General features: G+C 42.1%; 3 protein-coding genes and 1 pseudogene across 7 annotated transcripts; 1 reads left to right on the forward strand and 3 right to left on the reverse strand.

Moving 5' to 3' along the window:
• Positions 1-1,589: 1,589 nt before the first annotated feature.
• Positions 1,590-11,494, reverse strand: LOC147828408 (uncharacterized). 5 transcript variants are annotated; one of them, XM_087210096.1, is made up of 3 exons: positions 11,106-11,349; positions 9,104-9,302; positions 2,434-2,688 (listed from the first exon to the last, which is right to left on the reverse strand). In XM_087210096.1, exons 1-3 carry the CDS (start codon positions 11,281-11,283, stop codon positions 2,601-2,603), a joined length of 465 nt encoding a protein of 154 aa, XP_087066222.1. In that variant the 5' UTR covers positions 11,284-11,349; the 3' UTR covers positions 2,434-2,600. The 5 variants fall into 5 exon arrangements, 2 of the variants coding, with proteins under 2 accessions (XP_087066222.1, XP_087066223.1); XM_087210097.1 differs by having other exon boundaries at positions 9,104-9,260; positions 11,106-11,348; XR_015450888.1 differs by lacking the exon at positions 9,104-9,302 and having other exon boundaries at positions 1,590-2,688; positions 11,106-11,494.
• A 9,365-nt stretch (positions 11,495-20,859) lies between these two features.
• LOC147828409 (alpha-defensin 1-like) lies at positions 20,860-24,966 on the reverse strand. Its single transcript, XM_087210098.1, has 3 exons — positions 24,691-24,966; positions 24,188-24,390; positions 20,860-21,044 (listed from the first exon to the last, which is right to left on the reverse strand). The coding sequence occupies exons 1-3, from the start codon at positions 24,860-24,862 to the stop codon at positions 21,027-21,029; spliced, it is 393 nt and encodes a 130-aa protein (XP_087066224.1). The 5' UTR covers positions 24,863-24,966; the 3' UTR covers positions 20,860-21,026.
• On the forward strand, positions 24,861-29,435 carry LOC147828410 (signal recognition particle 9 kDa protein pseudogene; annotated as a pseudogene).
• Positions 29,436-39,722: 10,287 nt separating this feature from the next.
• On the reverse strand, positions 39,723-42,036 carry LOC147828411 (defensin alpha 5-like). Its single transcript, XM_087210099.1, has 3 exons — positions 41,888-42,036; positions 40,689-40,872; positions 39,723-40,064 (listed from the first exon to the last, which is right to left on the reverse strand). The coding sequence occupies exons 2-3, from the start codon at positions 40,858-40,860 to the stop codon at positions 39,955-39,957; spliced, it is 282 nt and encodes a 93-aa protein (XP_087066225.1). The 5' UTR covers positions 40,861-40,872; positions 41,888-42,036; the 3' UTR covers positions 39,723-39,954.
• Between the last annotated feature and the right edge of the window lie 15,143 nt (positions 42,037-57,179).

A 57,179-nucleotide genomic window follows, 5' to 3' on the forward strand; every position in this document is an offset into this window, starting at 1 on the left:
GTCTTTTACATAGTTGTCTCCTGAGATACTGGATAAAGGTGCGACAAGTTTAAGGGCTTCTGCCTTTGCTGCCCAGAGCAGCACTGATCAGGCCCAAAGCTCAGCTTCTTCTCTAAGTCTCATTTTTTCTACCTCTTCTGCCTTTTCTGTCTAATAAAGGAATTTTCCCTGTGCTGTCATGGCTCACAGGAGACTAGGACTAATCGCAGAGGTTGTAGAAAAGTCCCCTTTCCCTGTTCCCTACACATCTTAGTTCATGAACTTAATTTGTTCCACAGTTTCGGAAAATATGATCACACTGGTGTTCCTGTGGGAAAGATGGCTGCAGTCCTGTTTACCACCCGATGCAGACTTTGGACAGAAACAAAATACTGCTGAACACTTCTGTTTGTGAATCAAATTGTTCACAAACAGAAGTGTTCCTGAAGCGAGACACCACTGTATTTCCTGTGCTTCCTCTACTGAGGGGACTATGGGGCTGGAGGATTCCCTCATCCATTGGCTTTGCACATGTCACAGGGAGCGCAGCCACAAGCTGAAGCCATAGCTTTCCTGGTTTCACAGCCCTTAGGCACTGGCAGGAGAACACTATTGCAGAGACAGTTTAGAGCTTTGCTGAACTGGAAGGTGTCCTTTCTCCACAGTAGTTTCTTTTCATTGGGGGTTTTGTATCCTGAGGGAAAAATAATCTTTATATTGGAAATGGCCCATCAGTTTCACTAGTTGATCAGCTGTAGGATGGAGAAAGACTACAGATTCCACTGGTTGCAATATGGGGGCAAATGGATTGGAAGGCCTCCACCCTAAGGGCTCTGGATCTGAAGTGGGGGAATCCCGGACTCAGGTGGGGGCCTCTTCTGCATCAGAATGCAGAGGCCGTGGAGACAGAAGGCCTGTTCCGTCTCTGGGTGTGGGCACTGATTTTGACCTTGGTGGTCACCCTTGTGTCTGGGCTACAGGTGGCTTTAGTCCAGTGCGATGGCTCCTTTGATGTTCTTTTCCAGGCCTGTGCTTGGGACCCTAAGCTGGAAGGGATCAAAGTTTTCTCTGCTCCACAGCTTTCTGTTCACATTGTGAGAGCCTTCGGAATGAGGGCAGGAAGTGTTCCAGTGTTCAGAGGGTCTGTGGGAAAGTGAGGTCAGACAGAAGGAAGAGTCCCACAGTGGCCCAGGAGTGTCAGGCTGGCCTACCAGGGACTCCACGGGGCTGAAGATCCTGAGCCCTGCATGGGCAGAGGAGCAGATGCTCCAACTCCATGCAAACCCCAGGGCCTGGGCATGGCTAGTGGGCAGCAGCTGGAGACAGGGCAGCAGGGGACGCTGTGGCCAACCCAGAGCAGAGCCTGCAGCTGTGGGAGTGTGCCAGTGCTGCTGTCCTTAGCTCAGGTGCAGCCCCTGGCTGGGTCCCTGTCCTGCAGGATCCTGTCAGAGTCACAGCCTCAGACCCTGCAGCATCTGCAGGGGCTCGGGGTTGGCTGCAGCCTGGCTTTGTGTGTCTTTTCTCCTCCTGGCGCCCTGGAGCCTGCATTGTCCAGGCAGCATCAGGCTCTCAGCAGGGTTTAGGCAACTGGAGAGATAGGATCCCCGGTACCAAAAAAAGAGAGAGAGAGAAAAGCAGGCTCATAAGAACGTTAAAGTGCATCCTCACCACTTTCCTCACCAGATCTGAACCGCTCTACTTTTGATTCTTCCCCTGTGTCTAAATACCGAGAAGGTCAACACTGGGATTCAATTCAGGACCTTGAGGCTGCCAATACGGTGCACCTAAACGTGCTCACAAAGCAGAACTTGCAGAATGACTGCACTTTGTAAGTGACCAGAATGATGGCATAAATGTTCAAAGTATGGGGATATTTTGCAAGGATTAGTGACCATGTGTCTTACTATAATAAAGTTCTAAAGTTTAAATACACATTCTATACTTGATCACTCTTTTAAACCCTGCTTTTCCTATATATCACACTGTAAAAGAGGTAATCTGTACATTATAGTGTGATACTCCTGTGCTATTTGTTCTACCCTCTATATCTGTTCTACTACATTCTCCCTATGTTTGTTCTACTCCCTACCTCCTTCCACTTTGAACATGTTCTACTGGAGCTGATACAAGCCCAGGTGTTAAAAGACAAATATTCATGGGGCCTGTTTACTTAAACAGCAGCATTAGGAAAGCAGCATTAGGAAAGAGAGCTTCCTGACAGGTAATGCAGTCAGGATGAGCAAACCTAGTGCATACTGGCAATGACTTGAGAACAGGACCAGTGTAAAAGAAGCCAGTAGTGCGGGCAGGTGAGGTAGGCAGAGCCTCAGCTGAAGTCTTTCATCTGTCTATGTCTGAAGCCTTCCATCCTCCTTGTAGTTCCTCATCCATGGAGCCAGGATTTTGTTTAAAATCACATCATTCCAGACTCTGTTAGCAGAGGCCCAGATGGAGACACATAGCAAACACAGAGAACTTGCTTGAGGAATTTATTAGCGATAGAGAAAGAGAAAAATGTGGAGATGAAGTACAGAAAAATAGAGATTCTTTCTGGTTTTGAAGGTAAATGAAATGTCCTCTTCGCTGTTCTGGATGCTCAGCGGCAGCAGAACCTGGCCATTTTACCATGCTTGTAGCAGGATCCATATTTGGCTTCTGGAAAACGACAACTTCCACTTTTGCAACGGCACACTTTGACCATTTCTCCACCTGGGGACACAGAGATAGCACCGGATGCTAAGTACAGGGGTCAGCAGTGGGCAGTATAGAGAATCCCAGGACTCCAGTGCTGGGGGTGGGTGTGCGTTTGTCACTTCAGCTCCTTTGCACCCAGCAAAGTGAGCAAGCTCTGTCCAGGAATCAATGAGCATGGGCAGGGCCGATCCCTCCCTGGGTCTGAGACCCTTTTCACCTGTCTTCACAGCTACACCCTTCCGACAAAGCACACACGGAACACAGGCCTACAGCAGTCTCAAGTTTCTAAAGTCTTCTAGAAAAGAGTAGTATACTCTGTGTGACCACACCTAGTCATTTAGTCACAGAAATAGCTTCTGTGTGTGTCTGTCTAGCAAATTTCAGACACACCTTATATTGCAAAGACTTGCAAGGACACTTCTTGGTTTATTGGCTGTCACATTTCAGTGTATAGCTGAGGAAGTCAAGGCCCATGGAGGTAAATACGTGTATAGTCATGTAAGTAATGCAGACCACTCTGGACCTGCTTCCATGTCCCATCTCTGGACCTTTCTCTCTATTTAGACTCCACACCTCCAGCACATTGGGTCTCTCACCTGCATCTTGAGGACCGGAGCTCTCAGTCCCTGCAAAGTACATGGCCACATCCTGGTCCTCCTCCTGTGGCTGCTGCTGTTCCAGATCCTCCTCAGTGTTCTCTGGGAGAGGCTGAGCCGGGGCCTCAGGGCCAGCAGGAGAATGGCAGTGAGGAGGGCGAGGGTCCTCATGGCTGGGAGTCACCAAGAATGGAGAGCAGGATCCCGGTGTGTGGGGATGGAGGAGTCAGCTTGTATTTAAATGTCAATCAGGTGACAGCTCAGAGAGGACGGAGTGGAGAAGGTGCATGTTACATCTGGAGCCCAAGGTCTGCCAGTGACCTCGTGGCCCTTTGATGACCTTGTGTTCTGTTTACTGTCTCTGCTTCTTTGAAGCTGATAACGATATTGAGGATGCCGGTATCTTTTTCTGCATCCCATCTGCTTCAGTACTGACATTTTTATGAAAAGATAACATGAGATTTTTCTTTCTTTGTTCAATATAGGAAATAATTTGAAAATAGGTTTTTTAAATTTTAAAAAATGCTTCATAGATTGCTGCAACAAAGACTTCCTATCCCGGATTTTTCTTTGGTGGAAACTTTGTAATATTGGCTCAATTTCCTCACTCACTATTGGATGTTCAAATTTTTATATCTTCTGATCCAGTATTTGTAATATGCTGTGTTCAGGAATTTATTCATTTTCTTCTAAGTTGTTGAAATCTTTGAAATATAGTGTTTCACAGAAATTTGTTATGATCCTTATTATTTCTTTGGTTTCATTACCTTTTCATTTCTGATTTTATTTATTCAAATGAATAAAATCTGTTTCTTCTTATTCTGCCTAAATGTTGACATTTTTCAAAAAATGCAATTCTTTCACTGATTCAGGTATATTAAATTTCTATTTTGTAATTTGTAGTCTACTTTATTATGTATTACTCCTACCAATTTTGATTTTGATTTTGATTTTATGTTTTAGTTGTTCTTGTTGAAATAGTTGACTGCTCATTTGATATCTTGCTACTTATTGAAAGCAGGACTATACTGTTGTTTAATTCCTCAGAGAACTACTTCTGGTGTATTTATTCTTTAAGTGAATTATCTTGTGTCTCTTCTTTCCATTTATCCCCAAAACGGGTTCAAAATTCTTATAATGAAATCAGTGATTCCTTTGCCATTGAAGAACCTGTTGTTCTATTTGCATGTTTGTGGCTGGTTTCCCAAATCTTTTTTTTTGTGATTTTCATGTTGCTTTCTAGTTACATTGTGTTATGTTCTACAACACAAACCTGATTTGATTTCCGTTATAAACTGTTTGTTTATGATTTTTTTGTGGCCTGTAATATGACCTATACTGGTGAAGTTTCCATGTGCTATTGTTAAGAAAGTGTGTTCTTCCATGGTTGGGTTGAACGTTGTCTATGTACTTGCTACATCCACTTGGTCTAGAATCAGTGTAAATCAGTTACTTCTCAGGTGATTTTCTGACTGGATTACTTGTCCTTTTTTGAAAGTGGGGGTTTGAAGCTCTCTACTGTCACTCTGTTGTGGTTTCTCCTTAGGTCTGTGAATATTTGAGTTCTCTGGTGTTGGGTGCATACATATTTTTACTTATTATATACGCATACAGAATTGAAGTGTTTGATATTTTGTTTTTGCCTACATTATTTTCCTATGCTATTTTTAAAAGTTTTTTTAAAAATTGTATTCCTTGTCTTGTTCTATTTGCATTTTCTTGGAATAATCTTTCCCATCATCTCACTTTTGTTCTCTGTGGGTCTTTGAGGTGATTCTCTTGTAGTACTGTAAATTTCCAGTTCTTATACTCCAGACTGTGGCAAGGATCCAAGCTGAGGCATGTTGTTGCTTATTTTGGTAGATGGGGAAAGTAACTAAACCACTGATGTCTGTTCTGGATGTAGGCAGGGTGTTGAGGTTTCAAGCAGACCACTGGACTCAATGCCATTACTCTCTGGACCAGAGGCCTCTCAAGGCCACACTTGTTGGACCTGAGCTGGCTTTCCACCACAGAGGATGGGGCCCGGTTTCCTTCCTGGCCTGAAATGGGTTCAGAGGTTCAGGTGGGTTCAGGGTTTCTATGTCTCGCCTGCACCCTTTCTGCAACTCTTTTGACTGTCTTTTATCCAGTCACTGTGCCAAAGTAACACTGGAAGCCCTGATGTGGATTAGTTCTGCAGTTGTTCTATAGATGGATCTTAAACAACTAATTCCCCAAGTGGCTCTTAATTCAGCCCTCTCAAATATGACAGACACTGCACTGGATTTCTTATACAACTGAGGCCTGCTGTGAGGAAAAATCACTTTTGAAGTTAAAACCCCTGCCGTTTTTGCAGTTTACAATAGCCATGGGATTTTCTTGGGACTAGAACTGTTGCCCTGGTCAGTTGTTTCTCCCTGGAGCTACTGAGCTTCCTGGTTTACCTGATTTCTCCATATGTTAGCTTCATCCAGTTAGGCTGATCTGTTGGTTGGGGCCTCTGCCCTGTGTTGAGGGGAAACAAAATTGAGAGAAAGCTGGTGGTTGGGCCAGGGCATAGAATCCACAGGCACCAAGTTGGCACCAAACAGCTCCAAAGTTTCTGGGCCCTGCCTGCAGTGGTGGCTCTGTGAGGCTCCAACTTCTTGGGCCTGGTGGTGGTGAAGACTAGTTTGGCTGTTAAGGGACTCAAGGGTGCTCAGGCAGCAAGGGATTAACTTTTTTCTTAATTAATATATGTTTGTGGCATGTAATAATTACATTCCTCTTGGTTAATTTGCACATATACATGTCATGTCTTGATCATTTTACTCCACCTTCCCTCACCCACTCTCTCCAGATTCCTTTCCAATCTCTACAAATCTATCTGCCTGTTTGCTACTAGCTGTCTCTTATGTTTCCCTGTAAATTATTTGTATTTTCTGTTTCTCAGATTGTAGAATCCATGTGATATTTAACCTTTTGTGCCTGATATATTTCACTTAACATATCACTTAGTATAGCATAGTGGTCTTGAGATGCATTCATTTTCCTACAAATGACTCAAATTTGTCCTTCTTTCTGCCTGAATAGTGTTTTATTACATATATGTATATATATATATATAGAGAGAGAGAGAGAGAGAGAGAGAGAGAGAGAGAGAGAGAGAGAGAGAGAGAGAGAGAGAGAGAGAGAGAGAGAGAGAGAGACACATTTTCTTTCTCCATTGTTCTCTTGATGAGCATATAGCCCGCTTCCTTGATTTAGGTATTAAGAATTGTGGTGCTATAAACATCAATATGCATGTATCACTGTAATATGCCTCTAACTCTTTCAGGAAGATACTTAGAAATTGTATAGCTGGGTCAAATGCAATTTCTAATTTTCATTTCTTGAAGAATCTTCATAGTTACTGTGCTAATTTATATTTCCATGAACAATCTAGAGGGGTTCTTTTTCTCCTGACAAAATTTTCAGGATTTTTAAGGCTTTGATTTTAGGCTTTCTTAGTTTATTATGATGGAAGCTCAGTATTGATTTGCTGTTCTCTAGTGGCCAAAGAGTCAGGAAACAGGCTGGTTCTCCCAGGCCCTGAGAAAAGCAATAGCCATACAGCTTCCTCTGAAATGCAATGAATGCAATCCAAAGAGAATGAAAGTGTTCTGGACCTCCATGTTCATACCTGGAAGAGTTCCATTTGAATGCAGGCATTCACAGTGTGCTAATGCATTTCTCTACTATTTATATGAGCTTGGAATTAATTTATTGATCCAATTGAAGATGGTCTTTAACCCCAGGGAAAGTTTCTCATTAAAGTTTCCTCTTCCCGCCCAAGTCTTTCTTGCCTCTGAGAGTTATAGTTGCTCATGCCACTTCAGCCACTTGAGCACAGGAAGTTCTATGATTACACAAAGACCTGGACACATTGGCCTGGAGCCCACGTATGCACATTCCCCGATGTGTGCAAGAGGGCCTTGCGCTTTGATGATCTGCAGGAATCTATTGAAAGTAAAACTCTAGAATTTTGTAGTCTACCTTTGAAACCAACAAGGATCCCGGTCCTCTCTACATTATCACACAATGGACCAAATGGCCAGATACAAATATTTACAGACTGATGCCAGGGATGCTGTGTGATCGCTTACCGAGAAATGACGGCCTCATGAAAAGAGATGGACTGTGAACAATCACAGAATAATCCAGGACTCTGGGGACAATACAGGAGCCTCGGGTGCTTTTGTTCCCACTCTCCCTCCCCTCAACTCACATAAACATAAACAGTGAAGTGCAAACCCTGTTCTGAGAGGCCCATGGCTCTTGCATTCTGCTGTCAATGGAAAAGCACAAACACAGGATAAGCTCATGCCCCCTTTGGAAACATCAGGTTCCTGTAACCCCCTAGCATGCAGGAAACTCCACCAGATCCTGCAGCCACAAGGACCTCACCTTTGGTCCTCATCTTTCTCTGTGTACTGCCCTCTCCACCCCCATATCTAAGCTTGAACAACGGCCCAGCATGTAGGAGAAACCATTAAAGTGCTGTCTGTTCAGGACAAGAGCTTTCATTTCTGTTCTTTGCCTAGGTAGTTTTGGTGCATTTCCACATTGAAATGTCCTCAATCATTAGACGCTGACCCAGGTCCTGCTCTGCACAGTACTCCAGGTAAAGACCTCCAGAAAATTGAGCAGTGACGGTGTAGTAGCACACTGGGGAAAGCAGGTGGCAATGCCCACCTTTAGGAATCAAGTTTGCTTCCTCTGAGGTTCTGGAGAGGGGAAATAGCACCTTTAGAGGGTTAAGTATGAATTTCTGGATCTCAGAACCCTAAACATTACATAATAAACTAGGTGTTTCAAGGATGAGGGAGATTCCATACAGGAACCTTGAATTCATGAGTGAATGGACATCAAGTGACACCAATGCAGCTCTGAGTCCAAAAAATCCAAAAAACCCATTCTTTTCTCCAGAGAATTTAGGTAATTGGTAGCATCTGCTGTAGACCACTGAGACTTTTCATAAATATACATCTTGCCTATGTTTCAGGGTCCTTGTCCTTGAAATATAGTACCTTATGTGTTCAATTCCTGGGGATTTTGTATGTATTACTTAGGATAATTTGTACAAAAGAGTAATACATATCAAAGAGCTTCCATGGGGTCTTAAAACATTATATGATATCACAATTGCATGATAAGATATCTAAGCAAAGAATCTCCTGTTGGTACTAGAAACACAAAGTATTGCACTAATAATTGCCTGGACTTACTTTACATTTGAGAAAGAGTCTCCATTTGAGTATACATATATAGCACATGCTGGAAATAACATGACAGCACATGCTGGAAATAACATGACAACACATGCCTTTGGTTCTAAACCCTCCAAGGAATTTATGACATTAGGATGTTGAGTCTTAACAGTGTGGCACATAATTAACAGACTCAAGAAGGTTCCAGTAATATTGGAATCGCCTGTCCTACGGTGAAAGTCACTGGAGATCGTGAAGGGTCACAGAGCACTGGGAACCATAAAGCAGGAGGATGGCAGGAGGGTGGCCCTCAGCTTGTAACAATAAGGCCGGGACAAGAGCCCAACCCCTCAGGTCTGCTGGGTAGGAGGCAGGACAGATGCCTGCCCTGTGAGAAGCAGTGGTGACAACCTGAGGACAGATGGCCCGCTTCTGTTCTGACCATACCCTTACTTTGGGAACCTCTCATTCAGGAATTGAGACCCTGCTCAAGTTTAGAATGTAGGATTCTTAAGGATAAAATGCTGTTCTATCTCTGAGGGACTCAGCAATTTTTGATATTAGTGGTCAGGGCCATGTCTGGGCCTAGCAGGTTGTTATAGTCAAGTACGGTGAATAACCTGCCTTAAAACGTTGTCTCCTTCCCTGTACACTGCAGGTTCTCTGTCACACTCAGCCTCCCGGGACATTCTCAATGTGACAGGACTGGTAAGCAGAGCTGTGGATCGATCTAACGTCTTCTTTTTGTAGACTTCTGCTATGGAATCCTCACAGCGAAGTTCTGAAACCAGCGCATACCATGAGTCGGGCTCGTGCTCATGACCTGTAAGCATGTGACAGACTTGTGGGACACAGGGCCCCTGGGTATCTGTGGGAGGTAAAGAGAGGTCACCCAGGAGGAAATCAGCCACACCCCACTAAAGTCACCCCAGAGGCACCCAATTTAGACAAGACCTGAGCGCTTGCATGGAAAGAGGGAGGCAGGCTGAGGCAGGATGGAATCCCAGCATGGCAGCCACCTTGGGATGGGCAGCAGCTGCAGACAGAGCAGCAGGGGGAGCCATGGCCAACCCAGCCCAGAGTCTGCAGACCTGAGGGTGGAGGGTGCCTTGCTGTTGCTGCCCTTCTCTCAGCCCCCTTCATCATGACTCTACCAGAATTAGCCTCAGGCCCATGCAGCTTCACAGGACCTCTTGGTTGGTTGGAGAAATGCTTTGTTTGTTACTTTTCCTGAGGGCCCCTCCAAAGCTGCACTTTCCAGTTCTCAGTAACTCAGGCATCGAAAGAATGTGTATACTGCTGCGAAGCACCATGGGGATTGATTGTCCCTGTGCATCTTCTGCTTGTCAACACAATCACTTGTGTATATCAATCCTGTTGTATAGGAGACAGCTTTCTAATAATGGTAATGTCTGTCTCACAGTGTGGGGCTCCTATGCTTTTATTGTTCCATTCTTTATGTCTTTCTTGAAAACCATTTCCACTGTCTGTATTATTTTAATGGAGCTGATACAACTGCAGGGCTTGACACACAAAGGATCCATCTGGCCTTGAAACGACCACACTTTGTGAAGCACAAACGTGATGTGAAGCTGATATGATGAAGGAACGTAGTATACATGGGCAAGGACTGACATGAGAGCTAGACAGAAAGATCAGCAGCTGCTTTGGACCTTTCTTCTCACTTTGTGCTCAGTGCCTGCTGGCATCCTTGAAATTCCTGGTATTTGGAGCCAGGATCCTGTTTCAAGGGTGTCATTTAAGGTATCTCAAAGCATCCAGACTCGGACTGTAGCAGACATCGAGAAGCACAAACACAGAACTTGCCGCAAGGTGTTTATTTGTGGTGAAAGAACATGGAAATCAAGGAGAGAGCAACAAAATGTGTCAGCAGAAATGGAGACCTCCTCTCTGTTGCGATGCTCAGAGACAGCAGTATGGTCGCTCTTTACGACCATAGATGCAGAACCCTGATCTGGTTTCTCGGGGATGACAGCCTCTCTTTCTGCAATGGCAGGCGGTGAAACCTTTTTGCCTTCCTGAGGAAACAGACACAGCGTTGAGCACTGAATGCTGGGGTCAGCAGGGGATGCTAAAAGGACTCTGAGGGACGTCTGTGCTGGCTTGCCTGGGTTTTTCACTTTGGCAGTATCCACCAGGAATGTGGGCGACATCTGTGCGAGGAAGTAGCTATCACGTGTGGCTATGGTGGTCACGCAGGATCTGAGAGCATTTCTCACCTGCCTCCCCTCCTGTGTGTTCCTGACCAACACACATACATTGAAAAGACACCTATGGTCTCCTCCAATGTCTCAAATGTCTTCTAGTAGACAGTAAAGTATGCTCTCTACAATGATGAATACCTATTTTGATCCAGAAAGATCTAGTCTGTACGTCTGTCCATACGTTAACCCCAGTGAATTTGAGAAAGTGTTGAAAGTCTTAAGAAAAAGAACACCTCTTACTTTATTTGGCTCCCATTCTTGAATTTGTTAGTAAGCAAGTCAAAGTCCAGAGAGTTAGGTATAGTTGCAGAGGTGATATAGCGCCTTTTGGACTGTCTTCCATAGCCCATCTTGGACTTTCCCCTCTGGATTCCCTACCTCTGTCCTTCTGGGTCTCTCACCTGAGTACTGAGCACCAGAGCTCTCAGCCTCTGCAAAGGAGATGCCCGTGTCCTCGTCCTGGTCCTCTTCCTGGGCCTGCCACTGTTCGAGACCCTCCTCAGCTGCCTCTGTCAGAGGCTGAGCCTGGGCCTGCAGGGCCAGCAGGAGAATGGCAGCGAGGAGGGCGAGGGTCCTCATGGCTGGGAGTCACTGGAGGGTGGAGAGCAGGATCCTGGTGTTTGGGAGGTGAGCAGTGAGGCTGTTTTATGCATCAGTTGGGAGAACGCTCAGAGGCAGAGGATGGGGTGGAGAAGGTGCATGTTTGGTCTGGAGGGTGAGGCCTGCTGTGGACCTCATAGCCATGTGATGTCCTTGTGCTCCCTTTGTCTGGTGTCTGTGCCTGGTTGAAGCTGGCAGTGATGTTTAGCACACCGCTATCTCTTCCTGCGGCCCATCTGTTTGAATATTGACATTTGTAATAAAAGGGAAATGTACAAAAAGAAAACAAACTGGCGCAGTACCTTCCTCTTCACTGAGATGAAAGGCTTTTGAATATTGGTTCTTTTCCCTTAATCCTTATTTGTCTCTTCAAATTTTTATAACTTTTGGACTCAATCTCTGTAGGCTGCTTTTGTCTAGAAATTTGTTTGTTGCTTCTGTTTCTAAACTTTTGGCATATGTAGTGTTCTATTGTAATTTGTCCTGATCCTTAGTACTTCTGTATTATCAATGGTAATGCTTTCTTTTACATCTCCTGTTCATTTATTTTCATGTCTACTCCTATTTTCTTATTCTGCCTAAAAGCACATCATATTTTACCTTTTTTAGAAACCCAACCCTGATTCATTGGTCTTGTATATATTATTAAATTTGTATTTTTTCATTCCCTTTGTTATGTTTATCATATGTTTCTTCTAGCAAGTTTGAGCTCACTTAGTTCTTGCTTGGTAGCTCATTGGAGTGTTAGAGTTGGTTTCTCATTTGGAATCTTCTACTTATTCATAGTAGGAATTTATCATTGTCCATTTTTCTTTGAGGGCGACTTGTCCTGTGTCCTAAGCATCATTATGTTCTCTTTCCATGTCTATTCCTTTCAAAAAATTATTATTTTTTCACCTAAAAATTTTAATTGACCATCTAGTCTTTCAGAAGCATGTTCTTTTGTATGTGTGCATCTGTATAATTTTCCCAGTTCTTCCTTTTCTTTATCTTTCTGTTGATTTCTAGTTTTGTTTTACTTCTTGAAAACACACATTTGGTGTATGTTCACTTTTAAAATTTGAGACTTGTTTTCTGATACTTTATAATCTACATAGAAGGAGTTTCCTTTGCTGTTCAGAAGAAAGGGCATTCTTCCACTCTTGAGTGGGTGGGAAGTTCTCTACACACTTGTTAATCTGCCTGGTCCATAATGGAGTGGAAATCACCCATGTTTAGTTGACTTTTTTGGTCTAGATGATTTTTCCACTTTTGAACTTGAGGGTTTGAAGGTCTCTACTATTACTTTTTTGTGGTCTCTCTCTCTTGCTCTCTCTCTCTCTCTCTCTCGGTGTATAATATTTGATTTGTATTTTTGGGTTCTGTGGTGTTAAGTGCATTTATATTTTCATTTTGTATCCTCCTGTAAAATTGACATCTTTGTGGTTATTTGTTTTTTTATACCTTTTGGCTTAACATCTATTTTATATGATAGAAGCAGACACCTTGCCTGTCTCCTTTGGGTTCCTTTTGAATGGAACCCCTTTTCCATCATTTCACTTAGAGTCTCAATATGACATTACCAAGAGGCCAATCTCTTGTAGGCAGCATATAGTTGCATGTTTTCTTTTTCTTTTTGAAAAGGATTCTGTTAATGTGTATCTTTTAGTGGATTGGCTTCATCCATTTACATTCACAGTCATTTATTTAGGTGAAAGTTACTCCTGGCATTGTTAGTCTTCCTGTTGCTATGCATTTTCCCCTTTCTTTTTGTCCTGTGCGCTTTGTGGTTTCCAGTGGTGATTGGCATCAATGCCTTTGTTTTTAAGTTTTGCGCTACATTTTACTTGATGTTGCTATTGGCTTTCCCCTGCCTTTTTTAGCAGTACAATATACTATTTTGGCCAGTAACACCTAAACCTTGCTTGAATAAAAAAACCGAAATTTACCCTCCAACCGTTGTTTAATTTTCTTGACTTCCAGTAGATCTTTTCATCTTATGTGTCCTTAACAACTTAGGTGCGTGCAGTTCTGTCATCCATTTGCCTATTGCACCTCTATGCTAGGGATTTGAAAGCCTGTATGCCCTGTGCTGGATTAACTAATGGCAAACTTGAATCCCCCAGCTGAAATGATGCAGTGTGGTGCTGGGCATGGACCATCTACCTGAGCATTGCTGCCAATAGCATAAAAGGAGAACTGAAGAGGAAAATGGTGTCCTGCTGATCTGCCCGGAGAAGCTTCCTGTGGCTGGTTTTCCTGATACTAACAGGGCTGTTCTTGTAGTCAGGGGAGCTGGGGTCCTTGTTGCCAGGAATGGCTGCTGTTCTTTTCAGGGGAGCTCGGATCTCTGCCTTGAGCATTGCTTCCTCCCTCCAGTGCAGAGCCCTCAGCCTGGTGGCACAGATCCTTCTAGCTTCTAGCTTCACCAACTGGCTTTTGAGCCTCCTCAGTGCAGACCCTTGATACAGACTTGCATGAGACATGGCAATGGGCTCTGGGCCTCTGGCTGGACTCATGGAGGACATTGCCTTGGACTGTAGGCCTTGAGCTGGACTTGTGTGGGACATTGCCATGGGCTCTAAGCCCTCAGCTCAATCCTTCAGGTCTGTAGCATGTGGACATAACTCTTGACCTCCTCTGTGTTAGACTTTTTGGGTAAACATTACAAAATTATGCTGGAAATGATGTGTCCTGTGTTAAATCTATTCCTTTAAAAACCCTGAGTACAACAACCACTATTAATGTGATGGAGTATTTTGAATTTGATTATGAATTTATTCCTTCCTCTGAAGTTTACTTTTTTGAGGTTAGTAATTATCTTTCTTTAACTTGCAGTTGAAGCACTCTTTTGAACATTTGTTCCAGAGCCAATCTAATTGTCAGGAATTCCCTCTGCTTTCCCTTGAGTGCAAAAGCCTTTATTTCTGAACAATGGCTTTGCTGTCTGTAGAATTTTGGGTGCAGTGTGTTGTAGTCAGCAGGATTGGGCAAGGGAATACATTAAATACAGGACACATAACTTATAAGATTGTCTTATGATAATTGCCCAAAAAGGTAAATCCAAAGGATTACAAGAAATGAACCCCACACTAGAAGCCTGAAGGATCCAGCTGAGGGCCTAGATCCCAGCAGTATAGGCTTAGAGTCCAAGGCAATGTTCTCCTCGAGCCCAGCCAGTGGCCTAGAGCCCACAGCCATGTCTCATGCTTGTCCATATTGAGGATCTGCACCCAGAAGGCCCAAAGGCCAGTGGTGGGAGCCAGAAAAAATCTACACCATTGAGTTGGAGGATTTGTGCCACCAAGCTGAGGGATCCACATTGGAGCCAGAAAGCGATGCTTCTGGTGAAGATCAGAGCTCCCCTGAGGAAAACAACAGTTGTTCCTATTGACAGCAAGGCCCTGTGCTCCTCCTCCAAGGACAACAGTCAAGTTCACATCAAAAAAACCATCCATAGCAAGCTTCTTGTAGAAAATCAAAAGCCCAAGATCTTCTCCTCCATTTTTCTTTTCTTGGCTATTGGTAACAATCCTCGGGTGGATCCTCCATGCACACACCACGCTGATTCAGTTCAGCTGGGTACTGTGTGTGTGTGGTTTATCTTTCAGCACTTTGAATATGTTATCTCATTTTTTCCTAAAGTATAAGGTTTCTGTTGGGAAATCTGCTAATAGTGAAATGGTTCTTCCCATATGTGTGACTTGATGCTTGTAGAATTTTCTTTAGGTTTCTATGGTTGAATTACAACATGCCAGTATCAGTGCTCACTTGAAAAACAGAATTAATGTAAGATATATAAATATTTAAGGATTTACAAGGTAGGCTTATAATGGCCAACTGCACAATCAGGTGTGGAAGATGGCAAAAGGTCTGTCCGTGCTGGAAATCCAGAAGCTCCAGTCAAAGGTGAAAAGCCTGGAGCTCACTGCAGAGTCCCATGTGAGCCCATATCAGGAGGACAAAACATCTGCCATAAGGCTGAAGGTCTGCACTGGAAAGCAGAAGAGCCCGCGGTAGATGTCCAAGGCGGACATGATGTGTGGAGCACCTCTGAAGAAGCAGGAGTGAGTCTTCCTTCTTCACCCCTGTTTATTCCATCCAGGCTGCACACCTATTGGGTGGCGCCACTGACACCAGGGTGGGTCTCTCTTTTCAGTAAATCCCTTCAGCCACACCCAGAACTCCATTAATCCAATCACCTGGGTGTTTCTTCCTCAAGATGACCCAATAGGTAACTAACACAATACTGAGGAATGAATCTTATTTGTTCTTTCAGCTTTATGAATCTGGATATCCATATGACTCTCAAGACTGAGGTATTTTCAGCAATTCTTATTTTAAATAAGTTTTGTGAGTTCTTTTTTCTTCCTGTGAAACTCCGATAGTGGGAACATTTATTTACTGTGCTCAATTAGTCCCACTGATTTTCTTGGCTGTCTTTCAATCCTTTTCCTTTCTTCTACCTGATGAGCTTATATCTAAAATCTTGTCTTCATATTCAAACCTGTCTCTTTCTTGATTTTGTCTGATATTGAAGCCATCTATTATATTATTTTTTCTTCATTGAGTTCTCAGTTCCAGAATGTCTGTTTTTTAAATTTTTTCAAAACATCATTGAGATCACAAATTGCCCTTCTGATTTTGTTGAATCACTGGTGTTATTTTGTTTCTAAATCAGTTTTCCTAAGGTTGTTGTTGTTATTATTATTTTAATTTTTAAAGGTAATTTGTAAATTTCTACTTCTTCAGGATCTGTAAGGTGAAAGTCATTTGACTAACTCAAAGCGTGTCCTCAGACCACAGGGAATGAAATTACTACTCAATAGCAGAGTGAAAGTTTTGAAACTCACAGCTATATGAAAATCATGCGGCAGTCATAAAAATAAAGAATCGTTCAAGAAGAAATCAGAAGTAAAATCATAATCTACTTTGAGATAAGTTAATATGAAGATGAATAAGGGGGATGAGGACACAGTGTAATGTTTTTAGGAGCCTGCCTGTCAGTTGGATTGCACTTGGCAGCAGCATTCACTGTGTTTTTTATCTCACTTTGTAAATATTTCTCCAAGAGGACTTCCAGAACTGCTTCAGAAAGTTGCAGGATTGATAGGATACATGTGTTCAATGGTGTTTGTAGTATTTTTGAGGGGGATTGAGGGAAACATATCTTACTGTAATAATGTGTTAAATTATATACACACTGTACATTGGACAGTGTGTATAACTGGTGGATATAGACACAAAAATTCTCAACAAAATATGAGCAAACTGCATGTAACTGCATAAAAAAGGACGACACACCATGACTCAGCCCAATATATGTGATAAAAGGGAAGGCGATTTAGCATCCAAAAATTAAGTCATGTAAAATTGCAGAGCAATTGCATAAGAAATGAAGAACTCAAGGTGGTGTCTGCAGGCACTGGGCAGAAGTCAGCACTCCTTCCTGGTAAAAAAAAAAACTGCACAGAGAGTAGATACTTTCCTCAGTGCGGTCTCATCAGGTACTGAACCCAGAGTCCACTCGGGGTGGAGACAGATGGTCCACTCCACGGGCAGGCAGCAGCTGCAGGAGGCTGTGCCTGCAACTTCTCCTTATTCCACCTTCTTGCTCTGGCCTGGGCCACAGAGCAAGTCAGAGAAGTAAACTGGACCCAGATGGGAAAGGAAGAAGTAAACTTATATTTGTCTGAAGAGAATACAATCTTTTACATGAAAAATACCAAGGAATTTACTCAACAACTATTAAAACAAATAAATGTGTTTAACATTGTTGTAGGATACAAGGTCAAGACTCAAACATCAGTTATATTTTACACACTCGTGACAAACATTCACATATCAACTACAAAGCTTTCTATTGAATAATGTAAGAAGAATAAAAGACACACGAACCAATGAAAGAAAAGAATGCAAAACTTGTTCAGTGAAAGGTACAAAATGCTGCTGAGAAATGTCTTAAAGTTGCACGTAGATGGGAAAACACCCTAAGCATCTGCTCGGCAAGATGTGAGTTTGTGATGGCAATTCTGCCTGTGTAGTGTGTAAGTCCAGCTCAGTCCCTTTCACAGCCCCAGGTGACTTCATGGAAACTGACAGACTGAGCAGGCATGGTGACTCATGTCTGTAATTCCAGCCCTGGGGAGGCTGAAGTGGGAGGATCAGGAATTCCAGCCGGCCTGGATTCTCCAGTGAGTTCAAGGCTGTCCGGGACTATGTAGCAAGACCCTGTAACAGAAAAAATAATGAATAGACAACACTGGGAAACTTATCTTATAATCTGTGTGGAATTTCCAGAAACGCAGAATAGTGAAAACTGACCTGACGAAGGACAAATGGGCCCCATTTGCAAAACTTACTACAAAGCAATTGTAATTGTAGCAGTGAGGAATCAGTGCAGTGACAGGCATGTGGGTCAGCAGAATAAAATTAATAGTCCAGATATAAAAAATTGGTGCACTTGATAGTCTGACTTTCTTGAGGAATGCTGAGACCCCCTCAAGGGGGAAATACAAATCTCAGTGTCATTGGTGGGCAAGCTGCCAGCCACAGCAGCAGCATTAATTAGGATTTTATCTCACAATGCAATCAAAGTGCAATGCAAAATGGATCACAGAATTAAATGTAAAATTTCAAACTCATAGAGGACGAAAGGGTGAACCTTCATTTCCTGCATCTGTCAGTGAATTCTTAGATACAATACCATATGAATGACAAGAAAATATATAAATGTACATTTCAGAATGGACAGCTTTTGAATTTGGAAAGGCAGGATCAACAAAGTGAATAGAACAACTCAAAGAGAGAGAAAAAACAGAGGTTGACACTCACAAGATGCATGTCTGGAATACATGCAACATGGTAATAGAAAGATAACTACGTTTAAGCACTGGCCGGTGATCTATCTCCATGTGTGCTTCCCCAAGGACGGTATACAATGGTCCCCAAGGATGGCATACAACGGCCATTAACACTTGAAAAGATGCTTGAAATCATCTTTCAATATGGAGAAGCAAATAAAACCATCACCAGGGACTACTTCTCTCCCACCACAATGGCAAGAACCAGCTGGGGATTTAGCTCAGTGGTTTTGCTGCCTGCTGTGCAAGCGAAAGGACCCAAGTTAGATCCCCGGTACCAAAAAAACCCCAAAATAAAACAAGAACAAAACGTTCTGGTAAGGACAGATGTCAGCAAGGGTGTGGCCATCCCCGAAGCCTCACACCCTGCAGGTGGGAATAGAAAAGGGCTTCATCTCGGGCTAACACTTTGGGGGTTCCTCAGTACGTGAAAGCCAGCTGTACCCTGTGAGCCAGAACGGTGTCCTAGGCAGAGTCTCAGGAGCCAAAGTACATGCAACCGCACAGAAGCTTGTGAGGAGATAAGAGAAGACAGACACAGAAACACAGGTCATATGGTTTGGAGTAAGATTATTAATGGGTAGAGTCTGGGTTAGGAAGCTGGGAGAGCAGGGCTCGAAGGTCCTCAGAGAAGCAACGGGTACAAAGCTCTCTCTGAAATCCCTCTTCTGAGGTTCCTCCAGAGCGGGGAAGTTCCACACTGTATCCATCCCCGAGGTGCTCCCTTGGACTATTGTACCTCTCAGTCTACTCATGCACTCGTTTAATATTCATTTGAATTTGGCATCAGTTTACCCAATCTGAGGCAGTCTTGCCCGCAGGCCAGTTTCTATGGAAATGCGCCCCCTCGCGGGACAGTTTTTCTTGTCCTGATAACCTAGAGCTGCCCATGTCACCACCCGACTTGTGCTTGGGAAAGACAATGGTTACACTGCCTCCCGGACACTGTGCTCTGGAGCTCTCCCTCACACACCCTGGTGGGTCCACGGAGGCCTATACTCTGACGCATTGATGAGACATTGCCTGAAGGTAAGTCTAGGATTGTGTGTTCAACCTTGCAAACTAAGGAGGAATCCTCGCTTATTCTCAAAGTCATTCACTGTATCACAAAGAGTCCCTGTGGCCTGAGATCAATAGTTATAGTGATGGGGATCAGAGAGGCTTATCAGGCCTTGTAGGATAACCTATCAGGTAGTGTAGGGCATAAGCAAAGAGAGGGAACCTGCGGGAGAAGTGGAAACCCTGGATCAGCAGAACATCTGAGGGCTTGGAGGTCAGTAGAGGAGCCCCACACATTCCGTTCTTCTCTCCCCAGTCCTCTCTTCCCCCTACTCACATACACACAGACACTGAAGTGCAAACCCCGTTCTGAGCGTCACAGAGCTCTGCGCCCTGCTGTCAGGCCCCAAGTACAAACACATGATGTACGTATTTCCCCGCAGAAGTATGTTTAGTGAAGCATGTTATCTCTCTTGAAACACTGTCCCCTTTCCTGCAGGCTATACTTCATCTGTCTCTGGACAACCTCTTGGGAAATTCTTAGCCAGGTAAGCGCACCATCCACAGATTGATATGGGATTTTCTTTTGCTAGACTTCTGCGATGGAATCCCTGACTGGAAATACTTGAAGTTCAGTAGATACAATGAGTCTCTACTAATGCAGGGCAGAAATCCAGGGTTTAAACTCATTCTCTGATAGTTATTTGAAGAAAATAGGGGACGAGTGTCCAAGTACCAGTGGGTATCTTGACAGGGAAGAGCATTCAGACAGAGGAAGAAGCATAATTAACTTCACCAATATCTGACTGGCTTTTCAGAGACACAAGGGTTACAAATGACCCTGAGCTCTTACACGGCCAGAAGTTCAGGGAGGGTGTCAACCTCAAATGGTGTGCATGCTGGGGTGGGGAGCAGCTGGAGATAAAATAGGAGGAGGGCTGTGGCTGATGAGACCAGAATCTATATCTCTAAACTCCATTGCTGCAGTCCTTATCATGTGTGATCCTTCAGAATCAGAGCCCCATCCCTTGTGACACTGGGGGGACTCTCAGTCACATGGAGAACTCCTGTCTGCTCACTGTTCCTAGGAAGGCCTGCAAAGCTGTACTTCACAGGGATTGTCAGATTCTCAGCAGCTGTAAGGTAATTTAGGTCACAGCATGTTGTGACATGCAATAGAAAGGTTTTTCCTCTGCATTTTGTGTTTGTGAAGACCAATTTTACTTATATATCAAATTCTGCAATCCTGCTTTGACTCTATAAGAAGTTGAATAGCAATAAATCTATGTCACAGTGTGGGTTTCTTGTGCTTTTCCTTCTACTTACTGTGTTCTTTAAATAACCACTCCATGTTGAATATCATTTTCATGGCATGAATCAAATCCCTAGTGTAAGAGACAAATGATTCACCTTGGCTGGGCCAACACGTCATGAAGGGGATGTTGGCTTTTCTGGCAAGTAATGATGTTATGACTGTCTGAACATAATGGAGACGGCAGGGACAAAGAACTGGTGCAATCGAAATGAAGACAGTTAGGAGACAGGAGGGCTCAGCAGAAGGATGAGCCTCGTGGGATCTTTCTTGACCCTTTGTGCTGAAGCCCATGATCATCCTTGAAGCTGGGAGCCAGGCTTCTGTTTAAAAGTGCCATATTTAAGATATCTTAAATAGTTGTGTCTGAGACACATACCAATGTCAAGGAGCACAAACGGAGAACTTGCTGGGAGGAATTTATTTGAAATAGAGAAGGAACACTGAGGTCAGGTAGAGGGGTGAAGTGTCATCCAGGCATCAATGTAAATGGCGATCTCTTCTCTGTGCTGGGTGACAGCAGAGTACGTGGCGTCTAAGGCCCCAGGCTCTATTTCTGCAACTTCAGATCAGGCTTCTTGCTGGCCCTGGGGACACAGAGAACACTGAGTACTAAACACGGGTCAGCAGTGGATGGTGAAGCGAGCCCTAGGGAGGGTCCGTGCTGAGTGGCATGGGTGTGTCATGTTGGCACCACTGCACCCAGCAATGGACATAGCACCCGTGCACAGGGCTCCACCCTTCGGCCTGTGCTGGTCCCTCACAGCATTGGAGGCTACTCCTCACCCATCTGCAGTTCTCTGTGCTCCCGACCCAGCATGCATACATTTGCACAGATGCACATAGCTGGCTCCAGGTTCTTCTTTTTGTATTGATCCTAAATGTTTGCAGTAACCCTGATTATACTTATAGGGAATCAGTACACATACCTGATGCATCTTTATTCAGTTTTTACTCCCCACCCCCAACCACCTCTCCCTGCTCTTTTTGACTCTTGGGCCTCTTCCCATTTGCAAATGCTCGATTTCAACTTTGATTGCCATTCTTTTCCATCCCATTTCTCACCCTTCCCTCCTGCTCCTTCTATTTTTTGTTCTCCTTGCCATTTAAAAAGATCTTGCTATTATTTATATTTTATTTTGCTCCTTATTTATATTTGTGGTTTCTGGTATAAGACAAACCATACAATATTTGTGTATCTGACTCATTTTACTTAATACTACCGTCTCAGGTGTATTCTTTACTAACGAATACTTCATTTATGCTTCTTTAGGACAGAGTAGTATTCTATTGTGTACAAATACCACATTTACTTTAGGCATTCATCTGTTGATGGGAATATAAGCCATTTCCAAGATTAGCTATTAGAATTGTGCTGCTATAAACATGAGTGTGCATGGATCACTGTACTATGGTAACTTTATCCTTTTGGGAAGATACCCAGAAGGACATGGCTGTGTGAAATGGAATTTCTATTTTTTGTTTTCTGAGGAATCTCTACACTGATTTCCAGATTTACATTCCTATAAACAAGGTAAATATGTTTGTTTTATTCCCTGTGCACCCACACCAGCATTTGATATTTTTTGATTTCTTGATGCTAGCCAATCTTTCTGGCATATGAAGGTATCCCAAACTTGGTTCAATTTGCATTTATCTAATGACCAGTGATGGTGAACTTTATTTCATCTATTTATTTCCTATTTGTACTTCTCCTGAGAAGTGTCTATTCATTTCAGTTTCCCATTTCTTGACTGGGTCTTTCATTTTGGGGAGGGCTTATTTTTTTGAGTCTTTTCTGTTTCAGATGCTAGTCTTCTGTCTAAAGAATAGCTAGAATAAAATTGTCCCCGTTTTAGGTTGTCTCTTCACACTGTTGGTTGTTTACTTTACTGTGAAGAAACTCTTTAACTTCATATGATCCCATTTGTTGACTCTTGGTCTTATTTTTTGTGCCATCGGAGTTCTATTCAGACAGTCTTTTAAGGCTACGCCTTCAACAATTGCACCTATTTTATATTGTATAAGATGGTTTCTGTTTTAACCTTTAGATCTTTGATCCATTATTTTTAGTTTAGTATATGGTCAGATATATGAATCTAGACTCAATCTTCTACAGGTAGAGATCCAATTTTCCCAGCACCATTTATTAAAGAGGCTATCTTACTTCCAGCATATGTCTTTGGCCTCTCTGTCAAAGATCAAATAACTGAATGTGCTGGGGGTCGTTTCTGTTTCTTCTATTCTGTCGCATTGATCTACATGTCTGTTTTTGTGCTGGTACTATGCTGTCCCCATGGCTAACGCAGTAAAATATTGTCACCAAATACAAACAGGACACTGACAAACCCTAAGAGCCAATAATGTACCACACTTCAACATAGAAAAGACATCTATGATTACATCTGAACCCTTAGACAAATCGGATATGGATGTATCGTAAACATGTACTCAGTGGAAAAACTTTACCCCCATTAACAACGGAACAGTGCCCAACCACAGTAAGATGCAGCTAACTAATCATCTATAGATTAACAAAGCTTAATGGTTATAATGGTAAGGGGAGCGGTTGTAGGGAGTGGGGCAAAATATATACAATGTGAAAAATTAAGCCATGGAAGATAAGAAGGTCATAAAGGTGAATAAAGGATCTTACTAAAGAGTAAAGAGACATTAGTAGCTTTAGATAATAGTAATAGAAAAAAATCATGGAAAAAATGGAAGGAATAGTGAGTAAAGGAAAAATATTAGGGATCAAATTAAAGAGGGAGAGTGCAAAAGGAAAGAGGAAAAGAATGCCAAATTAAATCAACAAAGCTAAGGATAAAAGAGGAAAAAGAAACAGGAGATTGTTACGGTTTGTGTCTAGATGTCCCCCCAAAGCCTCTGTGATCATAGGCCTTTTCAGAGCTGGCTGAATCTAGAGTGTGTGACATTGGGATTAAGCGTGTGTGATTACTAAATGAGTCCACTGGTTGGTTTGGCCCCACCCTAATCCTGGTAGTCTGGATAAGATGGAAGGGGCAGAAAGAAGTTACTAAGGTCCCCTGCTGGTTTGCTGTCTTCCACCACCATGAACTATTGCCCTCTGCCATGTGCCACCCTGACTTGGAGGCAGCCAGTTATGAACTGAAACCTCTACAAACTGCGAGCTATCTAAACCTTTCTTCCCTTAATTTTGTGTAGTGGGTATTTTGTCTCAGCAGTGAGAGAAAAGCATCTAAGACAGAATTTGGTACCAAGAGTGGGGTTGTTGCTGTGACATTACCTGGACATGTGGGTCAAGAGCCTTTGCACTGGCTTGTGGGAAGGGGAAGAAGTAGGCAAGGTTCAGAGATGTCAGCTAAAAACTTAGAGCTGCAACACTTTAGGCTGTACTGTATGGGAGATCATGGTCAGAGGTCAGAAGACCAGAAAGTCAGTAAAGACCAGGATCAAGAGGTTGCTGCTGAGAAGAAGGACCCCATTGGCTGCTGGACTCCAGATAATGCCTTTTATGCCATGGCACAAGGTTTGTCTGCATTTTGCTCCTGTCAGAGACTTTGCCTGAGACTGAGATCAAAGGTGGCAGACTAATTAATCTGGCAGATCTATCCTACTGTGAAGAAGCCTCTCTTGGGGGTAAACCCCAGCTGTTCTATTCAGTTTACACTGTCTGTGGGTTTTCCCTGGAGCTAGCCTAGTGGCCCATCTATTATTTCTCCCTGAAGCAACCGACCTCAGGGCTTACCTCTCCTCCAGGCTGCTGGGCCTGTACTCTCCCGGGTCGGGGTCTTGGCCGGGGGATGGGTCTAGGCAGAGGGCGCCAAGGGCGGGGGCGGGGCCTAGGTCTGGCGCGCACAGTTCTCAGTTGTCCTGGCTTGGAGCGCAGTGGGTGGAGTTGCTCTGGTTCCCCAGCAGTTGAGTAGAGACTTCCAGTTTGTAAATTCTCATCTAGCAGGGAGAAAAATAAACTCTCTATAACAACTACTCACTCACTGCGATACAGAAAGAAGTAGACTGTACGTCTGAGTATATGGCAAGCACAGTGAATTTGACAAAGAATCAAATCTGGAAGAACGTCTCTGTTGATTTACTTGGCTCTCATTCCTCATTGTATAGTGAGGAAGTGAAGGCCCACAGAAGTTAAAAACAGTCAACTAAGGGCCCTGAGTCTTTCTAGCCCTGCTCCCATAGTCCACTTCTGGACCTTCTTCTCTGGACTCCATGCCTCCAACACACTGTGTCTCTCACCTGGGGATTGAAGACCAGAGCGCTCAGCCCCTGCAAAGTAGATGGCCACGTCCTGGTCCTCTTCCTGGAGCTGCTGCTGTTCTAGAGCATCCTCAGCTTTCTCTAGGAGAGGCTCAGCCTGGGCCTGCAGGGCCAGCAGGAGAATGGCAGCAAGGAGGGTGAGGGTCCTCATGGCTGGGAGTCACTGGAGGGTGGAGAGCAGGATCCCGGTGTGTGGGAGGGAGGAGTGAGGCTGTATTTATGGGTCAGCTAGGAGAAGACTCAGAGGCAGAGGGTGCAGTAGAGGAGGTGGGCGTTTGATCTGGAGGGAGAGGGCTGCCAGTGTCCCTGCGGTTCTTTGATGTCCCCGTGTTCTCTTTGATTATTGATTTGTGCTTGGTCGAAGCTGACGATGACGTTGACTCAGTATCTTTTCCTGCTTACCATCTGCTACAATATTGACATGTTTATATTCAAGAGGACAGAAAGCAAGGGAATCTTTCCTCTTCAATATTTGAAATAGCTTCATATAAGTTTATGAATTTGTCTTTAAATAGTTTGTACAATTCAGCAGTGAATCTCCCTATCCTAGACTCTCATCTGTTAGCAGACTTAAGTATTGGATAAGTTTCCTCATTCTTTATTCACATGCTCACATTCTCATTTCTTATTTTTATTGCTTTTTAAGTTTTATTTTTATGAGTGCACGTTTGCAGTACATAACGATCACATTCCATGTGTGGCATTGTGCATAGCACATCCCAATTCCTGTTTTCATTCCCTTCTTTTCCCTCCCTTCCCCTTCTCTCCATCCTTGGTTGCCTTCCCCTTTGCAAAAGGTTGACCTCCTTGTCTCTTATTGTATATATTTTTTATTTGGATCTTTAATTTATTTATTTCTTGAGTTTCCCATACAAGAAAAATTATATGATATTTAAGCTTGCGTGTGTGATTTATTTTATTTAACTTTATGGTCTCAAGTTGCATCTGTTTTTCTACAAATGACTTAAATTTATCCTTCTTTGATGCACAGATTCGCAATCTAATCTTTGATCTAATCTTTGTAGGCTGGTTGTCTTTAGGTGGCTATTAATTTTTTTCTATGTTATCAAAACTTTGGCTGTGTAGTTCTTCCCAATATGTTCTTACGCTCCTTGGCACTTCTGTAGTATCAGTTGCCATGTTTCCTTTGATATCAGATTTTGTTTTTGTCTTTTCCTTTTTTTTCTTGCCTTGTCTGCCTAAAAGTAACTTGATTTTTAAGTTTTCAAAAATCCAACTATTTCTTTTGTGTTGTTATCCTTATTTTTTATGTAATTAATTTCCTGTCTGATTTTTATTATTATTTTTCTATCCATTTTGGTTCTACTTTGTTTTTGTTTAGTAATGCCTTGTGGTAGCACCAGATTGCTCACGTAGATCTTCCTGCTGTATGGAAGTTGAAATTTATTGTTCTTTTCTTCTGTCACAGATCAGATTTTGCCACATCTCTTTAGTTTTGCTTGTTGGGTTTCCACTTTCATTTTTCACAAGGAATTGGTCAAGTCTCTTTTAAATTTCACTGGTGAACCCCCTCGTCCTTCAAAAGCTATTTGCTCCTTTTCTGTGCATGGGAATATTTTGCAAGTTCTTTCTCATTGGTGATTTTACTGCTGGTTTCTAGTTTTATTGTAAGCATTCAAAATGTATACTTGATATGATGTTAAATTCTAAAAATGTTTTAAGATTTGCCTTTTGATCTCTCATACAGTGTATACTGGAGGAATTTTTGTGTGCTGTTAGGGAGAAAGTGTATTCTCCCACTGTTAGAGAACTGTGGAAATTCTCTAAATACATAGTAAATCCTTTTGATCTAGACCACAGTGTAAAAAATCACTCATTTCTCAGTTGTTGTTTTTTGTCTAGCTAATTTGTCTAGTTTTGAAAGTGTGGTTTTGAAGTTCTGTATTACATTCTACTGTAGTTTATGTCTCTTAATTTTGATTTATATATTTGGGTTCTCTGGTGTGTAGTGCACACATATTTTCAAATTATTAGATCCTGTTGCAGAATCGACAACTTTACAATTATGGGGTTGCCCTCTTTGTCCTATTACATATCTTGATTTGAAGTTTAATTTATCTGAAACAAAAGAAGTTCCTCTTTGTCGCTTGGTTTGCATTTCCGTGGAACACTTCTCTGTCCCTTCACCTCCAGGCTCTGTTGTCTTTTTGTGGGCAGAGAATCCCTGTAGGCAGCGTATAGTAGCATGTTTCATTTCTAAAAATCCATTCAGTGGTCCTGCATCTTTGAGTGAGAGGATTTCATTCGTTTACAGCCACAGTTGTTATTGACAGAGAAGGAGTACCTGGTAGCACTTTGCCAGTACTCTGCTGGTTGTTTGCCATTCTTCTTCCTTTTCTGTCTTCTTTTCTTCTTGTCCACTTTGTAGTTTTGTAGTTTTCAGTAGTGATTGGCATTAATTCCACTGTTTTTCATTTTGATGTGTCTGCTGCACTTTTTTGCTTTCTTATTACTGATGGACTTTTGTAGAAAATTTTAGATATAATGTACTATTTTAGAGTGTTTACCACTTAAATTTGGCTTGACACTAAAGCTCTGAAGGTCTCTTTGCATGCATCATTCATAATTTTCTTGCCTTCCTTTAGAATGCTGCATTTTGTGTGTCCCTGAACAACTTGGGTAAATATAGTTATCAGGATCTATTTCTACTTTGAACTTTCATGGTAGAGATTTGAGAGTAAATACCATCATTAATGTAACAGAATATCTTGAATTTGAGGATAAATTTACTTCATCACTGAGATTATCTTCCATGTTAGTATCTTTCTTTAATATTTGGTTGAAACATTTCTTAATGGGCTAACACAATGACCATGAATTCTCTTTGCATTTTCTTGTCGCAATGGTCTGTCTTTCTTTCCTGCTTGCTTTCTTGCTTTTTTAATTTCTGAATGACAGCCTTACTGGATATAGTGTTCTTTGATGGGTAGTTTTTTCTCTTTCAACACTTTGAATATATCATCTCTTTCTCTCCTAACCTGCAAGGTTTGTGCTAAGAAATGTGACTTCCAGTAAACATGATTTGATGCTTTTCTCTTGCTGTTAGTAGGATTCCTTTTGTCTGACATTTGATGGCTTGATCATAACATGCTACTTTAGGGAAGAACACTTTGGTTCATTCTCCCGGTGGTTTGAGCATCATGAATTTGGATATCTATATCATAGTCATGTTTTGAGATATTTTCAGACCTTTTGTTTAAAAAGTTCTCTGTGTTTTTATTTGTGTTTTCCTTATATTAAACATCTATGGTGGGAACATTTGTTTGTTTTAGTGTGCCAGAAATCTCATTTACTTTCTTGCCTCTCTTCAGTCCTTTAATCTTCTCTTCTGATCTAGTTATGTTAAAAGACTTAAAATTCTGAAATTGCTTCTTCTTTTTGATCTAGTCTGTTGTTGAAGCTATTTGTTTTTTTTTAAATTTATTTTATTAATTGAAATCTTGATTCCAGAATTTCTGTTTGGTTCATTTTTTGAACTCATCATTAATGTCATGAATTGTTTTTCTAATTCTATTCCTGTATTTCTATTCTTTTGTGTTTCACTGAAGTCACTGTTTCATTCCTTTTGGGGCAATTTCTAGCATTCTGTTTATTTGGTGATTTGTACTGGAGAATTTTGCAATTAACTCAAAGCCTTTTCTTTTACCAATAGAATGAAAGTAGCAACCAAAAGCCTATAAGAAATTTAAACTCTCAAATATTTGAAATTTAAACAACATCCTGAAAATCTGAGCCAAAGTTGGAAGAAGAAATCAAAATAGACATCAGGATGTACTTTAGATATGTTAATAAAAAAGGCACAACACAAGCTTCTAAGTAGCAGGTATAAGAGTGTTTATATGCAATGTGTAGTTATAAATGCTTGTAGTGAAATGAAGACAAATTTTAAACCAATAATGTAATTTCCCACTAAAGACACTGAAAAAAAATTTATACTGTGCCTAAGACAAAACATTAAGCATTTAAAAAAGATGAAAGAAGCAAATTCTAAAACAGAGAATCCAACTCTATGAAAAAAAAAATCAACGAAACCAAAATCTGGGTATTTGAAAATTGCTACAAAATTTACAGAAATTTTACATGAACTACAACTCAAAAATGAAAAGTGACTCAAATTACATTTACGTGGCTCTTTTAAAAAGCCACTAGAGAAGAGACGCAGCCATCTTCGGGTGGTCGCGGCGGTGGGTGGGCAGGCAGCCGTGAGCCCACGTCCAGGCCCAGAGGCCGCAGTCCCAGACCTGGGAGGAGTTCAGTCGCATGGCCGAGACGCTCTACCTCGCGGACCCGATGAAAGCACGGGTGGTTCTCAAATATAGGCACGCTGATGGGAATTTGTGTAGTAAAGTAACAGACGGTTTAGTTTGTTTGGTGTACAGAGCAGATCAAGCTCAAGATGTGAAGAAGATTGAGAAGTTCCACAGTCAGCTGATGTGACTTATGGTAGCCAAGGAGTCCCGCAGTGTTACTATGGAAACAGACTGAGAGTATGAAATGAAGATTCTGTGTGTTCTGTTTGTAGGAAGTAAATATCTCTTGAAATTGAGGAAGTACTGGGACAGGAAATACTTTATGTAACTGAGTGGGCTGTTCAAAAGCCGAGAGGTCATTCTCTGTATTTTCTTTTTAATGTTTATCTTAGAGCTGTGGAATATAAGTGCTTTCAGCTAGAGAACTATCATTTATTTTTTGGAAATTGAACAAGAAATGCATCTGTCTTAGAAACTTGCAGAAACTAATTGATGCTGGGCAGAATGATGTAGAAGAATTTCTCTGGTAAATATGTATCAGTAATTTTAAAATGAAATGCCAAGAAGAGCCAGTTCTTAAATTTAGTTCATTTGCCTTTAAGAGGAAATTAAGTGTAGCCATTTTAGTGGATCATTATATTTCTTTGGAGCATAAACTTGCACTGTTGATAACCAATAAATATATACGATAACTGGAAAAAAAGCCACTAGAATAGTATTGCAAAGAAATATACAAAAACTAGTATGCTAATGATTTAAGACATCCAATGGACAATTTCCAAGTCACAAACTACCAAATGTAAATCACAAATGAACAGTTCCTTAGAGGTACAACCTTTGAGGAGAGTTTTAATTTAAAAACTTACTCCCAAAGAAAGGCCCGTTCCATGTGGCTTCAGTGTATTCTAGCACACATTTCAAGAAGAATAAATACACTTCTTCAGAAATCCGCCCTAAATCAGTGGAGGGAGAACCACTTCCAGTAGCATATAATGAGGACAACATTAGAATACAAAAAAAGTAAAGCCCCAGATAATATAGACAATCACATACTAATATTGTAGATGAATATAGACTCCCAAGTCCTCATTAAAAAATAGCAAACTGCATCTAGCTGCATATAAATATAATAAATCAGCTGCAGTGGTGCACTCCTGTAACCCCAGAACTGGGGAGGCTGAGGCAGGAGGATCGCAATTTTGAGCACTGTGCAGGCAACTTAATGACTTAGTGAGATGCTGTCTCAAAACAAAAACAAGCAAAAAAATGGGCTGGATTGAAAATGATTGGATTACTCAAAGTGTGAAAAGAGTCTAGAAATCATATATCTTATGTGACATATATCTAGAATAAATGTAGATTCCCCAAGTTGATAATAAAAAAATAAACTCCATTTATGGATTGGAAAATAATCCAAATATACATTTCTCCAAGGAGAACATTCAAATGTTCAATAAGTGTGTGAAGATATGCTTGACATCATCATTCAGTAGGAAAATGCAAACTAAAAGAGTTACTGCAAAATCACCACCAGGATAGCTGGAATCAAAATTCAATAGTGAGAAGATCTGGTGAGGATGTAGAGATCTTGGGACTCTCATGCACTGCAGGTAGGAAGGGCACAAGTTCATGGAGTAGCAGATAGGAGGTTTCTCACTATGTTAAAGATAGATGCACCCTGTGACCTAGCAATTCTGCTCCTATGTAGTTTCTCAAAAGGCAAGAAAACATATATGCCCCCAAAAGATTGTGTGGAAATGAAAGAAGGCAGATACAAAAAAATATACAGTATATTGTTCCTCTCATATGCAATGCAAAGAAAATGCAACTGCACAGAGGGTAAGTTAGCGGCTGACTAGATGCTGGGAATGGGGAGATGGGAGGGCAGGAGTTGAAAGGCCTTGGCTTTTTTGTCTGTGGTGATAAAAAGCTGGGAGGTTTTTATTGTGTGGTGTGTGAAGATCTGAAGTCTGTGCTATTTCATAAATGAAATCTGTGCATTGAATCATGCGTGAGTTTTATCTCAAGAAATGTGCGCTAAAGAGAAGGAAGTACAAAGCAAAAAAGATATGATAACAGACACAGTCAAATCACAGAACAGATACCAACTGCATTTCCTTCCGATGTCTGTGGTCTAGATACAGGGGCCAAATATAATGTGAGTTTTCTCTGACTACATGAGACTTGAGCTCTTAGGGTGTGGCCCTGGCCAGGAGGGTTGGAGAGGGATTTGCTCTAAATATTTTCCATGAAAAATTGATTTACTCCCCAGGTTGGCCTGTTCTTCCTCTGTTTCTTGAGTTTCATGTTATTTGTAAGATCTCTTTTTCATAACAACTTTTTAAAAATAAACCATCATTTTAAATACTCACGCCGTATGATATTGTTAGGATTTTTGTTCATTTTTACAATTTAACCTATTGCTGATTGTAAAATAGTTCTCTATCTTCACATTTCAAAAAGTGAAGCATGGGATTTCTCAAGGAGATTTTCTGGAACTGAGAATATGTGATGCCATTTTGCCTCTTTTGGAGTTTGGAAAAATCAAGTTTACGTTTTGGAGAATTTCTGAGTAGGGCAGAGAACTCACTGCACTTGACTTCGACTAATTTAGTTTTAGGGTTTTCCTTGGCCAGAGAGTGAGAGGGACACTGTTTAATGGCTTTCTGCAGGGAAGGGTGGGAAAGGGATGGAAGTGGTCATCTGAATGTGAGTGATCGGATGGGACCTGGAGCAGGCTGGTAGACAGGAAGTAACTGCGAAGACTGGACAGTTAAATAGGGGCAGTCAGGTAAGGAGGCCAGCATTACATAGTACTGTGGAGAGGGAGGGCTTGCTGAAGGTGCAGAGTGAGACGGCGTGAGGGGAGCTTGGTGGTGGGTGGTGTAGGGCTTTCACCTGTGGTACCCCAAGCCACAAAAGGCTGAGGTTGTGGCCCAGGCCGACTGTGGGAATGGAGAGGAGAGTGAGGAGGATCTGGCAACTGAGGGGCCAAGGTCCGAGCTGTGCACTCTTAGGCCCAGGGGGACCTGTGAGAACAGTGTCATGTCCCAGACCAGAGCAAGGGTCCCTAGCTGGTCCTGTGCAGAAGTGTGTGCACTGCCTGTGAACAGCCTAGACACACGAGTTCTTGGGTCCTGCCCAGACCTGCTGCCTCAGACCCTGTGAGGCAGGGCCCAGCAATTGTGCTTTAGCAAGACCTGCTCAGGACTGGCAAACGCTGCACACTTGACCCTAAGAACTCAGGTGCAGGTGCCTTTTCTCAGGTCCTCATAAAAGCTGTGGCCACAGAGCTTTCTCTGAAATGCCCTAGATGAAATCCATGCAGGCAGAAAGAGCTTTGCCTTCCATGGCCATTCCCAGAGACATTTTGTCAGATCATGGGTGCCTGGCAGTATACTGATGCATTTGTTTCGTGTTTATTGGAATCGGGTGTTAATTTCCACACACGGAACTGGCCTGTAACCCCAGGCAAAGGTTCTAATTAAAGTTATCCCCTCTGAAATTGTTTCGTCATGGTATGTTGTGGTTGTCCATGCCACTTACCCCACGTGTTCTCGGGAAGACCACGATCACGTGACTGTCTGGACATCCTGCCCTGGAGCTGTCACAACTCACAAGACCTGATGTAGCCAGATGGGTCGTATACTTCTGCATATTTGTCAGTTTTTATCTAAAGGGAAATGTTGGAACTATGTGCTTCTTCTCGGAATAAAGAAGGGTTGCTATTGTATTTGAGAAGTAATGCATTATAGCACAAACCAGGTCACATGGCCCTTTACAAATATGTATTCAGATAAATATAGGTAAGTATGTACACAGGGAGGCTCATCACTTTTGAATTAGTTAGGCAATAAAAGCAGGTACCAAGCAAATAGGTGGAATATGCAGTACAAGGTGAAGTCCAGGATCTGCGGAACATCAAAGTAGCTTTACTGACACATGTGAGTTTCCTGTGACTCCCTTCTTTACCTCTACTTCCTTTCCCCCCCTAATATATACACCAAACTGAGATCTAAACCCAAATTTGAAGGAGCATTTCTCTGTAATTCTGCTTTCAGTGAGTAAGTAAACCACAGGATAAGTGTGTTTTCCCCTTTGTTTTCCCACTGGTCCAGGGCCTCACCTTTCCTGTCACCCCTTTGATGGTCCTGGTCTTTTTCTACAAGTGAATATCACGTGTTCCTCACTTGCTGGAATTTCTTAAACAATGGAAAAAGTGAAGACACACATACATATACATAAAAGTAGTTATTTTAAGTGGTTGGATTATATATATTATGTAATATAATATTAAATATCTAATATATAATGTGGTACTCTATGTATTATGACATGAATGTTTATTGACATACCCATTACTATGGAATTACCTAGAGACATTATTTCATTCCAGGGATGCAAGGATGCTTCAATATATGCCAGTCAATAAATGTAATACAGTGCATCAATACAATCAACGATGAAAGTTTTATTATTTTTTCAATAGATGCAAAAACCCTTTTGATAAAATTCAATATGCCTTTATGATAAAATCTGTGAACAAATTATACACAGAGGGACCATATGTCAACATTATGAGGGTTATGTATTATAAAGCTGTAACCTACATAATACTGAATGGGAAAAGCTGAAAGCATTTCTGTCAAATCAAGACCAAGGCAAGAAAGTTTACTCTTACTAGTCTTATTCAATATAGCCCTAGAAATTTTACTAAGAGAAACAAAAGGGATGCAAATAGGGGAAAAGAGAGAAAAGAGGAAGTGAACTTATTCCTTTTTGCTGATGGTATGATTCTGTATTTTGAAAACTCTAAATGATCCACCCAAAGATTCTTAAAGTTGATGGAAAAATTCAGTGAAGCAATAGTATAAGGAAAGCAGCATAAAAACATCAGTATCTTTCTGATACATCAATAATGAACTCACTGAGAGGAGAATCAGGAAATCAATCTCATTCACAGTGGACTGTCCTCCAAAACATATACACAAACAAATGACACCCCTAGGAATAAGCCTAATTAAAGAATTGAAAGGCCCTGGGACATATGTAAGAAAACACTAAAGAAAGAAATTAAAGACAATGCTGGAGGTAGAAAGAACTCCCTTGTTCATGGGTTGAAAGAATTGATATGGATAAAATAATCATACAACTCAGAGCAATCCATAATTCAATGCAATCTTCATTCTAATAACAATGGCATCCTTCTCAGGAAAAAGCAATCTTAAAGTCATATAGGAGCTCAAGTGTGGTGGCGCACGCCTGTGATCCCAGCACTCTGGAGGCTGAGGCAAAAGGATTATTGCAAGTCTGAGGCCAGCCTGGGCTACATAGAGCGTTTAAGGACAGCCTGAACTGCATAGTGAGATTCTGTTTCAGAACAAACACACAACAAACTCACATAAAAGCACAAAAGACCTAGAATGCAAAGAAATCCTGAGTAAAGGGAGCATCAGAATACCTGATTTATAAACACAGGACAGAGCCACAGTAAGGAGAACAATATGGAAGTGGCAGAAAATCAGACCAATGGAAAAGAAGATGGAGAAATGAACCCATCCAGGTACAGCCAACAGATTCTCAACAAAGTTCCCCAGAACATACAGACACTTGAAATATTGTTAGGGAAAATGGACATTGATGCATAGAAGAATGAAACTAGATCCCTACCTCTCACTCTGCACAAAATTCATTCAAAATAAATCAAAGAATTTAACACCTCAACCTTTGAAACTACTAGAAGAAAACACAAGAGAAACACTCTGTATTAGTCGCTTTCCCATTGCTGAGATACAACATCCAGCACTCACAACTTAAGGAGAAGTTTCAAGGGATTCAGTTAGTGGTAAACTTGCTCCAAGGCAGAACCCTGGAGGAAGGGCCTGGCAGAGCAAATGTGCTTAGTTCACCATGGCCAGGAGCAGAGCTGAACAGTGCCACAGAGGAAGCGGAGAGGGCCAAGTGCAGCCCCAGTGCCATGCCTTCATGATGACCTAAATGAATGCAGAATTATGGTTCACTAATCCTCTGCATGGCTTCCAAGTTGAGATGAGGACAATCCACACTGACTGTCACACACTCCATGATGTTGCCCTAGGTGGTGATTCCCTGAATAAGATTTCACTACCCTGGAAAAAATGAGTTTACAAGTATAACTGTATTGTATTACAAAGTCTTGCACAGCAAAGGAAACACTCAGGAAAATAAAGAGAAAGCCTGTAGAATAGGAGGAAATCTGCCAGCTGTTCTTCTGACAGAGAAGATTAATAATCTGAATATATAAAGAGTTAAAAAATCTCAGCAACATAAGAGATCCAATAAAAATGGGCAAATGATGTGAATAGACACTTCTGAAAAGACGTACAATTGTCCAGTAAACATATACTTCAAATATTATCACAGATAATGATTCCATAAATAAGGTTTCATTAGTTCAAAAAAAGTTAATAAATGTAATTGTAAGACATTAAAAAGTTTTGTGCAGCAAAGGAAAGAGCCAGCAAAATGAAGAGAAAGCCTATAGAATAAGAAACAATCTTTACAATAGTTCATCTGTCAAACAGTTCATGTGTCAGAGTATTAAGTGCCAGAATACAAAAAGAACTGAAAGATTTCACCCTCAAAAGAACTTGTAATACAACTCAAATGCACAAATGATTTGAACAGACATTTTTCAAAAGAAGTACAAATGGCCAGTAATTGTACGAAAAATGCTCAATGTATTTAGCCAGAGGGAACTTGCAATTCAAACTGCATGGAAATTCCATCAAATTCTAGCCAGAAATACTATTATTAAACAAAATAAAGAAATAAAAAAAATAGCAGCAGAAATCACCAAAAACAATAAAGACTGGTGAGAATGTGGAGAAAAAAGAATCTTACAAATAGTTAATGGGAATATAAATTAGTGTAGCCATTGTAGAAAACAGCATTGAGGCTCTTCAGAAATGAACAGTAAAAATATCACACTTTCTGAGTATCCCAGTCCTGAGTACATATCTAAAGGAATGATGTGAGCTTGGACAGCCTGTGTGCTGATATTTATTGTTGCACTACTCATAATAGCTAAGATATGGAATCAGCCTAAGTGCCCCAAGTAGACGAATGGGTAAAGAGAATGCAGAATATTGACCAATGGAATATTATTTGGCCACGCAGAGAACAAAATCTTTCACAGGAAGATGGATACAACTGGTGAATGTTAGGGTATACTAAGCCAGACATAGAATGGCGGTAAGGTAAGTATCACTGAATTATTTCATGTGTGAAAACTGAAGTCATTCAACCAATCTGAAAACCTGAAAGAAGGACTTGGAGTGTTGCAAGGGGAACAAAGGGATGGGGAAGACCTGAGGAAGAAAAGGGGGTAGAAGGGAAAGTAGACATGAAGAACACATGATGTAGACGAGTATGGGAATGTCACAATGAAGATTTTAAATTGTGCAACTAATATGTATTGGTATTTATAATGGTGATAAATAATAAATACCTGATATAGATGGAACAATCTATGGATTATACATACTGATGCAAAGAGTTTTATGGACATGTATGCATGTATAATATGAAACAATATGGAATGGATTCAGTATACACCATAGTATTTCCACAATAATACATAGTATCCATTTGATGTGTACAAAACCCTAACATCCACATTAACTACTTAATTTGTTATATTTATTAGCGGTATCTTTGTATATATTTTATAAAGTAAGAATTATCAAAATATTTGTATGAAAGTGGCTTCTGGCCATAAATAATGGAAATTGTATTTTCAGGAAGAAAATTCAGAGATAATTTCAGATAGTGAGAAAGAAAGGAATCTCCAGAAAACCCCTGTGTTAGGCAGCTTTCCTATTGCTGAGCCACAATGCCTGACCAGCAGAACCTAACAGGAAATGGCTTTGGCTCATGGCTTCAGCCCATGGGCAGTGGAGGCGAGCGAGGCAGAAGCAGCATGGTGGAAGGGTGGGCGGAGCAAAGCTGCTCAGTTCATGGAGCACAGGAAACAGAGCAGAGGAGCAGAGGCAGAGAGGCAGAGGCCAGGGCCGGATACGGTTCCCAAGCTCAAGCCTCCGTGACAGCCCAGACTCCCTCAGAAGGGTGCTTCTGAGCATGCTCCCCCGGGAGGCTCCCCCGCCAACAGTCCAACAGTCCACCCTGACCGGCGTAACTGTAAAGCAGGACCCTGGTCAAGGCAGCCACCCCCTCACCAGCACTCCCAGGTCGCCTGTGGTCGGTAGCAAGGCAGACCTCCATGCACTATGTGCACTCTCGCAATTGCTACTCTCTCTGACTGCTGCAAGCACCGTGGCTCCCAGAGAGCACGCGTGACGCTCCTTTCTTCCTTTTTATATTATGAAAATGTAAGACAGAATTTCCTAATAACATAATAACCAAATAACAGCAGTGAATATGCTGTGTACCATCATCTTCAAAGTAGTTACTCAAAGTGCAAGGCATAAAGGAAAGATCCCTACAAAGAGGAAGAAACAGAAAATAGCCCGAAACTTTCTTCTCAATGAACTAAGAGGAATTAGTAGCATAGATGAAACAAATTGGCATACACATTAAGATGTTTTTGGAACAATGGAAGAGGTAACTTGGGGAGTTATTTGAAGTTCTCCCTACTTGCTCTTTAGCTATCATATTCTCATATAAAAGAAACCATATGATGTTTAAGCTTGTGTGTCTGACTTATCTTACTTAACATTGTATTTTCAAATTGCATCCATGTATTCATAAATGCCTGAATTTCATCTTATTTATGGCAGAGTGGTCCTCCATTATGCATACATACAACACTTTCCTTGTCCATTCATCTGCGGAGGGGTATACATGCTGTTTCCAGAATGTAGCTATTATAAATTGCGCTGCTATAAACATGGGCATTCATGGAATCCTAGATTACGATGATATTAACTCTTCTGGGAAGATACCTAGAAGGAATGCTGGATTAAATGGAATTCCAATGTCCGTTTTATGAGGGATCTCCACACTGATTTCCATAGTGGTTATACTAATTTCCATTCTGAACAAAATATGGAAGAGTGCCCCTCATACACACTTCCTTGCCAGCATTTGTTATTATTAGATGTTTTGATTTGGTGAAAGCCATTCTTTCTGGGGTAAGATGGTATCTCAGTGTAATTCTAATTTGCATATCTCTAAAGGCCAGTGACGTTGAATATTATTTTATGTATTTGTTGACCATTTGTACTTCTTTTCCTTAGAAATGTCTACTCATTTTTGGTTGCCTATTTTTTGAATGAGTCTTTTACTTGGGGAAGGTGAATTTTTTTGAGTTCTGTATATATTCTAGGTATCACTGCTCTGTCAAAGGAATAGCTGGCAAAATTGTTTTCCTAGTCTGTAGGCTGTCTCTTCACTCTGCTGGTTGCGTCTTTCACTGTGCAGCTTTTCATTTGATATGGTTACATTTGCTGGTTCTTGGTGTTATCTTGTGCCATTGAGATTCTGTTCAAGAAGTCCTTGCCTGTGCTTATGTCTTTGAGAGTTTCACCTATTTATTTTCCAGCTGATTGTTTCTGTTTTAACTTTTAGATCTTTGGTTTATTTTGAGTGTAGTTTAGTACATGGTGAGACACTATTTGCTAAAAAGGCTCTCTTTCCTCAAGTGTACATTTTTGGCCCCTTTGTCAAAGGTCGGGTTGCTGTGTGTCAGGTTGTTTCTGCACTCTTTATTCTGTTCCATTAATCCACAGGCCTGTTTTTGTGCCAGTATGATCCTGTTTTAAATCCTGTTTTAATCACTGTAAATCTATAGTATAATTTCAAGTGTGTGTGTGTGTGTGTGTGGCTGAGCATGTGTGTGTTGGGGTTGATAGCACGGTATATACAGCAGGGGTAGCTGTTGCTGTCCCAGCTCGGTCCCTGCTGACCTAAGATGTTCTGCTTCTGTTGTTGCCATTCTTTCCTCAGCCCCGATTTTCCTGGCTGCCGTTGTTGATCAGTCTGAGGTTCTGCGTGTTTTAACACCCAGCCCCCGGCAACATCTTAGTGTCTCTAGGTTGCTGAGACCATTTTGCCCAGGGACAGGCACATTATTTTCCAGGCAGTCTCGGGTGTTCAGCACCTGAAGGCAACTCCAAGGAGCACTTTTGGAGCAATGTCCAAAGTGTGGTGGAAGAATTTTCCTTGTATACTTCTTATTTTTGAAAATCACCTTTGTATGTACAAAACCCTGCTTCACTACCTGTGGGTGGAAGATAATAATAATGAATACACCTCAGTCTGTGGCTCCTTGCTTTTCATCTTGCCCATCACGTTTTTCCCAAGAACCTTTGCTAATGTTACTTCAAGTTGTCTTAGTGAAGCTGATACCACCCCTTGCCAAAAAGGCACATGCAGCAGCTGGGCCAGTTCAAGAACCTCCAGTTCTTTTGGAAAACACTGGTCATTGTTCTCAGGGGTGGAGGCGTCTTGACTTTGTAAACTTGAGCCTGACAATAATTGCTTTGTCTATGACATGGGAAATGTCCTTGAGAGTCACTTCTAGTGAAGGCAGATTTCCCAGAGAAGAGCAATAGGTACCAGAAAGTGCATCCTCTTGTGAGGTTTCATATCACTATGTGGACAGAGCCTGTGTTCATCACTGTAATTCCTGGTATTTGACCCCGATTTTGTTTTCAAGGAGGCCATTTAACATTCTAACCATTGCAACTCAGAGTCCTGACAAAGCTACCAAGGAATCATGGCAGAAGCACAGTAAAAGGAGGCTTGCAACAAGGAATTTATTTGAGATAGAGAAAGAAAATTAAGGACATGGCTCAGGGTCAACAGCTACTACCTTTTAGTTTTCAATGCAATTTTTATTTTTATTTTTATTTTTTTGGTACTGGGAATCAAACTCAGGGCCTTGCGCTTGCTAGGCAAGCAGTGCACTGCTGAGCTACATCCCTGGCCCTCAGTGAAATTTTTAGAATCTTTTTTTTACAGCTTTGGATCCTCAGCGGCAGCAGCGACTGTAGAAAAGAAGGCCTACTCGGCAGAATCCGCGACGCCGTTCCCCTCTCCCGCAGAAGAATCTGCAGCGGCAGATCTCACTTCTCCATACACCTGTGGACACAGAGGGAGCATCAGGAGTCCAGAACAGGGACATCCAGCAATGACAGTCAATCAAGTTGTGGAGCAGGTGCCTTCTGGGTGGACATTGGCTTCTCTGTCTTACTACGGTGCAGACAGCACAATGAAGAGCCACAGTCAAAGCCTACGAATGCATCTTCCACCTGGAGGCCACACACCAGTGAGAGACCCACTGTCATGTGTCCTTACTTCTGCTTCCCCTGCCCCATCACGCGTTATGTGGACAGACCCTTCCACAGATCTCCAATTTCTGAAGCTCTTATTATTAGAGCTTACAATAGAGAATAAGATGTTACAGAATAAGATAATTATTTCAGGTCAGAGAATAGGATATTCTTCTAATTACTGAGCCTTTGCGTGAGATTCGGCTAGAACTAGGCAGTAGGTCTCTCCACACACTGACGCTGGTGATCTTTGCCTTCATGTTTGGAATCAAGTCTATTTCAGAGAACACATCATGGATTCACTTAGCTCTTAATGTTCAGAGATGAAACCCAGGCACAGGTTAAATAAAGTCAGCTAAATCTAAACCCAATTCCAGAACCTGTCTCCCATCCTCTCTCAACCCCAAGCATCTGTCCTGTTGACTTCTCTCACCTGCATCTTGAAGAGCGGAGCTTTCCTCCCCTGGAAAGGAGATGACTGTGACCTGCTCCTCTTCCTCCGCTTGCACCTCGGGCTCAGCCTGGTCAGCTCTTCCTGGGAGACGCTCAGCCTGGGCCTGCAGGGCCAGCAGGAGAATGGCAGCGAGGAGGGCGAGGGTCCTCATGGCTGGGAGTCACTGGAGGGTGGAGAGCAGGATCCCGGTGTGTGGGAGGGAGGAATGAGGCTGTATTTATGGGTTTGTTAGGAGAAGGCTGAGAGGCAAAGGGGCAGTGAGGAAAGGTGTATTTGATGGTCTGGGGCAGAGCTGCCATTGCTCTAGTGTCCCCTGGATGTCCCATGTTCTCCTGGCTTCCACAAGGCTGTGCCTGTGTATTCAATGTCTCTCTTAGTTCAAGCGCGTAATGATGATGGACAATGCTATCCTTTTTTGTTGTTACTTATTTTGGTTGAATATTTACTTTTAGTTATAAAAATAATAGTGCTTTCATTCATTGCTCTAGGATAATATTTGGGTTTAAATTTCGGAATATGGGCCCTTGTACATGGTAGGATCCAGACTCTGTATCAAAGCATGACACTGGTGAAGTAGATAGTTGTCTCTTTGAGACCTGCAACCATAGAGGTATAAGAGTCACACATAGAAAGTTCTGGACACGGATCTTGGCCGTCATTTCCTACAAAGGATGCCGAAGGCCCAGGCCACCAAAGCAAAAGCATACAAATGGGGTCACTTTCCACTAGGAAAGCTGCCTAGCAGAGAACACAATCGGCTGAATGAAAGCTCACACCAGGAAATCATAGAATATTTGCCAAGGGTCCATTTGACAAGGGGCTAATACCCAGAGTATGCAAGCAGCTAACACAACTCAGCAGCAAAACAAATAACCAGATTAAAAAGTGTGCCAAGAACCTGAAGAGACACTTCTTACATTAAAGGAATATTTACAAACCTATTGCTGATTCTCCTGGGCAGGATGTGTAGGTCACCCGTGCTCTGAAGAAAACCTTTCTGTTTATGAGCTTAACAAGCAGCAACTGTCCTCAGTGGTCACAGAAGTCCCACATGGACGAGCTCTGCAGGGGACCCACCCTGATGGGGTCCTAGGAGCAGAGTCCCTGTATGGCTCAGATGGCTTCTCAGCTCCAAAGACAGGCACAGCAAGAAGGCACAAGACCATTTCATTACTTACAGATCCCTGAGCCAGGCAGCGCAGCCAGAGGTGGTGAGAGAGCAGTCCCCCGGCCCAGCTCTCAAGAGGTGACTGTGACTGCTCAGTGGCAGGACAGACTTCTCATATTTATAGGATGCTTGAAAAGGTGCGCTTATTTGGGATTCTTTTTTCAAGGCTTCTCTCCTTTGCATACTTCAACCAACAGTGGTGCAAGGGCAGTTGAGCAATTTGGTGTGGAGCTGGGTCCCTCAGGGCTGCATAACCGTCTCAGGGAGCCGTTTCTGACCTCAGCAGCCCTTGCCCTTATCTCTTCATTACTCCAAACACAGTGGACATGTGGTGTCCAGGCCATTGGCCGAGGCCGAGTGACCCGGAGCAGGGAAGTATTAAAAACCAGCAGGACACTCCAGCTAGAAGTCATACTTCACCCCTGGTTAATGTGACTGGGACAGACACAGCAGTGGGGATGCAGAGGAGGGAGGGATCGAAATCCAGTGCTCGGTTAGTATCCTCAAGACCTGGGGTCTCATTAGGACATCAAACCAAAACTGTTGGACAGAGCAGTGGTTTTGGACCCCAGATGAGAGTCTGTATTGCTTCCATGTGTACTGGGCAGCCGGCAGGGTTTGGTGGAATCTCCCTGAGAAGCTGATGTGCCTACAGCATGTGGTCTCCTGAAGGGAAGAAAGGCCTCCTGCATGGATGGAAGGGTGAAGGCTAAAGGATTATACAGTAGCATCTGAGCCAAGCACCCCTGAGAATGTGCATGGGGATTAATGTCCTCTGGATGTCCCTCATCCAGGTGGCTCACATTGCAGTGAGATTGCAGTGTGTCACACCTGCTCATGTTTGGCCAAGATTCTGTACCCAAACCAACACAGGTCAGGCTTAGGAGCCACCCTGGGCCTATCATGACCAGCATAAACACTGCTGCACAACATGTGGCCCCTCTTGTTTTGTTTTTATTTTTATCATCTTTTTCCTCAGAGTGAGGTTTCCAGACCTAGTTTGTGCAAAAGAAAAAATGAAAATAGCCTTCCAAGGCAATAAATACCTACGATGAGGTTGCTGACCTCAGTGCTGGAGGTGGCGGGTCACTATGGCCACAGGGATGGTTGTGACTTCTGTTCTCACTGCAGGGTGGTGTCAGATCCATGGTTACGTTGGTCTCGAGGAGCAAGTGTAACACTGTGGATTGACAGCGAGTGGTAAATGGAGGAGCCTCCTCATTTTCAATAATGCACACTGGAAATGTGGAAACTACCAAACAGCCCTCATGACGCAGACCTTTCATTGAACAAGGAAGAAAATTAAGAGCAGATTCTGGTTACTGAGGTGTAGCATGGGCATCAGGCTCCCCAGGGGACTCTGCTGTGGGGTGAGAATGAGACACAGCACTGAAGCTGACTGGCAGGAAACCGGACAGCTGAGTGAGAGAACCAAGGGACAGGGGCTCAGGGCAGGGACCAGGGCTGTGAAGCTGACATTCAGAGAGGAAAGAGTCCAGGTCCCGGCAAGAATTAGAGTGTTGCCAGGGGCAGAGGCTTCAAAACAGTGAAAGAAAAGCCACCGTCGTGGATGGCGCCAAAGAACTAAGAAGCTGGGGAGGTGAGGATGCAGACCATATTGGACCTGAGAGCTTTTCTCCATCATCTGTAGGTTTCTGAAATAAATCATGTGTCTCTAAGGGGCAAAGAAACAACCTAGAAGCCTGGATAAAGCAGTACCTGCGCTTTAGGGTGCAGTAATAAATGTAGTACAGAAAACCAAGCACACAAACAATGGACAATGGAAGTAATATCTGTGTGTTGGAGAGAGCACTGTATTCCTGTGTTCATGGAAGTTCTGTTCCCAGTAGGCAAGAGACAATATCAACCTAGGTGTCCATCTGTAGATGATAGGTAAAGGAAATGTAAGGTGTGGATGAATATGTAACACACACACACACACACACACACACACACACAGTGGAGTACTAATGAGTCATAAAAAAGATGGAATCCTGTCATTTGCTACAACTTAAATAAAGGTGGAGGACATTATCTTAGGTGAAACAAGCCAGACACAGAATGGTAAAGACCACATCTTACTTAGCTGTGGAAGCTAAAACGTCAGGCTCATGGAAGGAGGCAGTATGCTTGCATGACCACGAGGTGATGGCTTTAACTCCAACTCATAACAGCTAATAAATTTCAGAAGGGGGCTATATGCCAATCAAGAGATGAGTGGCTATATGGCTACAGCTGTAGATATCCACAAAGAAAGATGAATTTAAGCCATGTGTAGGAAAACAGATGGATCTTGAGATAATAAAGCTAAGTGAAATAAATCAGACACAGAAGGTTAAATGTCACATGGTTACTCTTCTATGAAAACTTCAAAATATAATTCAATGAGAAAAATAAAAGACAAATAATAGGAAACAGGGAGGTAGATGTGGGGGGATATTGGAGGGGATCTGGGGTGGGGGAGGGAAGGATCAGAGGGGAAGGGAAGGTGAAGCGCTTAAGGTGTAACGTCTATGTGCACCATTCTCCAGGATGGATGTAATTACGCACCTCACACATACACCAATAAAAGCTACAGAGAGCAGGACGGTGACTGCAGAGACTGGACATGGGAGAGGGACTGTTCAGAGAGGTTGGTCAGTGGCTCCACGATGACAGTGAGAGAGCAGGAATGAGTTCCGGTGTACTGTTGCACATACATGACTGTAGCCAATAATAAAGTCGTTTATATTTCCTAATAACTAAAAGAGAACATTGTGAACATTTCATCACAACTGAGTGATAAATGTTTGAGGTTATGGTTATGCTAGTTACCCTGATTTGATAATTTCACAATGTAGACATGCATCAAAACTTTACTTTGTACACCATTGTGATAGGTCAACTTGAAATGAATAAATAAATTCTTGCATTTTATAAGAAAAGTTGCAACAAAGACTTCAGAAATGGGAAGGAAAAATGTATGAGACTATTGCAATAGGGGTCAGGAATTTGCAACATTGAGAGAGGTTGGAATCGACTCCCAGGAAACAAACACCGGCAAGGTTATAAGCACAGGGGTAGCTGGTGGAAAGATATCAGAGGACGTTAAGGGAAGGTTGTTCAATGTGATTGTGCCACTGGGTTTGCTAATTGGTACTTATTGAAATTAGGCCCATAACTGTCCACAGAGACACAGAAGCTGTCTCCTTGGAAATTGTATTTTGAAGGGATGAATCTCCATCTGGTGTTGTCTTTCCTTTTTTTCTTAGTACATGAACAACTTCTTTAAAATGAAAGCTGTCTTGCTGGCCATCAGTAAATGTACTGCATATTTGCATTGCATGGTTAAATCTGTGTCCCATTTGAGGCTTAGAAGGCTGCCCTGGTTGGTTTGAGACACTCACCTCTCTACCATCTCTGTCCCTCAGGTTGGCATGTGTCATGGCCCAACCCAGATTGTCCTAGCAACCACCAGATGTGCTGCTCCAGGCATCCCTCCATCCACACGGAGTAGCCAGGGATGTTCCCTCCAGTACAGTTGCTCACGATGGGGCTGCTTCTGAGTGATCTGCTGTGAATTCCATTTTATCCTGTTATCTCGCATCGCCACTTCCTTGAATCTAATGAAGTTAGACCCTAACCTTATGTGTCCTTGTCCTTATGCCACTGCCTAAAATGCTGCTCAGCCTCAATTTTACTCTCCTAAAATTGTCAACAGCTGTTGGGGCCACACGTGTTAGGACTGGCCGTAAAATTTTCCTCGAAATTCCACTCTCTCTCCTCCTGAAGTTCTAACACTCCGTGAAGTCAAAATTACCCATTATACTTCTCTATGTGCCAGTTAGTTTCTTAATGGTTTTAGTTAGTTTTTAAAGGTAAACAGTCTCAGTGTCTGGTTATGCAGATGGAGTTTGCTCTGTAGGTTTCGGTTTTCTTCAGTGAAGTTCAGTGGTAATTTTATATTTTTGTGAGAAATTGGATAGAATAATTCATTTCTCTTCCACCTACTATATGTCAGGCAGTTATCTAGAACTAGGTACTAACGTTCTGGTTTAAGGATACAAATGCTATGTAAAGCATATATGTAAGATCTTGAGATGGTTTGAATCCATACAGAAAAATAGAAGAAGTTGGATAGAGACCAGCAGAGAGAAGGTGATACAATTTAAAATACGAAAATCAGGACAAAACTGAGTGACAAAGCAACATTTTAAAAGAGACCATAGGGCATGTGCCCTGTGAAGGAAGTTAGGACAGCCCTGTTTGCAGCTTGGGGATACAAATAGTTGTATAAAGTTAATGGCATTTGCAGTGACCCCACAAGGCTGCCCTGATCTTCCCAGCCCAAATCCCAGCCTGAGACCCCTATGTACAGAGGGGAAGGTGGGCCAGGCTGTGCCAGACCCAGACTCCTCTGCTCTCCCTGAGGTCCCCGTGGTGTGTCCCCAGCTCAGGTCTGTCAGGGGACTGGACAGACAGATAGATAGACAGGCAGTGTGGGGCTGAGACTCCCATCAGAGTCTGAATGGGGAAAGAAGACCTGCACCCCTACTTGGGTTTTTAGCCTTGTGGGTTTTCATAGTCACTTCCATGCCTGAACCCATTGTTTTCATCCTTGAAATTCCTACTATTTGGAGTGAGGATTTCATTTAAAAGTGTATTATTTAAGATTCGGGGACCTCCATCCTAAAGATCCTGACTAAGAACTTACCAGTATAGGGTAGTGGTTAAGTATATAAGATTTGGAACAATTCTTGGCTGAAACTTTAATGAGGTTAAGTACGATGACTCAACTCTTTAGGTTCCTTTTCTACCACAACTTAGTTAATCAAAGAACCAGTGTCTTCACAATACACTGCAATAACTTGGAAAGCTGCTAAGGTTGTGATCTTTTGTCAATACTGAACTTGTCAGTGCCGCAAACTTCTGTAAGTAGAAGACCTGGGTTCCTATGACATTATTAATTCTGGTTACATTTTTATTTTTATTGACATATACTTACAGGTTACATTCCTCACGGGGAGCTGGTATAATGCATATCACATCTTAGTTCTTTTTTCATCCTTCCTTCCGCCTTCATCCATCTCTTTCCTCCTTCCTTTTTGCAAAAGATCTAGCTCCCTATTTTTCCATTATCGATCTTTCATTTTGTTCTTTACATCTATATTTCAGATTATCCATATGAAAGAAACCATGAGATATTTACACTTGTATGTCTGATTTATTTCACTTAACATTATGGTCTCAAGGTGAATCTGTTTTCCTACTAATGACTCCAGTTTATCTTTCTCTATGGCAGAGTAGCAACAAGCCATGCACTCTTAGAAATGAAATTTCAATTCTATAGACTTCATCTTCTCTTAGCAAAGAAGAATGCTAGTGGACTTTTCTTATTTGTTGTGGGAGGAAGACAGTGTAATGTGACTTCAGAGATACACTGGTAATTGAAAAACTACCTAGGAAAGGGGACTACTTAGGAGATGTAAAAATATTCACTTTGACTAATATTTAGTGATTAGCAAGCACTTTTCATCCATTGTAATAATAAATTTGCACAATAATTTCACCAAGTAGCTGTTTTCAGGACGTAATTTTTGTCATTTGAGAAGGAACTTTAGAGAGGTTAATTATCTTACTCAAAGTCACATACATACAGCAACCAGGCTGTTGTGCAATCCACCGACTTTACCACCACCCCACGTTCTCACCCGATGGCCTGTTCTCTGCAGTGCTGACCACTGTCAGTTGTTGGGCTGATTTGTGTTCTGAGTGCAGAACCTGACAGCCACTGATGGTGGGCACACATTTGCTGATTGTTGATCTTACATGGGCTTCATGGCCTTTCCTTAATATATGTCTTGTTGCTTCCTTCATTTGGGATTTGGTCTAAAGACACTGGGATCTGATGGTTTTCCACACTTTAGGAATAATTGAAGGAAAGCTTGTACCAGACCTCACAGTCATCGTTCACATGCACAGTCATTATTGAGTAAAGAGAGATTATTTTTGCTATGAAATGGTACACGGGAGTCATACCGATCTTTCCACGGACTGGCCTGTGGTACCCTACAGAGCAGAAGGGATCAGCCCGTCAGGGGGTCCAGGATGCAGGGGACTGTGAGCAGAAACAAGTCCTCAAGGCTGTGATTCAACTTTGGGTTCAAGAGCTAATGCAGGACACCAGGATCTGAATATCTGTGAGGAGAGAAGGGAGATTGGACTCTTGTCTGAAAAAAATCAGTCAGGAGCAAAATTCAATAAAGTATTGGGCCATTGGACCTACATTTATGTGCTTTCATGTCAATGTTTTCTCTTTTGCTTATTCTTAAAGAAAAATCATGACACAACTGGACAGAAGAGAAGGAGGAATAACCCAAGAAGTGGCCCTCAGCTGCTCCAGGGTTCCTTTGGTATTGCTCGGACCCCACCCCTCCACTCAGCCCCATTCCTCACCTGCCTCCAGGGCATCTGTGTGCATCATCTTGTGTGAGATGATAAAGATGCTCATCATCCTTCCCAGGGAAGGGTCACCTCCTGTGAGCGAGGCAGGAAAGTGCAAACATGCAGAACAGAGTTGCACAGATTTAACAGAAAACCACAGAGAACTCAGAGACCATGAAAGAAATGAAAAACCTACATAAATATTTAGAACAAACGAAAAAGAACAAAATGCTTGAATGAAATGACAATTTAAAAAATAGTAATGCCTATGACAAATAATAGCTTCCTGAATTTATGAAGAGCTCTAAGCTATCAATAAAAATGTGAGGCCCAAAATGATAAGAAAATACAATTCAACTTCAAAAAGACTAACTGCATATGCTCCTCAGGCATGCACACTTTTCTCTCTGATTTTGGTGGGAAAAGTAAATCAGCACTAATCTGGAATATCAATTTTAACTTATCAGATTGGGAAAGGAAGCAGCCTCACTCACCTCTTTCTGTTTTGAGAAGTATCAAAACAATTTAGGTGAGACAGCACACTTCCGAGAATTAGTTTGGGAACATTTTAGTTCATGCACCTGAACAAAATGTAAAACAGAAAGATTGAGGAGCTCATATCCCTGTCCCTTGCTATTCCAGGAAATGTTTTCACTCAAGGAAAAGACCACAATTTACAAATACATATTATCTTGCACCGTTTTCCCCTTTTTACCAAGTAATGTTATAACCGAGCACTTTGCATGTAAAAACATTAAGAATGATATCAATCTGAATATCTATATTTCATTCCAGTGTTTATGTGTACTATCACTTAAGTATTTACATATTGGTAAATATGATAAAATAAAATATTGTTCAATTGTTACAATTTGATTATTTCTGAACGTTTGTTATAACTAGGAAAATAGCAACAAATATGTTATGTACATATTCATATATATTTATATCTGCCATAAGTATATGTACATATAGATATATATTTATATATGGCATATATAAGGCCTCAAAAATATGTTATATATATTGTATATTAGTTACTCTTCTTTGCTGGGTAAAATACCTGGCATTCACAACTTGGAAGAGGAGAGATACATTTTGGTTCATGGTTTCAGAGGGTTTAGTCCATGTTTGGCTGGTTCCACAGCAGAAACTCATGGCTCAGGGCCACGATGGAAGAAAGCTGCTCACCCAACCTGTACTTTTTTATGTTTTTATCTTTTTGGCCAATTTATGCTTACTGATTTGTAGATGTTCATTATAAACTCGGAAATTAGAAATCTTTTGAAAGTTTGTTATTTCACTTTGTTAGCAGAAACATTTGTGTAGTTTTAACATTTCTTGTACTGTCTTTGAGGTTCCCCTTCAAAATATTTCCCCCCTCACTTCAAACACTGTTATCTCATGATTCTTGCCACTGTCTGAAGCAGTTTACCTTTATGGCAATTTCTGCCAAATAAACACATGACATTGGTCCTTCATTTACCTTACTGTCTGTGGCACTCTGCAACTTCTGGTTCTCTCCCAAAGTCAAACTGACCACGAGCAGGAAACACGATGACTCACTTCAAGATATCTAGCAGATATAGCAGCACAACTAAAGTCTTCTATGAGAAAAGACTTCCAGAACCGCTTCAGAAAGTGGCAAGAAAAATGGAACAAGTGCGGGTGAAGTGAGAGGAGTATTTTGAGAGAGAGTGGTGGCCATGGGCCTTTTGTTGTAATAATTTTGTAAAAAACTAGACATTCACCTTATGTTTTGATCACACCCTGTACAGATGCTCAGCGAGTAGAGGAGAAATCTTGCTGTGGGTGGAGCTGCTGGGTCAGAACAGCACCAAAGTGGCACGGGCCCAAAGATGGAGCTGTCTCTGCCTTGTTTGTGCTTCTCTTCTGTCCCTCTGTCATGATTTTCAAGGATAAGCAAATACCGAAACATTGAAATTAAAGCACAGGGGTCTAGTATTTCTGATTTGCATATGACTGGCTTCTTTACTCAAGAGACCGATTTCCCTTCCCACCTCATGGACACTCAGGGCCAGCTGCCCTATACTAGCTGCTGAACTCCACGGTGCAGCACAGCTTTGAGAAACCATTCCTTCGCACAGACTCCCATACCCAGGAGCCCTGACTTGCTGATCCCTCCCTCCCCTGTATTATACAGCAGGCCACCTGCCCCGGGAGCCTGCACCTTCCTAGGAAGGGTGGTCAGGATCTTTATGTGTCTGACCTAGGCTGATGCATGTGGAAACCCAGCAAGCACATGGGAAGCAGGCTGTGGATGGAGCTGCTGGTCATAGACAACACAGTGACACTGGAACAACAGAGGGCTTCTGTGTGGCTTGCTCTTGCCTCTCTGCAGCGCCTCTGTGCCATGATCTTCCTTCAAGAATACTCATGTGCAGAAACATTGCAATGCTAGGACAGACGTTTACATCCAATTACCCAGGACTTTGGACCTTGCACCTTATTGGTTTCCCAAACAGGAGATGGATCCCTTCTGCTCTTTCGCCAGTGTTCATATCTTGCTGTCCCACCAGAGGTGCTACACTCCAAGATAAATCACAACCACGAGGACTTGTATTTTCATAATTTTTTGCACGCTGGCACCTTTGATGGACCGATCCTTTTATCCCTCTGTTGTACCCTAACCCAGTCTGTGGCCAAGGCAGCAATACTGCTGGACACAGTTTCCTAACAATGAAATTTCTCTACTCAGTAATCATAGTGCATATAGATTATGACCTGTGATGACTGCTAGCAAGTTTGATCTAGTATTAGATTGTGGAGAACAATCAGGTCCCAATTGGTTCATATTAAGAAAGGAATATAGGGCTGGTGATTTAGCTCAGTGGTGGCACTGCCTGCCTCCAAAGTGCAAAGCCCCAAGTTCTATCCCCGGTCCTTCCTGTAAGACCGAGGGCCTTACCAAACGCTCCGAGGAGCTGACTAGTGAAGCACACCCAGGAATCCCAGCGGTGTCTTCAGAATGTAAGACCAAGAGCCTTACCAAACGTTCCAAAGAGCTGACTACAGCGAAGAACACCCGGGAAGGAACACACCGGACAAGTTGGGAAACAGACCTTTATTAGTCTGGCCAGACGGCACTCCCGAAGCAAAATAGCTTAGAGAGGCAACTGGCTCAGAATCTGAGGCTGTTTTTATAGGGGTTGAGGGGGAGTTAACATATTAAAGAAAAGGGGACAAAGGTTAGTGGTCGACTGTCACATATTGATGGTTAGCAGACATCTGCAGCTTGTGCTAACAATTGTGGTGCCTGGAATATCAGTTCCGGATAAACAAAGAGTTGAGTAGTTTACTCTGGGACTCTAGGTCTGTTACAGATCCCTATCTAGTGTCCCTAGACTATCTGGGACTCTAGGTCTGTTACAGATCCCTATCTAGTGTCCCTAGACTAACAAGCATCTCCATCCATTAACTCACATTTTAATCACAATGGGGCTGGAGAAAAAGGAACAAAGGTTATGCAGTCCCACACTCCCCCTCCCAAAAAAGAAAGGAATATGACAAGGCACACACTAAGGAGGGGCTATGAAACCCACGTGAGATCACCAGTCAGCACTGTCTGTCCACCATCAGCAGTTGTCAGGTTCTGGGTTCATGATAAAAATTATCTCAACAATTTAGATTACCTCACACTTTAGACTGCAGAATAATTAACAGACAGTATATGGTAGTGGTTAAATTATGGGATTTGGCAACAGTCCTGTTGCTTTATTGTTAGTGACTTTGAGTAAGACAATTATCCTCTCTAAAGTTCCCTTTCCAAACCACAAAAATTACTTCATGAAAGCAGCTACTTGATGAGGTTGTTGTGAAAATTTATGATCAGAATGAATGAAATATGCTTATAGGAAATGAATATTAGTTCATATGAGGACAGTGCATATTTTATATCAACCCTAACTGGTCCATCTAGATTTGGCAGTTTTCCAATTAACAAGACATTTCCAAAGTCACACAACATCATCTTCCTCCCACAATACAGAAAGCAACCCCATTAGCATTTTTCTTTTGCATGAGAAGATGTTGAAGCCAATAGGATGGAAATGTCACATCCAAGAGTGGGTGGGTCACTTTCATTAATGCTGTTGGAAACCTAGGACTTCTGTTTCCAACTCTGAGGCAGGTTATGGCACTGGTGTGATCGATGTGGACAAAAGTCCATAGCATAAGCAGTTTTCCATGTTAGTGCACAAAGTCAGCTAAATGACATTGTCGGAGGGTGAGGCTTCGAGTCCTTCTTGGCAGACAAACATGATTTGGCCAAGGAGAAAGGCAAGAGAGCAAATCCCAAGGATGGGCAATGAACAGAGGGAGCTGGAAGGCAGAAAAGAATTCAGTAGGCCAGTGTGTGGGCTGGGCTGACTGGAAAGCAAGGTTGTTGGGAGGATGTTGGAACCTTTGGAGCTGGGGATCTTCTAGTAGACTTTATGGAGAGCCCTCCTTCTTGAAGATGAGCCCGGGACACTGGGAGAGGGTACACTGCACTCATTCCTTCAGAGCCAGATCACCACGGAGTTGTTCTTTGCATTCCAGTTTTTACACAGGGGACTTTGCCCTCCCTGAAGTCCATATGGCTTATTGTTTTTATTTTTATTTTTTGATACCAGGGATCGAACTCGGGTCCTTGTGCTTGTGAAGCAGGTGGTGGAACCACTGAGCTAAGTCCCTGGCCCCATATGGCTTACTTTATACATTGTAAAGGACACCTTCTTCTTTCTTTGTTTTTCTCACATGAATGATAGCTGCTTGTATTTTCCTTACAAATAGAAGAAGAAATACCAAAAACTTCCCATCGGTAAACATTACATTACTGTAAAGATGAAGACTTTAAATATATGTAGTGGGTAAAAAAGAAATTTCTTTCAGAGAAAGTAGACTTTTGAATGGAAATCTACAAGATAAACGTACAGTCAAGACACCCTACTCGAGGGCAGGTCAGAGAGCTTAGCGTTTGTGAAAGAAAACGCCACGTCATTTACCACTGACTAAGACAATTAACCTCACTGAGCTTCATGTTTGCACTAGGAAAAGAAAAACAAAGGTTTTTGTTCTTCTTTTTATAAAAAAGTTTCTTAGTTTGGAATGAGTCACTATAAACTCAAATGATACCTTACAATTGACCTTTGACAGAGAGCACAGAACTGCCAGTTTATATAAAAACTAAGAATCGTTGCAGCTTGGGTTATTTATAGGATGCATCCGTATTCAAAGAACATCGCCATCAAAGCAACCTGGGTGTTGACCACCTAAGCAGTTGTCATCACTTATTGTCACAGTGAACTTATGAAGACTGTCCCTTGAGCACTGTATACTACCATGTTATGAAAATCTGCACTGTGGATACTTGAGAAAAATCTTGTCTGAACATCCCATTGATCAAGAAACCCATGTGGAAAATACACACTGGCTCCTACCACCCAGCTGTGGCCCAGCCCACTTTTCAGACTTTGGATTTCTGGCAGTGCACGTGAGAATGGAGGAAAAAAGTTTAAACCTGGGTTTAATTCCAGACCCTGGGTTCACTTGACAAACTAATTTCAAGTGCTCATCTTCAGATGAGGAATTTTCTCTCCAAGGTCTGCAAGAAGAACCCCAGCCCAACATCCACTCCAACGCACCCGTCACTGCCCACCCCAACAGCCTTGCTTTCTGGCCGTCACAGCCCACACATTGCCCTACTGAATTCTTTTCTGCTTTCCAGGTCCCTGCATTCATTTAGTAGCACATTTCGGGGCGAAATGAAGGAAGGGACAAGAAAAATGTGAAAATAGAAGGAAAAAGGGAAGCAAAGCTTTTGCACGGGGGAGGGGTGCTTGAGGGGAGGAAGGGGACAAAATGTATTAAAGAAATAAGTCCATTTGATTCATTCGGATAATGAATTTTCACAACAACCTCATCAAGTAGCTGCTTTCATGAAGTAATGTTTGTGGTTTAGAAAGGGAACTTTAGGGAGGTTAATTGTCTTACTCAAAGTCACTAAAAATAAAGCAACAGGACTGTTGCCAAATCCCATAATTTAACCACTACCGTTTCTTATCTGTTAATTGTTCTGTACTCTAGAATGCTTACTACTGGGAACTGCTGGGTTCCTATGTGTTTCGAGCCCACAGTCTCTAAGAGCTGTTGCTAGTGCACTGGCGCTTGTGACTGGTGATATTTCATTTTTTATTAATGTCTGTTTGTGATACCAGCAAGTGCATCTGGCTGGAGAGTTGGCTCACAGGCATACGGACTCGTGGGCCTTTTACTCCCCTCTCCCTTGCCTTCCTCCTGTCTCCCCCATTCCCTGACCCATTCCCCATCTCCTTAGAAGGTTTCTTGTCATCTATTTTTAAAAATTATTTACACTTTGGCTTTTTCATATAAGACAAACCAAGTGGTACTTTATCTTCTTTGATTTATTTCACTTGACTGGTGATCTTACATGGGTTTCATGTCAGATACTCCTTAGAGTATGGCTTGGTACATTCCTTTCTTTTGGATTTCATATAATACCTTGGACCTGTTTCTTTCCCACCCCTTGGAATGGTTGAAGGAAAGCTCCTTGCTAGATAGCACAAGTCAGAGTTTACAGCACGGTTATTACTGAGAAAGGAATGCACACCCTTAGTGGTGGCTGTGCCTGCTTGTGACCCGCCCACGGACTGCCTCTTGGTGCAGCACAGGGTCCGGGAGATCAGCTCATCAAGGGACCCGGCATGCAGGAGACTGTGTAAAGAAACAAGTTCTCAAGGCTGTGGTCCTTCTTGGGGTTCAAGCTCGGCTAGGGCAGCAGGGTCTGAATGTCTGTGAGGAAAGAGACATTGGCCTCTTTTGTGAAAAGGTGAGTCAGGTGCAAGGTCAAAAGGAATGGGCAACTAGAGAGAAATATTTCTGACCTTCAATTGCAATATTTTCGTATTTGCTTACTTTTCAAGGAAGATCATGACACAGAGGATGGAAGACAAGTAGGAATAAACCACAAGATGCTTTTCCACTGTCCCACATCACTTTGTGTCAGTCTGACCCAACAGCTCCATGCACAACCTAGTTTCCTATCTCTTGCCGGGCATCTGTCTGTGCCGTTGAATGTCGCAGTAATAAAGATCCCAACTGTCATGCAGAATGCATGGCCCCCGGGGAGGTCAGCAGTGGCCAGGAAAGGCAACACGGACTCAGGCACGGACATGGTAGGAGTTACGTTCCTGCCAGGGAAGCCAGAACACGTGCAGTTCCAAGCTTTACATGTTCAGTTGGGAACGGCATAGAAGTTAGAGATCTAAAAAAAACCCTTAAAACTATGTAAACATTTCTGTACAGGAAAAAATGAAAGCCAAAATGAAATAACAAGCTTTAAAAAGGTTTGTAATATGAATGACTGTGGAAATGGTAGAATTCAGCTATCTAGTTGTAAGAATAGGTCACAAGAAGTTTGTTAACTAAGAGAATGAAGTCGTTTCTGGGAAATTCCACAAGTCTGTTTGTTAAAAGAATGCCAGAAAACTTTGAGACCTTGAAAAAGTCTCACAGAAGAAAAACAGTTTTCCTAGTTTGCTTATTTACCATTTTCTGGGACCAGAGGACGGCAACCCAATGACTCTATGGGTGATACTCACACTATGCACATCTGTGATGTTTATGGTGGGCAGGTGGGCTTGATTTTTGGCTAAAGTCGCCCTGCTCTCTTGATACTGTCTGATAAAAAGAGGGCTGTGGTGTGCTCTTTGATGTACGGGATTGGTGAACGGAAACAGGGGACTTGTGAATTCGCCTGTAGCTTTTATGACACTTAAAGTCATTTGTCACCAGAGGTGAAAATCAGAAAGACGATAGCCAGAACAACTAAGCTGCTTTCCTACATGTATAAAAGCCTTGCTTCTTTCCTTTGTGATTGTCGAGCAGTGCCAGAGGAATTAAATTGCCTTTAGTCCCCAGGCTGTCTCCTTTTCTTTCTTTAAAAGTCGGTGCTTTCCAGGATTCCAGGTCTCCCTCAAGAGAGACCTTTATTAAAATAAAAATCAACAGATGACAAAGACGTAACTTCCAGAATTTACAAGAAGGTCCTTCAAATAAGCAAAAATAAATGAACCAAGACAAACAGAAAAGGGTGAGCTTCAAAAACTCAAGTAGAAAAACAAGTAAACCTTTGACCCAAATTCATAAGGAAAATGCAAACCAGCCCTCACTCATCCGGGTATTAATTTTAATGATCAGATTGGGAAAGATGATAACAGCTGCACAACACATGCAGAAGGCTGAAGCCACAAACACCAGGAAACTCCCAACCAGCAGAAAATGGGGACCATTAGACACTAGGGCCTTCTGAAATAGTATATATATACCGAAACCAAATCTATGAAGGTCATGTCATAATATCTCTAAGTGTAATACATGCTCTTAGACCCTATCAGCCTATTCCAAGAAATGTACTGAAAGTGTATTGTCACTTACGGGCAATATAACATACAAATATATACAAGTGTCATAGGAAATACAGACCTGAATGTACGTCTATTTAGACTATACATAAGCATGTATATATGATTATATACAGAATGTGGTATCCATTGTTATTTCTCTAGTTACCGCAAAAGTTCAGAAATAACCAAATTGGTATAGTTAAACAATACTTTATTTTCTCTATAAATTGTCTATTTGAGATAGTTACCTTAATATACACAAGCAGTAGGGTAGCATACCCCTATTAAAATTACACTGTTGTTTGTGTGTTTTAGTATAAAAAAGTAGCAAAATATAATACTAACTAAAAAAAGAGAAAAATCACGGAATAATGTGTCCTTGTGAACTACACTGGAGCTTCTTTCTAGCAGAAACATGCCTGAAAATGGCTGAAGACAGAAGCAGGAGCCCCT

The sequence above is a fragment of the Heterocephalus glaber genome, unplaced genomic scaffold (assembly GCF_053883595.1).
Source record: "Heterocephalus glaber isolate CG9 unplaced genomic scaffold, H.glaber_assembly_v1.0 deba00001104, whole genome shotgun sequence".
Lineage (NCBI taxonomy): Eukaryota > Metazoa > Chordata > Mammalia > Rodentia > Bathyergidae > Heterocephalus > Heterocephalus glaber.

What these genes read in the sequence shown, in the direction of transcription:
- LOC147828409 (XM_087210098.1), bottom strand. Translation starts at nt 24,862, where the DNA reads ATGAGGACCCTCACCCTCCTTGCTGCCATTCTCCTGCTGGCCCTGCAG. An exon ending in CTCTGGTCTTCAATCCCCAG is followed by an intron (nt 24,391 to 24,690) that starts GTGAGAGACACA and finishes TCTCCCTGCTAG; the next exon opens with ATGAGAATTTACAAACTGGA.
- LOC147828408 (XM_087210096.1), bottom strand. Translation starts at nt 11,283, where the DNA reads ATGAGGACCCTCGCCCTCCTCGCTGCCATTCTCCTGCTGGCCCTGCAG. An exon ending in CTCTGGTGCTCAGTACTCAG is followed by an intron (nt 9,303 to 11,105) that starts GTGAGAGACCCA and finishes ACATGCTTACAG; the next exon opens with GTCATGAGCACGAGCCCGAC. An exon ending in GAAGGAGACAACGTTTTAAG is followed by an intron (nt 2,689 to 9,103) that starts GCAGGTTATTCA and finishes CTGTGTCCCCAG; the next exon opens with GTGGAGAAATGGTCAAAGTG.
- LOC147828411 (XM_087210099.1), bottom strand. Translation starts at nt 40,860, where the DNA reads ATGAGGACCCTCGCCCTCCTCGCTGCCATTCTCCTGCTGGCCCTGCAG. An exon ending in CTCCGCTCTTCAAGATGCAG is followed by an intron (nt 40,065 to 40,688) that starts GTGAGAGAAGTC and finishes CTGTGTCCACAG; the next exon opens with GTGTATGGAGAAGTGAGATC.